We start from the raw sequence: 72089 nt of genomic DNA, 5'->3' as shown, positions 1-72089 counted from the left end.
CTTGTGAGATGACCTAGAGTCCAAATACTCCGATTAATTCTTATTTGGGATTTGTTACTTGTGACAACCAAATTTTTCCATCTAAGGATTCCTTGTTGGTGTAGAACTATACTTGCAACGAGAATTCATTCAATTGAGGAAACTCTATACCAACACGAGAATTAGCACGCATGACGGACGCTACGTGCAGAAAATTGCAGAAAACGTCCCCAGCGATTTCTGGACTCCTTTTCGGCCCAAATCCAAGCCCATAAAATACATATTAGACGTTATAAAGTGGGGGAATACATGCATTCATAGAGTGAACTGGGATATTCACATAATTTTAGGTTTTAGATGTAGTTTTCTAGAGGGGAGGCTCTCTCCTCTCTCTTAGGTTTTAGGATTAGGATTTCTCTTAGTTTTAGGATTGTTTCTTCATTCCAGATTCAATGTTCCTTTACTTTATGTTCTTTTCTACTTTTATTTATTCTAATGCTTTTACTTGTTAATTACTTATGTTGCCAAATTGTCTTATGAACTCTTCATGTTAGATTTGAATGTTCTATTTAATGCAATTTGAGGTATTTCAGATTTATGATTGTTTTATTCTATTTATGATATAAATAATTTGGAATTTTTGCCTCTTGGCTTCGGTTGAGTAATTGGTGACACTTGAGTTATCAAACTCCTTTGTGATTGATAATTTGAATTTGCTGATTGGTTTGGATCCCTCTAAAGCTAGTCTTTCCTTAGGAGTTGAGTAGGACTTGAGGAATCAAATTGATTAGTCCACTTGACTTTCCTTTATTTAGTAAGGGTTAACTAAGTGGGAGCAGTGAACAATTCTCATCACCAGTGATAAGGATAACTAGGACAGGATTTCCAGTTCTCAAAACCTGCCAAGAGCTTTATTAGTTATTATTTTAATTCCTTGTTATTTTACATTACTTGTTCCTTATTTCAAAAATCCCAAAAAAGATACAATTTCATAACCAATTCCAAGCACACCTCCCTTCAATTCCTTGAGAGACGACTCGAGGTTTCAATACTTCGGTGATAAATTTTATTGGGTTTTGTTACTTGTGACAACCAAAATTTTGTACGAAAGGATTCCTTGCTGGTTTAGAAACTATACTTACAACGTGACTATTTTTATGAAATTCTTTACTAGCAGAAGTCCGTTCGTCAAAAATGGCGCCGTTGCCGGGGAAATTGCAATTGTGTGCCTTATTATTGGTTATTGTAAATATTTTCTTTTGTTGTTTCTTTGTTTTTGTTTTTATTTTTGTTTTTAATTTTTATTAGCTACTATGAATTCTCGCCCCTCTGGCTTTAGGTTTGGTTCCAATGTTGTTGCAAGGAATTGAAGCTATAATAGGAACATGCATCAAGGTCGAAACAATCAAAGATGGAAGGAGCCACGAGGATCTGATAAACCATTTTGGCAACAACACTTTCCAAAGTATCATGGACAACGACCATTCTACGATGTATACCAAGACAATAGTTATGGTGGACCCCTTCGTGACAAACTACCTCCATCCAATTACTATAGTCAAGAGCCATTCCGAGGAGTGTACCAAGATGATAGATATGGTAGACCCCCTTGTAGTTACCAACAAGCCCCGCCATATGTTTATGAACCACCTCCCCAACATAACTCTGAACCACCATACTCACAAGCCAACTACAACCATTCACCTCCTTATGACCCTGACCCGTATCTGCCCCAATTCCAACCCAACTACTCCCAAGAACCACCACTTCCATATGCACCATGCCCATATCCAATGGGACACGAATCAAAGGATCGTCTTAAGGAAACAGTGAACCAATTTCATGCAACTCTTCACCAATTGGAGAAAGCAATAAATCGATTAGCCTCCCAACCTTCAGATGTTCAGGGAACCCCATGGCTTCATGTGAAGAATCTAATGAAGAACGTAGCATGGAGGAGACATTGGAAGCCCCGATAGATAGTAAAGAGCATGACTTTGTATTGGAACAAGTACAGGAAGCCGAATTTATCGAAGAAGAAGAATTGGTTGAAGACTTATGAGACGCTGAACCTCCATGGGAATCGAGAATTGTAGAGAATTCTGCCAAGAAAACTGCAACTGATGCCACAGAGGATGGTGCACAACCCCCAAGGCATGTATCTTATGAAGAATTGGACAAAACAGATCAAGAAGCTAATTCCCTTGGCAGGGATGATCATGAATCAAACTCTTCTAATGATGAACTTGCATCCACAATTGAACTCCTTGATCTTGAAGAATCTTTCCCAAGTGAATACAAAGACGATGTGGAGGTAGACTTTTCTCAACCTCCAACTTATGACTTGAGTGATGAGGAAGAAACTGAAGACTTTGATCAAGATGTGGTTACAGCTGAAGAGGTTTGTCAAGAAATGGAAGAATTCACAGAGGAGTACAAGGAAAAAGAGCCTGCAAAACCACTGGAAACACCTGTCCCAAGGCCATTACCACCCAATACAACCTTCAAGTGGGTAAAATCCTTAGCCTTTATCTTCACCTTTCCACTTGAATATGGTTTGCTTGAAACCGATGGCCACCTTAGAGCTCTTTGTGGCTTTAAGAGCAAAAGGAAAATGGTTAGTACTAGGAGTTGGTATGCAAGATTCGATATGGTTCCACGCTTCATATTGAGGTGCCAGGATTGGTATAAAGTTCGATTGAATAGGTCTCGGAAGATGTTTGGTCAACTTAGAGAGAATTCGAATTCCGTACTTCCAGGCTGGAAAGATATAAATCAAGGCAAAGACAGGTATAAAACCAAGGTTTAGGATCCTGAAATTTATTCTGATAACCAATACCCCTGGAGCCCGATCATCTGCTTTAACTTGCTCGAAGGCTTTACCTGCCTAGTTTGAGATCCCGGAGGATATTGGATTTCCAAACGTTGGTGGAGATTTCTAGATGTGTTCAAGCATAAGACACCATAACAAGGAGCTCATCGGATGTCCAACTTAAGGACTTTAATTAAAAGTGCTAGATAGGAGATAACCCACCATGGTATGATCATTCTTTTTCAATCTTAATTTTCTTTTGTTTTGTTTGTTTTTAGTTTAATTTTATTTCCCCTAGTACCAGTCATAGCGTCTGCATCAGCATCTTCATAATTGCATTATGCATATATATATATATATATATATATATAAACATACCACGCGTGCGCGTAGGCCACGCATGGGTGTCAATTCCAAATCGGCGTCTCCATCCAACGAAGAGAAAGTTGGGCTGGAATTGTGCGGCTGGGGAGCGATAAGCACAAATTAGGCCACGCGTACGCGTCCATGACGCGTCCGCGTTGCTTACATTTTGGCACGCGCGTCGCCTAAAAACTATTTGTTCCTTTAAATCAAACAGAGAGTTGCGCCAAAACGGTGCTAGAGTAGTGCGTTTTAGCACAATTTTGGTCGACGCAATCGCGTACTTTTCGCGGGTGCGTCATCTTCACCCATCCCTACCGACACTGTTGCGTCAATGATGCTTCCGCGTCGTTGCACTTTCGTCTCATCCACGCTCTCGCATAACCCACGCGTCCGCGTGGATTTAAATTCACTAACACCCCTAATGCGGAAACCCTAAACTTCGCGTGCTCACTTTTTCCCCCCTTCCCCAACGATCTCTCCACTTTCCTTCCCTCCATTTTCCCCATAACGACCGCAGCCCACCACCACCTCCCACCGGAGCAGCCACCGCCCGTTCCCCTCACCCTTCCTTCTTCTCCTCTTTTCCTTCTCCTTTTTCCCCAACCCCCTTCTTCTCACCCCTGCCCCCGTCGCCGACCCCAAACCTGCCGTCGTCGCACCCAGACCGCTGTGCTGCCACTGTCGATGACCCATGCTGCCACCACAGTGCCGTCATACCACCCCTCTCTCTCTTTGTTCCATTTCTTTCACTGCCCTAACAGGTTCCACTACACTCCGATTCCTTTCCCTTTCAAGTTAATTAGTTTGCATTTTTTTCAATTCTACTCAATCTAGATTAGTTAGATATACATGTTTCGTAGTGGATTTTAGGTGGTTAGGTAGCCAATATGTGGTTAGAGGATTCTAGGCCTAATAATTGCTCCGTACTTGCTGTTTGAATTTTCTGCTTTTTACTATTTGTTGGTTGTTGTTGTTGCTATTTCACTGTTTCATGGCTGCGATAATGTTCTGCCACATGCCATCATTTTTATATGTTGCATTTGTTACTGCTGCTTGCAATTGTTGCTCTGCATTATCTTGAAATCCATGTGCTGACCAAAATTGATATCCTTCTGCATAATTTATGTTCCTGCCTTTCTGAAATTTCCTATGATTAATTAGGTGCTCCATTTCAATTTCCGTTTCAATTCCGCACTTGTACCTTTAAGCTAAACTAGGCTTGATTGTTGATTGCCTTAATCTTATGCTACTGTTTTGGTCTACATTCTGCCTTGAACCTATATTGATTGAGATTTCTGCAAGATACCATTTTACTTGCTGGTTTGATATTACCTGTTTTGAGACCCTTATAAATTGCTAATTCTGTTTGACAATTGCTACTTGAATTATTATGCTATTTGATTTTCCGGGAACGTTACTTGTACTGCCGGAATGCTGTCCAATTTTCCTCAGAACCGGTTTTCCTTAACTTGCCATTCATGACTTGCCTTTGGTACTTTTTCGTTGTGCTTTAATTGGTTTAAACCAAAGTCACCTCATGACATGCTGGGCTAGCATTCACTATCTCTTTTGGTTCCCTTCCAACTTCAATTGCATTATTGATGATTATTAATCCTTTTCATGCTTCTTTTATTTTCATATTTACCATCAATAATCTGCATTCTCTGCTTGAATGCGAGTTACTTGTTCTTCAAGTTTGTTAACTTCTGTTAGCTAGGAACTACAGTACCATGCCACTAACTTTAACTTCCCTTTTTAACTTTTGACTTCATTACCTTTCTAACTTCTCTCTTTGTTTACACTAACCACTTTTAACCCCTTTCATGGCATGTTTATTGTTGTTTCCTGCAAAATAGGTATTGTGCATTTCAGTTAATAGTTTTTGGATTGTGATTTTTAATTGAATTCTTTGAATTTTATCTTGCCTTCAGTCCAACCTTCTATATCTTTCTGACTTACTTCATGCTTTGGCTTCTATCCCTATTTTGCCCATCTATGCTTATATTGCTTAAATCCTATTTCCTTCCTATTTTCCTACTTTAAGTTGATAAATTGTATCTTGAAACTTCTGTTTTTCAGGATGTCTGATCCAAAAGGGAAAGGCAAAGCTAAAGCAGGCACGGGTAAAAGAAAAAGAGGAGAATCATCTACCGCCCTGTTAGATATCCTGCATGATGACTCCTGGCTTGAGAAGAACTTCTTTTCGCTGGAAAAATCAGATCAACTAGTGCCTGCCACTGATCTGATCAAGTTCGCAAATCGTTACTGTGAACTAAAATATGATGTATTTAGGACAAAAAGGCACCTATACTTGGAAAAGACCCTCCGATTCCAGCTGAATTATAGCAGTATACTACAGAACAGATAAAACAGAGAGGCTGGTTCTTTTTCTGGAGAGGGACTTGATGGAAGTTAATACATCCTGGGTCCGGGAATTCTATTGTAACTATTACAAAATAACCCTGGATGAACTACATCTCAGAGGAAAACAGATTCTAGTCACAGAGGAGGCAATTGAAGATATCCTCCAGTTCCTGCCTAAATCTGATCAGCCAGATAGTTATCAGAAGGCTGAGGAAGATATGAGATTTATGTGATTTGATTGGAAAGCAGTGAAGTGAACCATATCCATTGACCCAACTATCCCATGGGTTATGGGTAAGTCAACAGTAAACCCAAAAGGCATAAAAATCATTTATCTGAATGATGAGGCTCTGCTATGGCAGCAAATTCTGAGCAACTATGTGATGCCAAGCACTCACGAGATGGAGATGCCAGCTGCCATGATTACTATCATCTGGTGTGTGATGGAAGGCAAGGGCCTGTACCTTCCTCGGTTTATCAGGCATCCCATGGATAAAGTCCATGTTAGAGTCACTCTGCCCTTCCCTTATCTGATTACCCAGTTGGGCCTCCGAGCTAAGGTATCCTAGGAGCCTGAGGACGAGAAGCCACCAGCCGCCGACTGCAAGAAGATCATCCCACACGGTAAGAAGTTTGAGGCTCTGGGCTACAGACCGCCCTTTATTATTGCCTCTGCTAATGCAGCCACATCTTCTGCTACCCCTTCAGCACCTGCTGCACCAACCACATCCACAGCACCCTCCCCTGCTTCCCAGCCCATCTACCACTTTGTGCACCACCTATTCGAGCACGTGGACCAGATAGAGCACCCAACCAGCAGTGATATGAGCGGTTTGAGCATCGCAACAAGCGACGCTATGAGCATTTGAAGTTGATGATTTGGTCAGGCCATACTGACATCCCCTCCGAGCCTGACAGACCATCAGAGCCATCTGAGGAGGAGGCGGATGACCAGGAGGTGGATGGACGAGCAAAGGCTGAGCAGGCAGGACTCGAGCAGGCAAAGCCCCAGCATGAGGAGCCTCAAAAGACACATCCAGTAGACCCACAAGCACCTATACAAGCAGAGCCTTGGACACTTTCACTGCCAGAGCCCATACAGACAACACCAACACACCCCTCCAGAGGTGACGACTCTTCACACCCAGCCTAATTGATCATCGGGGACAATGCTATTATTTAAATGTGGGGAGGTCACCATCTCTGACGAACTTTATTTTGGTGAACTACTTTCAGACTCTTTATCCTATTTTATTTCTTTTTCTGTATTTTATTTTATTTTATCTTGTTTGACTTTCAGTACTTGCACATTTTCTTTTGCTATATTTCTGATTACTTTATTACATCTTGCATTTTGGGCTGTATATATATCTTAGATATTTAGCTTAATTTGCACTCTTAGCTCATTAGTTGTGATGTAGAAAATATAGATTATTTAGTTTAGTTTACCCTTTTAGCATATGATAATTTGGTTTAATTGAAAATAAAGAGTAAACTAGAAATTTTAGTTTTTTAGAATCACAACAATCCACCCACCATATATATATATATATATATATATATATATATATATATAACAATAAATGTTGGTAAATTGACAACATTTTTCAAGAAAAATACTTATTTTTATAAGAGCCATTCAAAGATTCACATTGAGTTTTTGTGCCAAAGAACACACAACCCGTGAGTTTTTGAGCTTAATTGCATGGTTATATTATTTAACCATAGTTTTCATTCCTGTGTGTTTCCCCTTCTTCTCTATACTTGTAGACTTTACTTTACTCCATTCTATATGTCTAATATTCAATGTATTTACATGCTTGCATATGATTGAGGCCATTATTTGTTTTTGCTCACTTATTCGAAATAGCCTACCATTTTGAATCACTCTTGTTAGCCACTTTGAGCCTTTGTATCCCCATTTATTCTAAATTTTACCACATCACTAGCCTTAAGCAGAAAAATAAATTAAAAATCCCAAATTGAATCTTTGGTTAGCTTAAGATAGAAATTATGTATCAATTAAGTGTGGGAACCGTGGGAACTTGGGTTAATAGAAAGGTATTGAATTGATAAATTATTTGAAATTTGGGTGCATGCTCATGTAAGGCCAAAATAATTAAAAAAAACCATGTGCATTGATATGTTGTATTTATTATTAAAAAAATCCCTATGATTAATTAAATAAATAAAGAGACGAAATTACCCCAATATTAAATTTAGCGAAGGATCAATGCACATGTGGTAAAATTAAAAGAAGAGTTGATGCATGAGTATGTGATACAAAAGTGGGAAAATTGGGTAGCTAGGCATAATTTTAAAAATTGTATAGAATATGTATATGTTAGGTGAGATCTTAGACTAATCAAGGATTCAATTTATAGCTCACCTACCCTTATATATATATATATATATATATATATATATATATATATATATATATATATATATGCCCTCAGCCTTACCTTAGCCCCATTACAATCTTGAAAAGACCTCATGATATTTGCATGTATACATTAAATATTTGTTGATTGGTTAGATGAAGAACAAAGTTTTAGAAAGCATGACTAGAGAAGAGTAGAGTGATTAACCCCAAATACTGAGTGATTAGAGTGTAAACACAAATCCAGTGAGGGTTCAATAGCTCAATTCCATATATTCATGTTTAATCATTGCTTGTCTTGCAATTTTGTGAATTCTTTTGATTAGCTTAACTCAATTGTGAATATATTTTAATATGGTTCAACCTTTGTTGTGCATATATGATTCCTTGAAAAATTTGACTTAATTTGACCACATATAGGTTCTATAAGTATAGGTGGACAGTAATTAGAATTACATGATCCATTTAAGTAGCTTGCATTTAGATAGATTGCATTGGATAGATTCCACCATTCTACCTTCATCATTTTAGTTTCTCTTGAACTAAGCATGAGGACATGCTAATGTTTAAGTGTGGGGAGGTTCATAAACCACTATTTTTTTATATTTCTTGTACTCAATTGAGTGGTTTCTATCAAGTCTTTGCTCACTTATTCATATAAATTGCATGGTTTTACATTTCCTTCCTTATTCCTTAATATATGTGAAAATATGTTTCCTAGACCATAAAATTATTAATTTTAATTATCCTTTATTATTATTCGATGCCGTGATCTATGTGTAGAGTTATTTCAGGCTTTATAGGGCGGAATGGCTTAGAGAACATGAAGGAAATATGAAAAAGTGGAAGGAACGCGCGAAAATTAAATTTTGAAGGAAATGGCAGCAACGCACACGCATGGACAATGCGGATACGTCAGTCGCGCAGAACCTAATCGACGCGCACGCGTGGGCGACGCGAACGCATGCCTAGCGCAAAGCACGAGCGACGCGTACGCGTGACAAGAAAAACTTCCAAATGAATTTAGAGCATTTTGATAACCTTTTGTCACATTTAGCCAATGAATTAGCACAGTTTTGTGATCTCTCCCGTATTTGTGCTTGAATGTAAAAACATGCTTTTTAAGCCTTTAATTTGGTAATTTTAATTCATCCTTGATTCCATAAGATGCCTTGATGTGTTTGCTAGTAATCTCATGTTAAAATAGTCTAGGCATGGATGAAAGGAACAAGGAAGGAAGCATGCAAGTGGAGAGAAGCATAAAAAGCCAAAGAAGTAATCTCGGCTAAGGACGCGCACGTGCACAAGGCGCTCGCGCGCACATTGAAAAATTGACCAGGGACGCGTACGCATACCGTGCGCGTTTGTGATGAGCGGATATTTTATATGCTTTTTGGGGGTAATTTCATGTAGATTTTAGCATGTTTTAGTTAGTTTTTAGTAGAATAATATTAGTTTTTAGTAAAAAATCATATTTCTGGACTCTACTATGAGCTTGTGTGTTTTTCTGTGATTTCAGGTATTTTCTGGCTGAAATTGAGGGAGCTGAGCAAAAATCTGAGTTAGGCTGAAAAAGGACTACTGATGCTGTTGGATCCTGACCTTTCTGCACTTGAAATGGATTTTCTGGAGCTACAGGAGTCCAATTGGCGCGCTCTCAACGGCGTTGGAAAGTAGACATCCAGGGCTTTCCAGCAATATATAATAGTCTATACTTTTCGCGAAGATAAATGACGTAACTTGGCGTTGAACGCCAAGTACATGCTGCTGTCTGGAGTTAAACGCCAGAAACACGTCATGATCCGGAGTTGAACGCCCAAAACACGTCATAACTTGGAGTTTAACTCCAAGTTAGGCCTCTACTCGTGGATAGCTTTAGTCTCAGCCCTAGCACACACTAAGTGGGCCCCAGAAGTGGATTTCTGCACCAATTATCTTAGTTTACTCATATTCTGTAAACCTAGGTTACTAGTTTACTATTTAAACAACTTTTAGAGACTTATCTTGTACCTCATGACATTTTCAGATCTGAATTACATACTTTTTGACGGCATGAGTCTCTAAACTCCATTGTTGGGGGTGAGGAGCTCTGCAGCGTCTCGATGATTTAATACAATTCCTTTGTTTTCCATTCAAACACGCTTGTTCTTATCTAAGATGTTCATTCGCGCTTAATTATGAAGAAGGTGATGATTCGTGACACTCATCACCTTCCTCAATCCATGAACGTGTGCCTGACAACCACCTCTGTTCTACATCAGATTGAATGAGTATCTCTTAGATTCCCTAATCAGAATCTTCGTGGTATAAGCCGGATTGATGGCGGCATTCATGAGAATCCGGAAAGTCTAAACCTTGTCTGTGGTATTCCGAGTAGGATTCTGGGATTGAATGGCTGTGACGAGCTTCAAACTCCTGAAGGCTGGGCATTAGTGACAGACGCAAAAGAATCAATGGATTCTATTCCAACCTGATTGAGAACCGACAGATGATTAGCCGTGCTGTGACAGAGCATAGGAACGTTTTCACTGAGAGGATGGGAAGTAGCCATTGACAACGGTGACACCCTACATAGAGCTTGCCATGGAAGGAACCTTGCGTGTGGGAAAGGATTTCAAGGAAGAGTTAAAGTTCAGAGGACAAAGCATCTCCAAAACTCCAACATATTTCTCATTACTGCACAACAAGTAACGCTTTTATTCTCCATTATTAAAGTAATAATCATTTATTTTATGCCCTTTTCTTCATTAAAATACGAGGCTAAAGAATCCTATTGATATCCTGACTAAGACAAATAAAATAAACATAGATTGCTTCAAACCAATAATCTCCGTGGGATCGACCCTTACTCACGTAAGGTATTACTTGGACGACCCAGTACACTTGCTGGTTAGTTGTGCGAATCACAAATTCGTGCACCAAGTTTTTGGCGCCGTTGCCGGGGATTGTTGAGTTTGAACAATTGAAGGCTTATTTTATTTCTTAGATTAGGAATAAATTATTTTTGTTGTTATAGAGTCATCAAATTTTGATAGGATAGTTTCTTTTCAAAAATTTCTTTTCAAAAATATTATTTTTCTTAATTAATTATTTTTCATGAGTTTAGTGTCTTATTCTAAGTTTGGTGTTAATTGCATATTTTATATTTTCTCTAAAAATCTCGTGTTAGTGTTCTTGGTTCTTCCTTGATCTTCAAGTTGTTCTTGATAATTGGTTATCCCCTTTGGAACCTTTTTCAAAAATAATTTTTCTTGGATTTAATCTTGTGCCAAACTTTAAGTTTGGTGTTTTATTGTTAATCTTTTTATAATTTTCGAAAATTTTATTAAAGTTTTCTAAAAATTTTAAGTTTGGTGTTCTTTCTTTTGTTCTTGGTGTTCTTGTGAATCTTCAAGGTGTTCTTGAGTTTTTCTTGTGTCTTGATATTAAAATTTTTAAGTTTGGTGTTCCTTGGTGTTTTCCCTCCAAAAAATTTTCGAAAATAAGGAGCATTAGATCTAAAAATTTTAAGTCTTGTGCCTTTTGTGTGTTTTTCTCTTTCATCATAAAATTCAAAATTTTAAAAAAAAATTTATATTTTCTAACTAATTTTGAACTACTTTTTCGAATTTTTTATATATATATATATATTCCATTTTTATTTATTCCACTATTATAAAATAAATAATATCAACATACATATCATCTCTTTTATTCCATCATGGAATTAATTGGGAATGAACAGTCCAGGAGGACTCTGGGGTCATATGCTAACCCCACTACTGCTTCATATGGGAGTAGTATCTGTATACCCTCCATTGGAGTTAGTAGCTTTGAGTTGAATCCTCAGCTCATTATCATGGTGCAGCAAAACTGCCAGTATTCTGGTCTTCCACATGAAGAACCTACAGAGTTTCTGGCACAATTTTTGTAAATTGCTGACACAGTACATGATAAAGAAGTAGATCAGGATCTCTATAGATTATTACTGTTTCCATTTGCTGTAAAAGATCAAGCTAAGAGGTGGTTAAATAACCAGCCTAAGAACAGCATAAAAACATGGAAACAGCTGTCAGAAAAATTCCTGAATCACTATTTCCCTTCAAAACGGATGACACAGCTAAGGCTAAGCATCCAAGGCTTCAAACAAGGAGATAATGAATCCCTTTATGATGCCTGGGAGAGATACAGAGAGATGCTAAGAAAATGCCCCTCTGAAATGTTTTCAGAATGGGTGCAATTAGACATCTTTTACTATGGGCTTACAGAAAAAGCTCAGATTTCTCTAGACCACTCAGCTGGTGGATCTATACATATGAGAAAAACAATTGAAGAAGCTCAAGAGCTTATTGATACAGTTGCCAGAAATCAGCATCTGTACCTAAGCAGTGAATCTTCCATGAAAAAAGAAGCCAAAACAGTAACTGCTGAACTCAGTCCTGTAGATCAGGCTAATGAATTCAATCAGCAATTAGACTTTCTAACTCAGCAGCTAGCCGAATTCAAGGAAATATTACAGGAAACAAGAATGGCCAACAGAAATATGGAAGTGCAATTAAAGCAAACAGAAAAGCAACTGTCAAAACAAATAGCAGAAGAATGCCAAGCAGTTCAATTAAGAAGTGGGAAAACATTAAATACCTCACTTCAAAGCAGCAGGAAGCCAAGAAATGAACAGATGTTTACTCAAAATCCCTCTGACGACAATCAGAGCCCAGAGAGGAATGATGCTGGCGCTGAACGTCCAGACCATGCTCATTCCTGGCGTTCAACGCCAGAAACAAGCATGAATCTGGCATTGAACACCCAAAGGGAACATGGTTCTGGCGTTCAAACGCCAGTAACAAATAAGGAAGTGGCGTCTAACGCCACTCCAGCTTCCACCCCTGGCATTCAAATGCCAGTGGGTGATCAGTCACATACAAGTGCTGATAACAACCCTTCTAAAAAGGCTTCCCAACCCACTTCTGTAGGTAATAAACCTGCAGCAACTAAGGTTGAGGAATACAAAGCCAAAATGCCTTATCCTCAAAAACTCCGCCAAGCGGAACAGGATAAGCAATTTGCCCGCTTTGCAGACTATCTCAGGACTCTTGAAATAAAGATTCCGTTTGCAGAAGCACTTGAGCAAATACCCTCTTATGCTAAGTTCATGAAAGAGATCTTAAGTCATAAGAAGGATTGGAGGGAAACTGAAAAAGTTTACCTCACTGAAGAATGCAGTGCAGTCATTCTGAAAAGCTTACCTGAGAAGCTTAAAGATCCTGGGAGCTTTATGATACCATGCACATTAGAGGGTACTTGTGCCAAGCAAGCTTTATGTGATCTTGGGGCAAGTATCAACCTAATACCTGCATCCACTATCAGAAAGCTTGGTTTAGCTGAAGAAATCAAACCAACCAGGATGTGTCTTCAACTTGCTGATGGCTCCATTAAATACCCATCAGGAGTGATTGAAGACATGATTGTCAAGGTTGGGCCATTCGCCTTTCCTACTGACTTTGTGGTGCTGGAAATGGAGGAGCACAAGAGTGCAACTCTCATTCTAGGAAGACCTTTCCTAGCAACTGGCCGAACCCTCATTGATGTCCAAAAAGGGGAAGTAACCTTGAGAGTCAATGAGGAGGAGTTTAAGTTGAATGTTGTCAAAGCCATGCAGCATCCAGACACCCCAAATGACTGCATGAGTGTTGATATTATTGACTCTCTGGTAAGAGAGGTCAATATGGCTGAGAGTCTCGAATCAGAGCTAGAGGACATCTTTAAAGATGTTCAGCCTGATTTGGAGGAATCAGAGAAGATAATAGAACCTCTGAAAATCCCTCAAGAAGAGGAGAAACCTCCAAAACCCGAACTCAAACCATTACCACCATCCCTGAAATATGCATTTCTGGGAGAAGGTGATACCTTTCCTGTAATTATAAGCTCTACCTTAGAGCCACAGGAAGAGGAAGCACTAATTCAAGTGCTAAGGACACACAAGATAGCTCTTGAGTGGTCCATCAGTGATCTTAAGGGCATTAGCCCAGCCAGATGCATGCACAAGATCTTACTGGAGGATGACGCCAAGCCAGTGGTTTAACCACAAAGGCGGCTGAATCCAGCTATGAAAGAAGTGGTGCAGAAAGAGGTCACTAAATTACTAGAGGCTGGGATTATTTATCCTATTTCTGACAGCCCCTGGGTGAGCCCTGTCCAAGTTGTCCCTAAGAAAGGTGGCATGACAGTGATTCATAATGAAAAAAATGAACTGGTTCCTATAAGAACAGTTACAGGGTGGCGTATGTGCATTGATTATAGAAGGCTCAATACAGCCACCAGAAAGGATCATTTTCCTTTACCATTCATAGACCAGATGCTAGAAAGACTAGCAGGTCATGAATACTACTGCTTCCTGGATGGATATTCAGGTTATAATCAAATTGCAGTAGATCCCCAGGATCAGGAGAAAACGGCATTTACATGCCCATCCGGAGTATTTGCATACAGAAGGATGCCATTTGGCCTGTGCAATGCACCTACAACCTTTCAGAGGTGCATGCTCTCAATTTTCTCTGATATGGTGGAAAAATTCCTGGAAGTCTTCATGGATGACTTTTCAGTATTTGGAGACTCATTCAGCTCCTGCCTTAACCATTTAGCACTTGTTCTGAAAAGATGCCAAGAGACTAACCTAGTTTTAAACTGGGAAAAATGTCATTTTATGGTAACTGAAGGAATTGTCCTTGGGCACAAAATCTCGAACAAGGGAATAGAGGTGGATCAAGCTAAAGTAGAGGTAATTGAAAAATTACCACCACCTGCCAATGTTAAGGCAATCAGAAGCTTTTTGGGGCATGCAGGATTCTATAGGAGGTTTATAAAGGATTTTTCAAAAATCGCCAAACCTCTGAGCAACCTGCTAGCTGCTGACACGCCATTTATCTTTGATAAAGAGTGTCTGCAGGCATTTGAGACTCTGAAAGCTAAATTGGTTACAGCACCAATCATCTCTGCACCAGACTGGACATTACCATTTGAATTGATGTGTGATGCCAGTGACCATGCCATTGGTGCAGTTTTGGGACAAAGGCATGACAAGCTTCTGCACGTCATTTACTATGCCAGCCGTGTTCTAAATGATGCACAGAAGAATTACACAACCACAGAAAAAGAGCTACTTGCAGTGGTTTACGCCATTGACAAATTCAAATCCTATTTAGTAGGATCAAAAGTGATTGTGTACACTGATCATGCTGCTCTTAAATATCTACTCACAAAGCAGGATTCAAAACCCAGACTCATCAGATGGGTGTTGCTTCTGCAAGAGTTTGATATAGAAATAAGAGACAGAAAAGGGACAGAGAATCAAGTAGCAGATCACCTGTCCTGAATAGAACCAGTAGAAGGGGCGTCCCTCCCTCTCACTGAGATCTCTGAAACTTTTCCGGATGAGCAACTCTTTGCCATCCAGGAAGTGCCCTGGTTTGCAGACATTGCAAACTACAAGGCAGTGAGATTCATACCCAAAGAGTACAGTAGGGTGCAATCAAAGAAATTGATCACAGATGCAAAGTACTATCTTTGGGATGAACCATATCTCTTCAAGAGATGTGCAGACGGAGTAATCCGTAGATGTGTGCCTAAGGAAGAAGCGCAAAAGATTTTATGGCACTGCCATGGATCACAGTATGGAGGACACTTTGGAAGTGAGCGAACAGCCACAAGAGTCCTCCAAAGTGGCTTCTACTGGCCTACTCTCTATAAAGATTCCCGAGCGTTTGTGCTTAATTGTGACAGTTGCCAAAGATCTGGCAATCTGCCTCACAGTTATGCCATGCCTCAACAAGGGATCTTGGAGATTGAGTTGTTTGATGTATGGGGCATTGACTTCATGGGACCTTTCCCACCATCATACTCAAACACTTATATTCTGGTGGCAGTGGATTATGTATCCAAATGGGTGGAGGCTATTGCAACACCCACTAATGACACTAAAACAGTGTTAAAATTCCTCCAAAAACACATCTTCAGCAGATTTGGTACCCCTAGAGTATTAATCAGTGATGGGGGCACTCATTTCTGCAATAAACAGCTGTACTCTGCTCTGGTACGTTATGGAGTTAGCCACAGGGTAGCTACTCCATATCACCCACAAACTAATGGGCAAGCTGAAGTCTCAAATAGAGAACTCAAAAGAATCCTGGAACGGACTGTAATTAACCGTAGAAGGGATTGGGCAAGGAGCTTGGATGATGCTCTGTGGGCATACAGAACAGCATTCAAGACCCCTATAGGGACCTCTCCATACCAGCTTGTGTATGGAAAGGCATGTCACTTGCCAGTGGAACTGGAACACAAGGCCTACTAGGCAACCAGATTCCTAAACCTTGATGCCAAGTTAGCTGGAGAAAAACGATTGCTCCAGTTAAATGAGCTAGAGGAATTTAGACTCAATGCTTTCGAGAATGCAAAAATATACAAAGAGAAAGCGAAAAGATGGCATGATAAGAAATTGTCATCCAGAGTCTTTGAGCCGGGGCAGAAAGTTCTGCTATTTAATTCTAGGCTCAAATTATTCCCTGGGAAACTAAAATCCCGGTGGAGAGGTCCATATGTAATTACAAGTGTATCACCATATGGATACGTAGAGCTTCAGGATAATGACTCTAACAAAGAGTTCATTGTTAATGGACAGAGAATTAAACATTATCTTGAAAGTAACTTTGAGCAAGAATGCTCAAAACTGAGACTTGATTAGAGCTCAGTGGTAGTCCAGCTAAAGACAATAAAGAAGCGCTTGCTGGGAGGCAACCCAGCCATTTACAAAGTTTATTTACTAATTAAATAAATTTCCTTTTTTTTATAGGTATGAGTCCAAGTATCTTCAAAGGGTAAAAATAGCAATTGATTGAATTCACAGAGTTACAGGGAAATTTGGAAGCTCACTGGCGTGAAAAAAAGCCAGTAAGAAACATTTTGGGCGTTGAATGCCCAAAAGAAGCACCCACTCGGTGTTCAACGCCAGTAAGGGTAGCCATCTGGGCGTTAAACGCCAGAAAGGAGCATCTTCTGGGCGTTGAACGCCAGAAAGAAGCACCTTCTGGGCGTTTAATGCCAGATTGACAGCGTCTTGGGCATTCAGAAAAACGCCCAGTGACAAAGGACTTCTTGGCGTTCAACGCCAGAAAGAAGCATCAGCTAGGCATTGAACACCCAGGAGAAGCAACAATTGGGTGTTAAACGCCCAAAACATGCACCAGTTGGGCGTTTAACGCCAGAATGGTGGGGAGGAGCCTCTCCTTCTATTCCTCTCCTTTCCTTTCTTTTGCTTGAGGACAAGCAAACCTCTAAATTTGGTGTGATTTGCCATGATCACTGAGCTAAAACTCATTAAGATCATGGCACCTAAGGGAACAGGAAGAGCAAGGATGTGAACTTAAGGGAGCTGAAGCGTCAGAAATTAATTCTTGAAGGCACCCCACAGACTAGAGGAACATCCACTTCCCAAAACACAAGTCGTTGAGTTCTAATATTTGCCTTAACTCTGTGATAACTGTTCTTATTAGAAATTTACCTTAGAAGTTATATATTAGTAGTAGTAATTAGTATCTCTACTTTGATTTTAATTCCAATTAAGTTATAATTTATTTTTCTCATCATCATTAAACATGAATAAAATAGTAGATTTTTAGAATAAAGAGGCAATATTTTTTTCGAGTTCTTAATAAGAAAAATTCTAATTAATTATATGTGGTGGCAATACTTTTTGTCTTCTGAATGAATGCTTGAACAGTGCATATTTTTGATATTGAATTTTATGAATGTTAAAATTGTTGGCTCCTGAAAGAATGATGAACAAGAGAAATATTATTGATGATCTGAAAAATCATGAAAGTGATTCTTGAAGCAAGAAAAAGCAGTGAAAAAGCAAAAGCTTGTGCGAAAAAAAAAAGGAATAAAATAGAAAGAAAAAGAAAAAGCAAGCAGAAAAAGCCAATAGCCCTTAAAACCAAAAGGCAGGGGTAAAAAGGATCCAAGGCTTTGAGCATCAATGGATAGGAGGGCCCAAGGAAATAAATCCAGGCCTAAGCGGCTAAATCAAGTTGTCCCTAACCATGTGCTTGTGGCATGCAGGTCCAAGTGAAAAGCTTGAGACTGAGTGGTTAAAGTCGTGATCCAAAGCAAAAAGAGTGTGCTTAAGAACTCTGGACACCTCTAATTGGGGACTTTAGCAAAGCTGAGTCACAATCTGAAAAGGTTCACCCAGTTATGTGTCTGTGGCATTTATGTATCCGGTGGTAATACTGGAAAACAAAATGCTTAGGGCCACGGCCAAGACTCAATAAGTAGCTATGTTCAAGAATCAACATACTAAACTAGGAGAGTCAATAACACTATCTGAATTCTGAGTTCCTATGGATGCCAACCATTCTGAATTTCAAAGGATAAAGTGAGATGCCAAAACTGTTCAGAAGCAAAAAGCTACAAGCCCCGCTCATCTAATAAGAATCTGAGCTTCACTTAAAACTCTGAGATATTATTGCTTCTTAATTTCTTTTCATCCTATTTTATTTATCTAGTTGCTTGAGGACAAGCAACAGTTTAAGTTTGGTGTTGTGATGAGCGGATATTTTATACGCTTTTTGGGGGTAATTTCATGTAGATTTTAGCATGTTTTAGTTAGTTTTTAGTAGAATAATATTAGTTTTTAGTCAAAAATCATATTTCTAGACTCTACTATGAGCTTGTGTGTTTTTCTGTAATTTCAGGTATTTTCTGGCTGAAATTGAGGGAGCTGAGCAAAAATCTGAGTTAGGCTGAAAAAGGACTGCTGATGCTGTTGGATCCTGACCTCCCTGCACTCGAAATGGATTTTCTGGAGCTACAGGAGTCCAATTGGCGCGCTCTCAACGGCGTTGGAAAGTAGACATCCAGGGCTTTCCAGCAATATATAATAGTCCATACTTTGCGCGAAGATAGACGACGTAACCTGGCGTTGAACGCCAAGTACATGCTGCTGTCTGGAGTTAAACGCCAGAAACACGTCATGATCCGGAGTTGAACGCCCAAAACACGTCATAACTTGGAGTTTAACTCCAAGTTAGGCCTCTACTAGTGGATAGCTTTAGTCTCAGCCCCAGCACACACTAAGTGGGCCCCAGAAGTGGATTTCTGCACCAATTATCTTAGTTTACTCATATTCTGTAAACCTAGGTTACTAGTTTACTATTTAAACAACTTTTAGAGACTTATCTTGTACCTCATGACATTTTCAAATCTGAATTACATACTTTTTGACGGCATGAGTCTCTAAACTCCATTGTTGGGGGTGAGGAGCTCTGCAGCGTCTCGATGATTTAATACAATTCCTTTGTTTTCCATTCAAACACGCTTGTTCTTATCTAAGATGTTCATTCGCGCTTAATTATGAAGAAGGTGATGATCCGTGACACTCATCACCTTCCTCAATCCATGAACGTGTGCCTGACAACCACCTCCGTTCTACATCAGATTGAATGAGTATCTCTTAGATTCCCTAATCAGAATCTTCGTGGTATAAGCCGGATTGATGGTGGCATTCATGAGAATCCGAAAAGTCTAAACCTTGTCTGTGGTATTCCGAGTAGGATTCTGGGATTGAATGGCTGTGACGAGCTTCAAACTCCTGAAGGCTGGGCGTTAGTGACAGACGCAAAAGAATCAATGGATTCTATTCCAACCTGATTGAGAACCGACAGATGATTAGCCGTGCTGTGACAGAGCATAGGAACGTTTTCACTGAGAGGATGAGAAGTAGCCATTGACAACGGTGACACCCTACATAGAGCTTGCCATGGAAGGAACCTTGCGTGTGGGAAAGGATTTCAAGGAAGAGTTGAAGTTCAGAGGACAAAGCATCTCCAAAACTCCAACATATTTCTCATTACTGCACAACCAGTAACGCTTTTATTCTCCATTATTAAAGTAATAATCATTTATTTTATGCCCTTTTCTTCATTAAAATACGAGGCTAAAGAATCCTATTGATATCCTGACTAAGACAAATAAAATAAACATAGATTGCTTCAAACCAATAATCTCCGTGGGATCGACCCTTACTCACGTAAGGTATTACTTGGACGACCCAGTACACTTGCTGGTTAGTTGTGCGAATCACAAATTCGTGCACCAGTTTGCGCCGAAGGCCGCACATGATTTTTAAACAAAAAATGTGCCCAGTGATTTCTGGAAGCTGTGGGGCCCAGTTACAACCAATTTTGGCGCCAAAGTACTTTAAACGACCAAGGATTGAAGGGGAGGCATTATCATTCTATGACATTCCATCACTTTTGCATTCTAGCTTAGTTTTAGTTCATAGACACACATTAGGATTAGTTTAGAGGTAGTTTCTAGAGAGAGAAGCTCTCACTTCTCTCTAGAATTAGGATTAGGATTAGGTTAATCTCTCTTCTTAAATCTAGGTTTAATTCATGCTTTGGTTCATTATTCCTTTATCAATTCTTACTCCTCTATTCTTCCTCTCTCTAGTTTTGTATTTTAATTCTTGTAATTCTTCACTTTGTTGTGGATGTATTGTTGTTCTTTTGTTTTCTTTCAATAATGCAATCTGAGGTAATTCATGAGAATTGTGATTTCCTTTATTGTTGTTGTTAATTCTTTTTGTTCAATTGTTGTTAGAATTATTTCTTGTTGTGATTTACTATACTTTTCTTTTGCACCTTCCAAGTGTTTGATGAAATGCTTTGGAGGATGTTAGAATAGAATTTTATGTTCTTGGCTTGGGAAGATAACTTAGGAACTGTTGAGTTACTAATATCCAAGTGATTGATAGTTGATAGCCATTGACTCTAGCCTTCATTAATTCAATTAGTGGAAACTAGGATTTATGGAGGATTAGGATTAATGCAACTCACTTGACTTTCTTTTGCTATTAGTTAGAGGATGACTTAGTGAGATTGATCCTTGCAACTATCATAATTGTGGTTAGTGATAATGATATAGGTTTTTGACCATCTAACCTTGCCAAGACCGTTATGTTAATAAAATTTCATTACCATTTACCATTCATGTTTCTCGTCTAAAACCCTAAAATAAACAAGTCCATGACCAATAACAAGAACACTATCCTGCAGATCCTTTGAGAGACGACCCGAGATTTAAATACTTCGGTTTATAGATTTTAGGGGTTTGTACTTGTGACAACCAAATGTTTGTATGAAAGGATTATTGTTGGTTTAGAGACTATACTTTACAATGAGATTTCATTAGTGAATTCTAAACCGTCAAAAATCTAATCATCAAAATGGCGCCGTTGCCGGGGATACGCAATGGTGTTATGTTATTGGTTATTGTACATATGTGAATATTGTAAAGAGGTTGCTTTTGTTTGATTACTAGCTTAGTTAGTTTTACTTTGTTTTCCATAATGAATTCTCACTTTGGCTATGATTTTGGCTCTAATTTTGTTGTAGGAAATGTGAACTTCAATGGTGACATGTACCAAGGATGGAACACTCCAAGATGGGAGGAGCCTCAAGGAATTGATCACTCCTATTGGCAACAACCTCCGAACAACACTTATAGGTACAATTCCCATCCTAATACATGCCAATTCAATGGCTATAGTGACTCCTTTTGTGATAATCAACCATATGCCTATGAATCTTTTCCTCAACATGATGCTCAATGATGAGCGGATAATTTATATGCTTTTTGGCATTATTTTTAGGAAGTTTTTAGTATGATCTAGTTACTTTAGGGATGTTTTCATTAGTTTTTATGCTAAATTCATATTTCTGGACTTTACTATGAGTTTGTGTATTTTTCTGTGATTTTAGGTATTTTCTGGCTGAAATTGAGGGAGCTGAGCAAAACTCTGATAGGAGGCTGACAAAGGATGGCTGATGCTATTGGAATCTGACCTCCCTGCACTCAAAATAGATTTTATAGAGCTACAGAACTCCGAATGGCACGCTCTCAACGGCGTTGGAAAGTAGACATCCAGAGCTTTCCAGCAATATATAATAGTCTATACTTTATTTGTAATTAGACGACGTAAACTGGCGCTCAACGCCAGTTCCATGCTGCATTATGGACCAAGAGAAGCCTCAGCTCGTGGATAGATCAAGCTCAGCCCAAACACACACCAAGTGGGCCCCGGAAGTGGATTTATGCATCAATTACTTACTTCTGTAAACCCAAGTATCTAGTTTATTATAAATAGAACATTTTACTATTTTATTTTCATCCTGGATCCTGGATTATATTTTTGATCCTGTGATCACGTTTTGGGGGCTGGCCATTCGACCATGCCTGGACCTTCATCACTTATGTATTTTCAATGGTGGAGTTTCTACACACCATAGATTAAGGGTGTGGAGCTCTGCTGTACCTCGAGTTTCAATGCAATTACTACTATTTTCTATTCAATTCGACTTATTCTTGTTCTAAGATATTCGTTGCACTTCAACTTGATGAATGTGATGATCCATGACACTCATCATCATTCTCACCTATGAATACGTGACTGACAACCACTTCCGTTCTACCTTAGACCGGGTGCATATCTCTTGGATTCCTTAATCCGAATCTTCGTGGGATAAGCTAGAATTGATGGTGGCATTCATGGGAATCCGGAAAGTCTAACCTTGTCTGTGGTATTCCGAGTAGGATTCCGGGATTGAATGACTGTGACGAGCTTCAAACTCGCGATTGCTGGGCATGATGACAAACGCAAAAGAATCAAGGGATTCTATTCTAACATGATCGAGAACCGACAGATAATTAGCCGTGCTGTGACAGAGCATTTGGACCATTTTCACTGAGAGGATGGGATGTAGCCATTGACAACGGTGATGCCCTACATACAGCTTGCCATAGAAAGGAGTGATTAAAATTGGATAAAAGCAGTAGGAAAGCGGAGATTCAGAAGGCACAAGCATCTCCATGCACCTATCTGAAATCCCCATTATTGAATTATATGAGTAACTATTTACTATTTTATTCCTTCGCATATACTATAATTTCTTAATACAGTTGAATCCGCCTGACTGGGATTTACAAGATGACCATAGCTTTCTTCATACCAACAATCTCTGTGGGATCGACCCTTACTCACGTAAGGTATTACTTGGACGACCCAGTACACTTGCTGGTTAGTTGTGCGGAGTTGTGACAAAGTGTGATTCATGTTTAAGAGCACCAAGTCTTTGGAGCCATTGTTGATGATCACAATTTCGTCCACCAAGTTTTTGGCGCCGTTGCTGGGGATTGTTCGAGTATGGACAACTAACGGTTCATCTTGTTGCTCAGATTAGGTAATTTTCTTTTCAAAAAAGTTTTCAAAAATTTTTCAAATTTTTTCTTTGTTTTCGTTTTTCCCAAAAATTATTTTCGGAAAAAATAATAAAAATACAAAAAAATTCATAAAATCATAAAAATCAAAATATTTTGTGTTTTTTGTTTGAATTTTGAGTCAATTTTTAAGTTTGGTGTCAATTGCATGCTTTAAAAATCTCTTGCATTTTTTTGAAAATTCATGCATTCATAGTGTTCTTCATGATCTTCAAGTTGTTCTTGGTAAGTCTTCTTGTTTGATCTTGATGTTTTCTTGTTTTGTATCTTTGGTTGTTTTTCATATGCATTTTTTGTTTGTTAGAGTCCAAGCATAAAGAATTCTAAGTTTGGTGTCCTACATGTTTTCTGTGCATAAAAATTTTTCAAAAATATGTTCTTGATGTTCATCATGATCTTCAAAGTGTTTTTGGTGTTCATCCTGACATTCATAGTGTTCTTGCATGCATTCCTTGTTTTGATCCAAAAAGAAAAGAGAAAAACACAATTATGACGTTTTAATTTTAATTTTTTTCTCTCTCATCATTAAAAATTCAAAAATAAAAAAAATATATTTTCCTTATTTCTCTCCTAATTTTCGAAAATTTGAGTTGACTTGATCAAAAATTTTTAAAATTAGTTGTTTCTCATAAGTCAAGTCAAATTTTCAATTTTAAAAATCCTATCTTTTCAAAAAAAAATTTTTCAAATATCTTATTAATTTTGAAAATTTTAAAATTATTTTCAAAATCTTTTTCTTAATTTTATTTCAAATTTTCGAAATTACACTAACAATTAATGTGATTGATTCAAAAATTTGAAGTTTGTTACTTTCTTGTTAAGAAAGGTTCAATCTTTAAATTCTAAAATCATATCTTTTATTTTCTTGTTAGTCAAGTAATTAATTTTAATTTTAAAAATTTAATCTTTTTCAAAATATATTTTTCTTAAAAATCATATCTTTTTTTTATATCTTTTTATCATATCTTTTATATCATATCTTTTTCAAAATTTTATCTTTTTCAAAAATTTGATTTTAAAATATCTTATCTAACCTCTTATCTTCTTATCTTCTCAAATTTGATTTTAATATCTTTTTCAACTAACTAACTAACTTTTTGTTTGTTTCTTATCTTTTTCAAAACCACCTAACTACTTCTCCCTCTCTAATTTTCGAAAATATCTCATCCCTTTCTCAAAATTCTTTTTAAATTAATTGATTGTTTTAAATTTTAATTTTAATTCTATCTCATCTTTAATTTTCAAAAATCACTAACTCCTTTTCAAAATTAATTTTTGAATTCTCTCTCATCTTCTTCTATTTATTTATTTATTTACTAACACTTTTCTTGACCTCTCTTAATCTCCAATCACTTCCTCTATCCTTACCCTTGTGTTTGGATTATTCCTTCTTCTTAATCCTTATCACCTTTCTTCTTCTACTAATAATAAGGATCCTTTTTACTGTGACATAGAGGATTCCTCTTCCTTTTCTTTTTCTCTTCTCTTTCATATGAGCAGGAACAAGGAAAAAGACACTCTTGTTGAAGCTGATCCTGAACCTAAAAGGACTCTGAAGAGGAAACTAAGAGAAGCTAAATTACAACAATCCAGAGGCAACCTTTCTGAAATTTTCGAACAAGAGAAGGAGATGGCAGCCGAACCCAACAACAATAATGCAAGGAGGATGCTTGGTGATTTTACTAAACCCACGTCCAAGTTTGATGGAAGAAGCATCTCAATTCCTGCCATTAGAGCAAACAATTTTGAGCTGAAACCTCAATTAGTTGCTCTAATGCAACAGAACTGCAAGTTTCATGGACTTCCATCTGAAGATCCTTACTAGTTTTTAACTGAGTTCTTGCAGATTTGTGAGACAGTTAGACGAATGGAGTAGATCCTGAAGTCTACAGGCTCATGCTTTTCCCTTTTGCTGTAAGAGACAGAGCTATAGCATGGTTGGACTCTCAACCTAAAGATAGCCTGGACTCCTGGGATAAGCTAGTCACGGCCTTCTTGGCTAAGTTCTTTCCTCCTCAAAAGTTGAGCAAGCTTAGAGTGGATGTTCAGACCTTCAAGCAAAAAGATGGTGAATCCCTCTATGAAGCTTGGGAAAGATACAAGCAGATGACCAAAAGATGTCCTTCTGACATGTTTTCAGAATGGACCATGATAGATATATTCTATTATGGTCTATATAAGTTCTCTAAGATGTCATTGGACCATTCTGCAGGTGGATCTATTCACCTAAAGAAAACGCCTGCAGAAGCTCAAGAACTTATTGACATGGTTGCAAATAACCAGTTTATGTACACTTTTGAGAGGAATTCCATGAATAATGGGATGCCTCAGAGGAAGGGAATTCTTGAGATTGATGCTCTGAATGCCATATTGGCTCAGAACAAAATGTTGACTCAGCAAGTCAACATGATTTCCCAAAGTCTGAATGGATGGCAAAATGCATCCAACAGTACTAAAGAGGCATCTTATGAAGAAGAATCTTATGATCCTGAAAATCCTGCAATGGCAGAGGTAAATTACATGGCTGAACCTTATGGAAACACCTATAATTCATCATGGAGAAATCATCTGAATTTCTTATGGAAGGATCAACAAAAGCCTCAACAAGGCTTTAATAATGGTGGAAGAAATAGGCTCAGCAATATTAAGCCTTATTCATTATCTTCTCAACAACAGACAGAGAATTATGAACAGAATACCTCTAACTTAGCAAACTTAGTCTCTGTTCTATCTAAGGCCACTTTAAGTTTCATGAATGAAACAAGGTCCTCCATCAAAAATCTGGAGGCACAAGTGGGCCAGCTGAGTAAGAAAATCATTGAAACCCCTCCTAGTACTCTCCCAAGCAATACTGAAGAAAATCCAAAAAGAAAGTGTAAGGCCATTGATATAATCAATATAGCCGAATGCAAGGAGGAGGGAGAGGACGCAAATCCCAATGAAGAAGATCTCATGGGACGTCTCTCAAGCAGGAAGGAGTTCCCTATTGAGGATCCAAAGGAATCTAAGGCTCATATAGAGACCATTGAGATTCCATTAAATCTCCTTCTGCCATTCATGATCTCTGAAGATTATTCTTCCTCTGAAGAGGATGAAGATGTAACTGGAGAGCAAGTTGCTCAATATCTAGGAGCCATCATGAAGCTGAATGCCAAGTTATTTGGTAATGAGACTTGGGAAGGTGAACCTCCCTTGCTCATTAGTGAACTTGATACATGGGTTCAGCAAACTTTACCTCAAAAGAAACAAGATCCTGGGAAATTCTTAATACCCTGTACCATAGGCACCATGACCTTTGAAAAAGCTCTGTGTGACCTAGGGTCAGGCATAAATCTTATGCCACTCTCTGTAATAGAGAAGCTGGGGATCATTGAGGTACAGCCTGCCTTATTCTCATTACAATTGGTAGAAAAGTCAATAAGACAAGCTTATGGATTAGTAGAGGACGTGTTGGTAAAGGTTAAAGACCTTTACATTCCTGCTGATTTCATAATCTTAGACACTAGGAAGGAGGAGGATGAATGCATCATCCTTGGAAGACCTTTCCTAGCCACAGCAGAAGTTGTGATAGATGTTAACAGAGAAGAATTAGTCCTTCAATTGAATGGGGATTACCTTGTGTTTAAGGCACACGGCTATCCTTCTGTAACAAGGGAGAGTAAGCATGCAGAGCTTCTCTCAGTACAGAGTCAAACAGAGCCCCCACAGTCAAACTCTAAGTTTGGTGTTGGGAGGCCACAACCAAACTCTAAGTTTGGTGTTGATTCCCCACAACCAAACTCTAAGTTTGGTGTTAGGAGTATACAACATTGACCTGATCACCTGTGTGGCTCCATGAGAGCCCACTGTCAAGCTATTGACGTTAAAAAAACGCTTATTGGGAGGCAACCCAATTTTTATTTATCCAATTTTATTTTATTTTTCATTGTTGTTTTATGTTTTATTAGGTTCATGATCATGTAGAGTCACGAAAAAAATATTAAAATTAAAAACAGAATCAAAAATAGCAGAAGAAAAATCACACCCTGGAGGAAAGACTTACTGGCATTTAAACGCCAGTAAAGAGCATCTGGATGGTGTTCAACACCAGAACAGAGCATGAATCTGGCATTGAACGCCAAAAACAAGCAACATCCTGGCGTTCAAACGCCAGGAATGCACCCTGAGGAGAGCTGGAACTGAACGCCAGAAACAAGCATGGAACTGGCGTTCAACGCCAGAAACATGCTGCATAGGGGCGTTGAACGCCCAGAACATGCATCACCTCGGCGTTTAAACGCCAAAATTGCATGCAAAGGCATTGTTCATGCCTAATTGGTGCAGGGATGTAAATCCTTAACACCTCAGGATCTGTAGACCCCACAGGATCATCTCAGGATCTGTGGACCCCACAGGATCCCCACCTACCTCAACTCAACTTCTCTCTTCTCCACCAATCACCTCAATCTCTCTTCCCCATTACCTCTTCACCACTCACATCCATCATCTCTTTCCCATCCAAACCCACCCTACACAGCCGAATACACACCTCTCCTCCTCTCCTCTATATCTTCTTCTATTCTTTCTTCTTTTGCTCGAGGGCGAGCAACATTCTAAGTTTGGTGTGGTAAAAGCATAGCTTTTTGCTTTTTCATAACCATTGATGGCACCTAAGGCCAGAAAAACCTCAAAAAAAAAGACGAAGAAAAAGGGAAAACAAAAGCTTCCACCTCTGAATCATGGAAGATGGAGAGATTCATCTTAAGGGTCCATAGCTCAGTAGTAGAGCATTTGATTGCAAATCAAGAGATCCCTGAGATGCCTCAAGGGATGCACTTTCCTCCCAACAACTATTGGGAACAACTCAACACTTCTCTAGAAGACTTGAGTTACAATATGGATCAATTAAGGGTGGAACATCAAGAGCACTCCATCATTCTCCATGAAATTAGAGAAGATCAAAGAGCAATGAGGGAGGAGCAACAAAGACAAGAAAGAGACATAGAAGAGCTCAAGGACATCATTGGTTCTTCAAGAAGGCGCCACCCTTACCAAGGTGGACTCATTCCTTGTTCTTGTTTTCTCTGCTTTTCGGTTTTTATGTTATATGTTTATCTATGTTTTGTGTCTCTACTTCATGATCATTAGTAGTTAGTAACTATGTCTTAAGGCTATAAATAATTCCATGAATAAATACATGAATTTCGAAATTATCCTTCAATTTAATTTAATTATATTGATGTGGTGACAATACTTTTTGTTCTCTGAATGAATGCTTGAATAGTGCATATTTTTTATCTTGTTGTTTATGAATGTTAAAGTTGTTGGCTCTTGAAAGAATGATGAACAAAGAGAAATGTTATTGATGATCTGAAAAATCATGAAATTGATTCTTGAAGCAAGAAAAAGCAGTGAAAAACAAAAGCTTGCAAAAAAAAATATTGGTGAAAAAAAAAGAAAGAAAAAGAAAAAGCAAGTAGAAAAAGCCGATAGCCCTTAAAACCAAAAGGCAAGGGTAAAAACGATCCAAGGCTTTGAGCATCAATGGATAGGAGGGCCCAAGGAAATAAAATCCAGGCCTAAGCGGCTAAATCAAGCTGTCCCTAACCATGTGCTTGTGGCATGCAGGTCCAAGTGAAAAGCTTGAGACTGAGTGGTTAAAGTCGTGATCCAAAGCAAAAAGAGTGTGCTTAAGAGCTCTGGACACCTCTAACTTGGGACTCTAGCAAAGCTGAGTCACAATCTGAAAAGGTTCACCCATTCATGTGTCTGTGGCATTTATGTATCCGGTGGTAATTCTAGAAAACAAAGTGCTTAGGGCCACGGCCAAGACTCATAAAAGTAGATGTGTTCAAGAATCAACATACTTAACTAGGAAAATCAATAACACTATCCGAAATTCTAAGTTCCTAGAGAAGCCAATCATTCTGAACTTCAAAGGAAAAAGTGAGATGCCAAAACTGTTCAGAAGCAAAAAGCTACAAGTCCCGCTCATCTAATTAGAATTAATATTCATTGATATTTTGAGATTTATAGTATATTCTCTTCTTTTTATCCTAATTGATTTTCAGTTGCTTGGGGACAAGCAACAATTTAAGTTTGGTGTTGTGATGAGCGGATAATTTATACACTTTTTGGAATTGTTTTTAGGAAGTTTTTAGTATAATCTAGTTACTTTTAGGGATGTTTTCATTAGTTTTTATGATAAATTCACATTCTGGACTTTACTATGAGTTTTTGTGTTTTTCTATGATTTCAGGTATTTTCTGGCTGAAATTGAGGGACCCGAGCAAAACTCTGATAGGAGGCTGACAAAGGACTGCTGATGCTGTTGGAATCTGACCTCCCTGCACCCAAAATGGATTTTCTAGAGCTTTAGAACTCTAAATGGCGCGCTCTTAACGGCGTTGGAAAGTAGACATCCAGAGCTTTCCAGCAATATATAATTGTCCATACTTTATTCGTAATTAGATGACGTAAAATGGTGCTCAACGCCAATTCCATGCTGCATTCTGGAGTCAAACGCCAGAAACACGTCACGAACCAGAGTTGAACGCCCAAAACACGTTACAACTTGGCGTTCAACTCCAAGAGAAGCCTCAGCTCGTGGATAGATCAAACTCAGCCCAAGCACACACTAAGTAGGCCCCGGAAGTGGATTTATGCATCAATTACTTACTTTTGTAAACCCAAGTAGCTAGTTTATTATAAATAGAACATTTTACTATTGTATTTTCATCCTGGATCCTGGATTGTATTTTTGATCATGTGATCACGTTTTGGGGCTGGCCATTCGGCCATGCCTGGACCTTCATCACTTATGTATTTTCAATGGTGGGGTTTCTACACACCATAGATTAAGGGTGTGGGGCTCTGCTGTACCTCAAGTTTCAATGCAATTACTACTATTTTCTATTCAATTTGACTTATTGATGTCCATTCTTGTTTGATACATTAGAGTAGTTAGTTGATTTGGTCTCCCTTGACTCTATGTGACCCCTAGTGTTGACATAAGACTTAGGGATTAAAATTAACTATGCCTATTTGACTTATCTTCGATGTAAAGTTGACTAAGTAGGATTAACTCTTCATAATCATCATGTGTTTGTGTTCAATGCCTAGGATAGGTAATCTTAGCTCTCAATTACTTGCCAAGAGGTTTCTTGCATTTTAATTTTCCTTGCTTTGACTTTTATTGCTTTGACTTTTAGTTTCTTACATGTTTAGTTTTCACACTCTTGGTTAAGAAATTGGGTGTTTGGGTGAAATTGAGTTGTGGATGTCCATTCCGTATTGTGTGGGAATGGCTAATTGGTTTGGTTTTCATTGACGCTAGTCTTTCACTAAGTAATTAGTGAGTTGACTAGGACTTATGGATTAAGATCAATTATGCCCTTTTGACTAATTCTCAAAGAGGATTGACTAATTTAGATTGATTCCACAATTGCCATGTTTGTGGTCCATAACTAGGATAGGAATCCTAAATTCTCCAATTCTTGTCAAGAGTTGTCATTTACATTCCTTGCATATTTATTTGCTCTCTTGCTATTTACATTTGTTGCTTGCTTGCATTCCCAATTCCCCATACTCTCTCTCATAGCCAATAATTATACATTTCATTGCAACTCCAAGGGAAGACGACCCGGGAGCTAAATACTCTCGGTTATTTTGTATTGTGACATTAGTATTTGATTGATGATCAATGGTTGGGTTTGGTGTGAAAATCCTATTTTTAGTGTGAAAATCCAAACCTATGCTTTTGGTCACTTATCAATCTTCAATCCTCATAAGTTACATCATTCAACACCAATATCAATACTCAACATCATTCATTAACAATAACATCATCAATCATTAACACATCAACAATTACCCATTATCAACATCATAATTCATCCAATCATCACAATCATCATAATCATCAAAATTCATACTCCACCATATACAACTCCTTAAACCTTCATCAAAATCATCATCAACCATAACTACATGCAATTAATCATACAACCACATCATTCGATCCTATCTTAAAAGCCACTAGTCTAAGTGTCACGAAACAATACATATTACAAAAAGAAAACCGAAACCATACCTTGGCCGATTCTCAATATTCACAAAGTCACCAAATTGAGTCCTCAAACAAGCTCAACAATGCCTAGCCACCAAAGATCAACTCCAAGTGCACCAATTCCTCAATGCAACTCCAACCAACAAGAATTCCAAGCTAAACCATATAAATTACCACAATCGAAACTTAGGGTTCGCAAATGTGATAAATCACAAGAGTATAGAGTTTTTTTACCTTACCCATTGTGAATTAGGACAAAACTCAACAATAACCCGCTACTAGATCACACCTAAACAACCAAAATTACAAAATTTTTCCAAAATCAAAACCCAAAATCACAGAATTACATAGGGCAGAAAAATGGAGCATGAGCTTTGAGTTCTTACCAACTTTGTTTGGCTAGAAATGAAGAGCTCGATGAGATTTTCGCGTGGCCGCAAATGACTCGTCAATCAGAACTCCTGATCAAAAGTTATGGAGCTTTAAAAGAGGAGATGAATAGTGATAATGGCTTCCTTCTCCTCACTTCTCATCTCAGTGCCTCTTTCTTCATTTTGGTGTAAAATGAGCTGAAAATGACTCATTAAAGGGTTTATGTACGTTGGATTTGGGCCCAACTTGGGCCTGGTTCAACCTGTTAGAATTTTTGGTCCGTTTGGCCTAACTTTGGATCAAACTTTTAGAATTAGTGCCCAGTTTTCAACTTTAAATATTTTCCTAAGTTTTTCTACTATTTTATTTTCTATCATGCAGTACAGGGCAGACTTAAGTAGGTTCTGTCGGCTAAATTACCGGTACGCGTCTTTACGCCTTTTTCAACAGAAAAATATTTTTTCTTGCTCGTAAAAATTCATTGAATCTGAATCTCACCTTTATATTTTCTAATTAATCTTTCTAATTTTTCGAACTTATTCCGGACAATTAAATTATTAATTAAAACTCAGTTCTTACAGAGGAGGCTACGTTGGGGAGGGGGAGTGCGTTGGGAAGGGAGAGGAGAGAGTGCAAAGAGAGTTTTGCCAGTAGGAGTGGCAAAATGGGTCAAGCCAGTCGGGTCGATCTGTTAAAGCCGCTAAAAAAGGCGGGTCGGGCTATGATTTGGAGCCCGCCAAATTTTCAAAACCCGCCAAACCCACACTGCCAAATTGGCGGGTTTTGGCGGGGCGGGGCGGGCTGGCCCGCTGGGTCAAAGATTTTATTTTATTTTTTTAATAAATAAAAGAGTAATTACTATTATAAAATTAATAATTATAGAATTTTTAAACATTTTTTTCATTTTTTGTTTTCATTCTTCTTTTAGTTATTAACTTTATTTATTTTATTTTACAATTTTGTATATATGTTCAAATTATGTGACTTATTTTTTTAAAATAAAGAAGATTTTATTGACAAATATTATTTTGAACAATTTTATTGATGTTAAAAATAAAAAAAATAAAAAAATTATATTATAATTTGATTATTTTTTATTTGTATTTGATTTTTTAATCATTATTTTTTGGTTAATTTTAATGAATTTTATTTTTCAAAAAAAAAAGAGTCAAGCGGACTAACCCGCCAATCTGCCAATCCACCATAAAGTGGAGCGGACTAGCATTTTGAACCCATTTTAGTTGGCGGGGCGGGCCGATCCGTCCCATTTATGAGGCGGGCCTGGGCAGGGCGGGGCGGGTTGGGGCAGGTCTGCCTGCTTTGCCACCCTTATTTGTCAGGTCACCAAAATATGGTGGCCACGTCAGCATCGTATTCGCTCAAAAGCATGTTTGTCAAATTCTAAAATTTTTTATAAATTATTTTGTCAATAACAAAAATTAAATACTATTTTATCTACACTAAAATTTTTTAAATATCAATTTAATATTTATCTTTTAAAAAAATAAAATTTATTTTATAAATATTATTGTGTTGGTTAATGAAACTCCCACACAAAGACGGAGTAACGAATCCTTGACCCAAAAAATATTCCTTCCAAGAAATCAAAAACTCGAACGAACGACGGGTCATTAAATTTTTGCTTACCCGTGCCGTTCCGTGTCTCTGTTTTTCAAAAATTTCGAGGGTTTTCCTTCGCTCAGCTCAGTGATTCAGCAATTCGTTATCGATCGTCAGCTCGATGTTCAGATTCTGGTAATTCAATTTATTTTTTCTTTATTTCTTTCCCCTTCGATTTTCCAAACTTCCTTGGAATAACTCGCTATGGCATCTTTTGTATCACTCGTTTTCAATTCGACAAAAACTAAAATCCCAAGTAGAATTCTTCATATACCTAGCTTAGATTCAACGGTTATCGAATTCCAATGTGTGTGAACGAAAGCCGTAAATCAAATTTGGATTGATTTTTTTTTTTGTTTTTTGTGGTTAGGGGATCACAAGAGCAACAACCTCAGCACGATGGTTCTTCATCGCAGTCGTGGTATCCTCCATCGGTGATGAGCACGCCGAGCTCATCGAGGCCTGCCACACCCTCCGCCGCTTCCTCCACTGGCTACGCTTCTCCGAGGATACACCCTTCGTCGCATGTTCCGCCTGCCGAAGCTGCCGGCGTCATTGCCGCCTTGAAAGACAAGAGGTAAGACCTCTCTCTTGCTCCATTTTGTTTCTTGGGATTTTAATTTGCATCTGAATATGGTGTTCTTAATGGTGTTGTTCTTTGTGAATTTATCAGTATCGACGAGTTGAGGAAGATGTTGTCCGACAAGGATACTTATCAACAGTTCCTAAATTCGCTTGATATGGTCAAGACTCAAAATAATGTGAGTTGAATACACGATTTCTCTCTAATGTATGGTAACTTGATGCCTCTTAATTTTGTCGCTGCCTTGATTGCTTTTTATGTTAGCAGGTTTTATGGAAGTGGCTTAGTGCTGCTTCTACATTCTGCTGAGATAGTTTTTTGTAAGTTGATATGAAAATATTTATTTCAATGTATTTGTAAGGGCTATGAAGAGCTACTTTGTTCCCCTGGCAGTTTAGATAACTGTCTTTTCTGACTGGCAATTTCTTCGGGTACCTTCCAAAGAAGTATATTACCCTCTATGGCATATAACACATCAAATTATCACTTCTAATCAATTGAACATGTAGTTAAAGTTTGGTTAAAATAAGTTTTGGAGTATACATTAAATATACTCTAGAACTATGCAAGTATTTATCAAGCTCTTACTTCTATAAGAGTAGAAATAATGCGATAAGTTAATTGTTTAGAATTCAATTCAAATATAATACTTCGTATTCGAATAAGATTGCAAAGAGATTTATTGGATGCGTTAAATGAGTGTTAAATAGATTTATCATAGACTAATACATGACAGAATCACAGAAGGTAACGTACCTCTAATTTTCGGAGGGAACCAAAGCATCTCCCTGATTGATTTTTCATTCACTTCAGAGTCTCTTTGCGACTATATATCATGCTGAGCCAGTGTTTGGTTTTTTGTCTTAGTATACCTTGATCTTTCTGGTTTTGGAGCGTATAAGCATGAAAAGAGGTGATATGCATTAACGTAAATTTTGAGAAATTCTACCGGCATGCTGTTATTGGGCCATTCTGCATTTGGGATGAATTGTAAACTGATATTACAAGCTTTAGAAGGTTCTTACCATATATACCATTTGCCTCTAGGGTTCATAGATAAAAGCATCACCCTATGCTGTGTTGAGGAGTATTGCATGTTTGGTGTGCCAAACCCTATATCTAATGCTAGTTGTCTATGACTTACAGTCTTATACCATTTCAAAATGTGATTTTGATCCAAAGATGTATTTTAACTTCTTTGTTTCTTCCTTCAGAGTTACCCTTAATATATATACAGTTAGAAGGACATGGATATATTAGGAACATTCTTAGGATTATTGAGATTAGTGCCTCCACCATGTGCTAGCTATAATGGGGGATTGGCACTAAATCCGGTGAGTACATATGTTTGTGCAGTCTGCAGCTACTAGTACTGAGAATTTGAAATTCATTGGTGCCATACTGGAAGGGTCGCAATATATACTGATTATTACAGAACAATGGTCAAACAGTTGCCTTTATCATACTAATCTAGAAAACGTCGCACAATTGCACAAGTGGTTCCGTCCAAAATGTATTGGATAAGGTTTAGCTGATTTCTATTGATCTATTGTTCTATAATCTATACAAATCTTTTCCTCAAGCAGTTTTCCTTCTGATGCTTGTTTAGTTGTTTTTATATATGCTTATGTGTTAACTTTTTATTCCATATTTATTTGATCAGCTGAAAGATGAACTTTGCAAAGAGAATTTGCAGCTAGCGGGTGAGTTATATTATTATTTATTATTATGATGTGCTGCCATTTGATGGTTGTGCTGCAACTAAGTATTGCAGAGCATCACAAATGTTCTGTTTAATGCAGAGGAAAATCTAAAAAGGGAACCTCGGATAATGGAACTCAGGAATCAAGTAAGATTGAAATCCTATACTATGGTTATTTTTGGGAAATTTTATGGTAATATAAAATTTCCCACATAAAATTTCCCTCCTTACTCCTTTATAACAGAGTAGCATTATTCGGACAACTGAGTTAGCTGCTGCTAAAGAGAAACTAAGCGAGCTTGAGAAACAGAAAGAAGAAATGCTGAAGATGAATTCCCCAGCATCCCTTATCCACAGGATTCAAGGTATGATTTCAATTGATAATTCGACGCAATAGATCACAAACTTATTACTATTGAGACGGCTTCTGGTGTTTCATGAATTTGACGAAATTAAATAATTACTTTGCAGAGTCTATGAATAAGACAGATGAGGAATCTGAAAATCTACACCAGAAAATACTTGACAGAGAGATTGACCTTGCAGCATTTTTGCAGCATTACAAGAAGCTACGTATCGCTTACCACCGTAAAAGTCTCATACATCTTGCTGCCAAGACATCAAATATATGAGCACAAACATATGGAATATGAAAATTAACTCTTGTCAAAATTGTATTCTACTTTGTTTTCATTCTTGTCAATATATCTGGCAATTGATCAATGCTGTTTGGCACCAATTATATTAAATTTATAGTCGTTTGGATAGTGCCATCCGTTACAGATGGGGAACATTATAACAGCTCGCCCTTTTTTTTCTGTTTTTTTTATTCTTTTGGACGATGAAACGTTATATAGCTTGAAATTACTAAATTTTCGTTATATTAATTTCTTTTTTATTTTTTTTTTCTTGACACACTCTAAACACTTTCTTGCAAGAGTTTATAAATGGGAAAGGGGAAAATAACAGATAACGAAGGGAAAGAAATGGTGAACAAAGAAAGTACATTGCCATTTATTTGTAGTGGCCTCGTTGTCCTTGTGCATCTTTGTATTCAGAATCAGAGTTATCGGTGTCCGGCTTATCACACATAGGAGTCGTATAATACAAAGGTTTGAGCAAGTGTTTGATCAAACCACGATACACGGATGTTGGGCGGCTGAGCTTGATGCCGGAGTTTCCACCACCAAATTCAGTAAGGATATTGCAAACATCGTCTGGGGATGACACCAACCTAACTGTACACCCCTTCGTATACAGTTCCTTGCCGTTGAAATACTTGTTCACGGTTATTTCGTATTGCCCCAACTCATCTGTAGCGTCACTTGTATAATACACAACCCTGCTTCTCTTGTCCATGCAGGTTAGAGACACCTTGACTCCTAATAGTGCAAAGACAAGAATTAGTATAATAATGAGAACGGTAAAAACAATATTTTTTTTCTCGAAGATAATAATTTTATTGCAATATACAAAATTGTCAAATATGGGGGTCTCCCAAAATTATAACAAATAGCTATTAATAAATATTCAGACAGAAAGGGGAAAGTGGTCTTCATCTTCTTCCTTCTTCTTCACTTCGGCGACTGTAAGCCCCATGTATTCCAAAATCTTCAGCCATCTTCATAGTTTCGGATAGAATTTCCCCAAGTTCTTGCTTTCTATTTTCAAAAATAAGGTGTTCTTTTATTTATTTAGTTTTTTTTTATACTTTATTCTTTCATAAAATATAGCAGGAAATATTGAAAATTAAAATAGAAAACATTTGACAGACCAAATAGGTCTTGGTACCGTTTTTAGAACCAATAAAGTTGACAGTATAATATCCAAAATCCAATATTCTGAGAACTAGAACAAATTGGCTAGTTCAGGTCGATTAATTGAAAACTCGTTACTTAGCTGGTCTAGTTCGGGTTTAAAAACCTATTGTAAAAAATTGGTTCAACAATCTAGTTATTTAAAAACATATTTTAAAAGTATATTTATATAAAAATAAACTATTTTATTATATAGTCATACTACATGTACTAACGTTTTTGTAATTAAATCTAAGTTGCCACAAGTCTAGGGAAAAAAAAGGCGCATGCATATGTCATCGCTTTCTCCTTTTCTGCACTTTTTCAATACAAAAATTTTTGTTACAGAATACAAAAGCTTATTCATATAGCACATAAATTTTTATACAAAGCATAAAAATTTTTATACATAGTATAAATTTATATAGTATCAAAATTTTTGCACATAGTACAAAAATATTTGTTTATAGAACAAAATTTTTTTCACATAGTACATAATTGCTGCCAATGTATTTTGTTGGTTCGATGAGTCAATATTAAAATAATCCAATTTTCCGTAGAGCAATATTTCGAGCATTATGCAACTGGAATTTACGAAAATCAAGAATCACGGTTCACTTCGTATTAACGAGGCGAATTCAAATAAACTATATATAAAAAAAAATTTCACCAATAAAATATTATTTTTCATATAAAAAAAATAATACTCTTTAATGGTGACTTTTAATTACTAGGTCCAAATTTATTCGATAAAAATTTTTAATTAGTATTTTTTTATCAGTTTAACTTCACCAGAATATTTTAAAGATATTTTAGAATTGAGATAATTTATGATACCAATATTTCTCATATTGACATAATTATTCATTATATTTAATACAATAAAAATAAATAATCAAATAATTACCACTTTTAATAATTATTTTGCAAGAATTCCAAGCCACAAGATTACATTAATTCCCCTTTCATAAACCATTGTCCACCGTATACTCATTCACTATGTGGTAAATTAATTTAAGACGAACATCATTATGTCACCAATATTTCATCATGTGAACTAATTATCTATCAGTTATCTCTTCTCCAAAAATCAGTTCTCTCTCTCACTCTCTAATATATCACATGATCAAATCTTATGTCTTAGGAACCAAGGAAGAAAAGAGAGATAAGAGAATGTGGTAACTTAACATAAGATAAGCTTGATTATGTCACAAGGATTTTATCACACGAGATAATTTTTCACTCTTCTCTTTTCTCCAACTTTGCCTTAGCTTAGTATAGTTTTTACTTTTTGAGTAACTTATGAAAACTAACTTTTAAAAACTAATTTTTTAAAAGTTATAGTATATATATTTGGTAAAAAAAATTAAAAATGACTTTTAATAAGTATAAATAAACAAATGTATTTAGTAAAATAATTTTTAAAATTTAAAAATACTATAATAGATATTAGATGTTTTTAAATTTAAAATTTAAAAATATTATAATAATTTTTAAAATTTAAATATTAATTAATGTATAAGATTATATTAAACGTTTTAATTTTAATAAGTATAAGTCAATTTTAAAAAGTTTTTTTAGGTACTTTTAAAGATACCTCTAACTTTTAAAAACTATAAAAATAAACACATAAACCTTTTGATTTACCAAATATAAAATGAGGTGATTGTGTTTTTAAAAAGTACAAAAATTTCTTCAAAAAAATTTATCAAAAACTAAGCTTTCCACTCTCTCTTACCCTTCCTAATGCCTCATGCTAAAATTTATTATGTCATAATTAGTAAGAAAGAAGAGTGAGATAAGATTAAAAAAAAAAGGAAATTAAATGAATCATGTGGTAAATACCTAAGGATAAGAATGATTATGTCATCTAAACTACATCACTAACTTCTCACTCTCCTTCTAACCTTCCGCCATCTCATCATCATCTCATTTCATCACATGCTTAATTTCTGTCCAAGTTATTAAGAAAGAAAAATGAGATAAGATTGAAGAAAGAAAAAGGAAAGAGAAAACTAAAACTCCACCCTTATCTCTCCTTGTTCCCAACGTTGCCAATCCTTTTTCCTTTCACCAAATATTCTAACCTTTCACCACTTATTCTCTAAGTTATCTAGTAAGAAGAAAAGAAAACAAAGAGAACGAAAAAAAAAAGAGAGAGAATGACCGAAATTGAGAGGAAGAAAAAGAGAGCATGAACACTCAAACCTTCATTCAAATTCTTCTTCCATTTTCAAGAACATAACCTCTCTTCTTAAGAATCCATGTTAGCCCAATATTCTCATTATCTTCTTTGTTTTCCATCTCAAGATCATCAAGGTATGTAAGGAGAATTTTTCCTTTTTCTTTCTCCTTATGTTCGACAACTTTGTGGTTCCAAGAAGGAATAATGATTTTATTTTTCTTGCTTAGACAATTAAGCCTAGGAGTCTCTAAAGATCAAGGATACATCACTTCTAATAGTGAGAACAAATCTTCCTCCTCTTCTCTTCTTGTAAATTCCCCCATGGTCCTTCTATGATCCAAAAAGTTGTTTTGATGGTATCTTGTTCATAAACCATGTTCTAGTATTCTTAAGAAGTTCATACATCAAGGATCCAAATTCATAAGGGAGGTTGTTGTGATCATAAGGATTAAAGGAGTAAACTTAGAAGCACTAACAAGGAAGGTAAGGGTTAGGATAGTTAGAAAGCTTTTTCTTTGGATAAAATGCTTCTATTGATGTTTTAATGATGTTTTGGTGATGGTTAATGATCATTTTGAGTGTGCTTGATGATGCTTGTATGGTGAATGAAACATTAAAGTATGTTGATGATGTTTTATATGAATTTTTTATGGATATATTTGATGATGTATGATGGCCGAATTATGTATGCAATCTTGGGCTAAAAAATATGATTTTGTAAAAGATGAAAATCAAGAGAAGAAATCATAAAATTAAAGGATGCTCATAATATTAAAGAAAGTAAAAGAATGAAAGATTAAAAGAAAGGGTCTTAAAGACTTGAAAATGTTATAGAAGCATATATGATGAATATGGAATATGTTACACCTCTATATTTTTGTGGTTAAGTCATACTTTTACATAGGTTGAAAATGAAGATAAGAACTCATAAAGTGGTTAATAAAATTAATTAAGTAAAAGATTGAAAGATTAGAAGAAAAGTAGTTAAAAGAGTCTAGGAGAATCACAAAAACAAAGTTGATGTCCATGTAAAATATATGATGCACCACACTTGGTTAAAATGTAACTTAGAATAAAAAGTGGGCTAAAAGTATAAATAACACACTTGGTTAAAATGCAACTTAGAATAAAAAGTGGGCTAAAAGTATAAATAACAAAAGACAATGTTTAAAAATATGACCATAGGAATCCTAGAAATAAAAATATAATTATAAAAAAATTTTTAGTAGAGTTTAGAAATAAAAGTGTAAATATAACAAGATAAAAGATAAGGGTCAAAGATTAGGGATAAAATAGTAATTTAGGTTAAAAAGGATAAAAGAGTCTTTAGAAAAAAAATTTTAGATAAAATAGTAAGTTGGGAGTCATAAGGGACAAATTTGTTATTTTTGATAAAAAAAAATAAAGTTAGGATAAATGAATATGGAACATAAGGGTATAATGTTCATTTAGATAAAGATTAAAAATAAACTAGTAAAATAAGGGATAAAAAGGTCATTGGATAAAAAGTTAAAGTTAGACTAGATAATTATGAAATATAAAGGAAAAATAATCATTTTGAATAAAAGAGAATATTAAAATAGATAATTGTATAACATAAAGATAAAATAGTCATGCTGATAAAATAGGAGGATAAAATATTCAAAGTGAGAAGTTAGGTGCAAAATCATCATTTAAGAAAAAGTATAATGCTTAAATGGTAAAATTGAAGAGGAAAGGGTAAAACAATCATATTATAAAATGTTAAGGATAACATGGTAATTTAGAGAAAAAGAAATATAAAATATTTTAAGGATAAAATTAAAGGATAAAATAGTAATTACAAATAAAGATGAAGGATACAAAAATAACTACAAAAGAAAAAGGATGTAAAAGGATATATCATAAAAGATTAATGATAAAGATGTACAAATTTGGAAGTAAGGATATAAAAGTAATTAAAAGAGTAAAGTACTATTTTTGTCCCTAACGTTTGGGGTAAGTTTTAAAGTTGTCTCTAACGTTTGAATCATCCTATTTAAGTTTCTAACGTTTTAAAATTGACTCAATGTTATCCTGCCGTTAGGAATCTGTTAATGGAATTGACGGTGGGACAAAATTGAGACGATACATAGAAATAAATTTTAATTTTATCCTTCATTAATATCAATTTTTACGGTACATAGTTATTAAATTATTTTTAATCACATTTAAGTAAATTACACTTAATCACATTACTTTGATTCTAGATATATTTATTTTTTTATAATTTAACTCTTAAAGATTTTTACTCATCATGACATCATGAAATGTTTGTAAAATGACTAGAATCACATTACTTTATTGTATATGTATCATATTTTTCTCACAAATTTATGTATTAGTCATTCTACAAACATTTTATGATGAGTAAAAATTTTTAAGAGTTAAATTATAAAAAAATAAATTTATTTAGAATAAAAAATTAATGTGATTAAGTGTAATTTACTTAAATGTGATTAAAAAATAATTGAATAACTATGTACCGTAAAAAATTAATATTATTAAAAAATAAAAATAAAATTTATTTTTATATATCGTTTTTGTCCCTAACGTGTTCGTCCTATTTAAGTCTCTAATGTTTCAAAATTGTCTCAATTTTATCTTGCCATCAATTCCGTTAACAGAATCCTAACGGCAGGACAACATTGAATCAACTTTGAAACGTTAGGGATTTAAATAGGATGATTTAAACGTTAGGGACAACTTTGAGACTTACCCTAAACGTTGGGGATAAAAACGATGTAGGGACGCCCATCTTATGATATGTGTTCAAGAGGACATTTTTGGCATTTTAAAACTAAGGGTAGAATGGTAATCTTGTCTTGTTAAAGGATCTGAATATTAAAAGAATTATATTATACCGGTCTTAGACAACAAAGAGACCAAGAGTTTGTCTCAAAATAGTGGTGTTGGACATCAAAGAGACTAAGAAAGCTCTTCAAATTCATTGGGGGGTCACAAATTTAGCATTAATTTTTGAAGTTATGTAGTCCATATTTTAGTTTGATTTGTTGTTAAGATTTGTCAAAAAACTTTATTTGGTCTAGTAAAAAAAATCTTTATCCGTATTTTATGTTTTCGCTGTGTCTTTTCTTATTGCTTTTAATTTTGTCTGTATTTTCATAACATTTGGTATCAGTTATATGTTGTAGAAAAATTCTTATTTATCTAGACATGCTAGTGTTCTTGTTTAATATCTTTATTTTATCTTCTATTTTTGCAAATTTACTTTAGAGTTACATTACAAAAAAAAATTAAGAAATTCAAAAAAAAAACGAACAAAAAAAAAACGATAGTGTTCTTGAAGTGTAAACAAAAAAGAATTAAAAAAAAAAGCGAAAAAGGTGGTGTTCTTGAAGTGCAAGAAAAAACGATGAGGAGAAGGTCATACAATATAATTAACAAGGTTGTTGATTTAAATTTTTAAGTATTCAAAATTTTAGATTTGTTTCAAATTACTTTGGGATATTAGTTGGGATAAAAAATTATTCTAGTGTCTTTAAAACTCTAAAAAGTGTCCATCCTAGTTTTGTGTTCTTTGTCATATAGTATGATGTTTTTTTTTTTCAAATTGAAAGTTTCTATCATTAAGTTTATCTTAGTTTGGCCTCTTTGTTTCTTAATTTATGAAATGCAACTTATTAAATTTATTAAAGCAATCTAAGAGTGGAAAAATGTAAGAATAGTGAGCACAAAAGAGGGGAAAAAGTCATAAATTGAGTGTAAACGCAAGCGTCCTAATCCGAGTGATACATATGAGGAGAGTATTTGATGCTTGGGCATCTTTAGTAATTTTTACATCACTTTTTAATAATTTTCTTATGTTTAAATTAAATTTTTATGTTTTAATTAAAGTTTTCAAGTTAATCTATATATTTGGAGTTGTTTTAGAATTATTGTATATTTAGGAGTATTCTTTAAAGAAATCCGGTGAAAAGAAGCAAACAAAAAAGGTTTTAAGGAGGAAACAGGTGTAGGAGTTCAAACTCCACAATATTGTGCCCAACTTCAATAATTTTGCAACATAACCTTAGAGCTTGGCGGGTTAAGAAGTCAAGCGCCAAACCTTGGCGCTCAATGCGTTCGAAGAAAGATAGGACTAGCTTCCGATATCCAGGCCCAAAATACATTGGCGCCCAACGCCAGAGGATGGCACTAGATGCCCAAAAGAGCCAGAGGAGTGGGAGCCCAGTGCCAACTGTCCAAGCCCGGCACCAGAACTCCAAGTCCAGTGCCCAGAAATCTCTTTTAGGATACTTTGATTCGGCCCAGACTCTCCAAAGATTTAAGATTTGAATGATTTGTTATTGTTATCTTCTTATAAAAAGATAAGAGTTGGTTTTAATTTAAATTTGAATTATTGTTTTAGTCATCTTATTCTTTAAAAGATAAGATTAGATTTAGTTTAAATTTGAATTTTAGGTTAGGATTTAGAATATAAATAAGCGAGCAATGGTTCATTGAGGATCATCTGGAATCCAGCATCTCATATTCATTAGTTTTAGTTTATCTTTCTATTTATCATGAGTCACTAATTCTCTTTTGTTACAGTTAGGAGTTCTGCTTGATTTTTATGGAATTGTAAATCGATTATTTCTTTTATTTTGATTAATGCATTGATACTTTTTTAAAATTGAATTTCGTTCTTCATCTTAATGATTAGAAATATTGGAAAATATTCTAACTCTTTCTTGGATTCCTTTATTATCTTGGGAATTTTAATATCGGGATTAGTTTGAAACTCTTTTTCATAATTTTTCAAATTGACTAGGAATAGCTTTTGAATGGTTGTGCGACTTTAAATCGGAATTGTGTTTAACCTCTTTTTGTTAATTAATTGACCAAGAAATTGACAATTAAATAAGATAAAGAAAAATTGAATTGCCAAGGAATTTGAGTTTTAATTTGTTGTGAAAGTATCTTGCCTGAGTCAAAATGAAAAAAACATGAACATTTTCTATTCGGAAAATTAAACACCTTCAAAATCTTAACATCTCCATTCATTATTTATTTCTCTAATCATTCATAAGCATTCATTCACATACTTTACTATTATTATTTCAAGATCTCATCCTTCCTTCACAAAGGTTCATTGATCTAATTACAGATTCGATTAGAAGTTGTTTGCTCAATCCTTTAATCCTCGTAGGAATGATATCCACTCACCGTGGTATTACTTAAAGTGACTTGGTGCTCTTACCAATATTAGTCCATCATGTTTTTGGTACTATTGCCGTCGATTAACTGAGATTGACCACATACATTTGGTTGAATCACAAAATTAGATCTTTGTTTTTAAATTTTTATTATTCTTTTTTTCTTCCTCTTTATTAAACACGGTGCATTTTATTTCTATTTTGTTTGTGTATGCAATGGAGAGAAGATTGGACACTTTTTGATCCCGAAATACAAAGAATGCTTGCACAACTAAGGAAGAAATCAAAATCTAAGAAAGAAGAGGAAGAGAAAATGGTAGAGGAGAACAACAATGTTAGCAAGACCCTCGATGATTATACCACACTATACCACATCTTCCAAAAATCAAACATCTCCAAGGCCTTCAACATCCTCATCCATTGATTTTCTTCCAACTTCATAAAGCGTTCTCTTATTATTTTCTTCATTATTCTTTCTTTTCTTCAAGATCCATATTTTACAATCTAAGGTTTGATTGATCTAATTAGAGATTCAATTAGACCTTGCTTGCCTCAATCAATTAATCCTCACGGGAACAATGTCCACTCACTAGGAGTATTCAAAACCGATTCAATCCGAACAAAACCGATAAACCAAACCAAAAAAACCGAAAACCAAAAAAACCAAAAAAATGATTTTTTTGCAATTTTTCTGCGATTCGGTTTGGTTTTCGGTTCTGATAGAAAAAATCAAACCGAACCGAACCGAACCGGTGTTATTAAAAACTCTACTATAAAAGTAGCCTCCCTCCCCAATTTCGTCTAAACCAGCCGCCCATAGCAGAAACCATAACTCCCTCGAGCACTCTCTCAGTCTCTCCAGCGCAGATCTCAGCGAAAACTCATCCTTCTTTTTCTCAGCCATCGACGCTGCCGGACAGCACCATCGCGGCGGTGCGGCCCTTCTCTCTTCCTCTCTCTCCCTCATAGGCTCGTAGCGCTTCTCTTTCTCCTTCAGCCTCGACGGCTCCACACACCACCTCTCCATTAGCTGTCTCCTCCACGAACCAACAGCCGCTGTCGTCTTCAACGAACCGAAGCAACACACACTAAATGCAGTTGAAGCCGCTGCCACTCGTCGTCTGTCTCTCGTTTGTCATCCATCTCTCGTTCGCCATTGATCTGTCCAGTCTCTCTGGTCATTGGTTTGTCGCTGCCATCGTCTCACCATCCTGCACCACCGTCGTCCTCTGCAATGGAGCCTAAGTCTTTTGTTGTTTTTTTTGTTCTGATTCTATTTTTATTAATTCTGGTTTAGTCTTATTGATTTTAATTTGTAATGAACACTTGGTTAGCTTGTTCTTGATTCTATGGTTGAGTTGTTGATTCTGATTTAGTTTTTTAATTTTAAAATTTTTGTTCTGTTTTGATTTAAGGAAATTTTGGTTTAGGGTTGATTCTGAACTTTTTAGTTTAGGGGAAGACTTTGGAAGAGCTAAGGTGTATAGCCAATGTGGGAAACATGAATTAGTTCAGCAGGCGATCGACAGTTGGTATGTCTATGAACATCACTCTAATAGACTATATTTATCGATCATTTCTAATATTATTGTGCTTTCTTGACTTTGCCTTGAACATTATTACTTCTACTGATAGTGAATGTAATAGACTATATTTATCGACCAATTTTGGAATTGCATTCGTCAATTGTTTATGGTGTTATGATAATCCATTTCATATGTGTATTTCATTTTTTTAACATAAAAAATAATCAAATTTGGATCGGATGTGTTGATGATGTGATGACGGTTTCTGTTTTGTTGTGTTCAGATTAGTTAAAAATGGGGCTGACTTTCACGAAGCTGTTCACCATTATATGATTGATGAGAAGCTCCTGAAATTGAACAAGGATGGCCTTAGATTGATGAGAAGGGGTAAAAGATTCACCATTATATGATTCTGACCATTTATTTTATACTTTTTCATAACCTCTGTTGCATATAATCTGTTTGAAACCATTTTATGTAATTCTTGGGTTTACTTGTGCTGCAGGCGGATATGTACATCTTAGGTGAAAGAGGAAGAATTTGTGGAATTGGTGCACTACATGAACATTTTTGGAATTAGTTTGGTTGTATTTTTTATTTAGTTTGGTTCTATTTCTTGATTCAGTTTGGAATTGGTGCACCATATTTGCAAAATTTTTGGAATTAATTTGGATGTATTTCTTGATTTTCTTGATTCAATTCAGGTTGATTATTGTTCTATCTGTTTCTGCTATTTTTGTAACAAAATTGTTAATGATTTTAATTTCTTGTGCTTCTGCTAATTTGTTAGTGATTTATAAGTTGATCATTGTTCCATCTGCATCTACTGATTTTGTGAAATTGTTAATTATTTTAGTACCCTAGATATGATTTGATGATTATAACAGGAAAGGTTTTTGAAAAAATTTAAAAACTGAACAAACCGAACCGAACCAAACCAAATTTAATTGGTTTGGTTTGGTTCGGATGGGCTTAATAAAAAAATCAAACCAAACCGAACGATACTATTAATATAACATTGGATCGGATGAATTTTCATTAAAAAACCAAACCAAACTGAACTGCAAACACCTCTACCACTCACCGTGGTATTACTTGAACGATATGGTATACTTGTCAGTATTTGAGCACATCATGTTTTCACTCATCACATATACTAACAAACACTAGAGTATAGTTAATGAGAGTCTAACTATAAAAACCAAGTTCAAAATAGCCATTGAACCTATGGTTAACATGGAAAAACTTACGACGATCTTTTACACTATAGTTGTGCCCTAGGTACGATATACGATTCATCCCCTTTGTTAGATTAGTACCTTATTGGGAAACGTAGGTTCTCACCCCCTTTTCCTTCCTTTTTTCCACAGATGGATCCTACAGTGATGATCACTAGCACAAGAGTTATGTTCATTGAGATGCCGACTGTATTTACTTACGGGGACCTTATGCTAGAGAGCGCCATCAGTTGGGGAGAGCCAAGTACTCAGATGTATACATTCCGTGATCGTTCTTTTGCTTTTTCACTGTATGTTTCGGACTTCAACCTATTCCAACCCTACGACTTTTCACTTTTTGCCTTACATTTAGGAGGTACTCATCTTGCCTTCCCTTCACACTACTATTAGGAAGAGTTCCATCTTGAGGGACTTCATGTTGATCCATAGCCCAACACACCATCAAAGCCTCCGTCGGATCCCTTTCCAGTTGATTAGTTGGTTGCACAGTTAGATCCCCTAAGAGAGGCACTCACTCTAGTTAGGGGTGACAGACCTATGATGTAATCACCTAAGGAGGATGATCCTGAGGAAGATCCAGTAGAGGACGCTTCTGATCCTTCCTCGGGTGGTGGAGCTATAGGAGATAGGTCGGAAGCTCCGTGCGATGATTCTAAGACGATAATAGTAGACTGGGTTTTCGATTTTGAAGGCAGTTGTAGGATAGGTCATCTTCAGTACTAGATTTTGTCCACTTCTCCTTTGTAGTATTTTCTGAGGGGTAAGAATTTACTTTCTTTTATGTTAGCTTGGGTACCAGACTAGAGGCTCATGTGTAGGCTAGGTTCCGGAATGTCATATGTATTGTATGTATATATCTGTATTTGGAAAAATAACCATTTTTACCTATAAATGTTCAAAACACTGATAAAATTATACATAAAATAATAAAATTAATGTTGTACCCATCAAAGATGCATTATATTTGACAAAAATATTCAAACGTTAAATTTTTATTTACTTTATTAAAATTTTTCACAAAATTCCCAAATTATCCTTATTTCTCTATAATCTTCAACATCTGAACCATCATCAATTTTTTTCAAATCCTAAAACTCCATAACCTCCACCTTACCAATATTTATTCATAACAACAACTACACTAGCACTAGCAACACTACCACTACCAACACTACCTCTTCCTCTTAGCACCCTCTCTTTCTCTTTCTATTCCAGCATCTTCATAAACTTGTCAAGCCACTCTTCTTGCTCCTGCACAAACTTCCTCATTTGCAAGTTAATAAAGTCTTTTATCTTCACCACTTCCAACTCTTGTTTCATCCTCTCTTTCTTCTCATTTTCATGGACTCACCGTTGTGTGGTTCTTCCCACTTTTTGAAGGTTCTGAGGGCCTCTATTTCCAATTCGAACATTGCCACAATGGTATTCCTCTCGGTAGCAAGTTCATCAGAGAATGCTGCATCCTAGTGGAAATCTCATCCGTGACGGTGGCAAAGTTGACGTGGCGGGCTTTGTTAGCTACTAGGTTTAGTTTGGCAAAGGAAAACCTAACGAGGTCTTTAATTTTTCATATCAATTTATAGGGATTGGGTATAAGTATGAACCACTACAAATTTTGGATGGCAAAATTTCTGGTTACCCTATGTTAGATCCACAAGATTTTAATCCCAAGCACTCGTTGGTCTAGTATCATCCAGATTAATTATCCTCTCAATTATTGATAATCATATTGGTAATATTGGTAGTGTTGTTGGTGGTGTTAGTGTGGTTGTTATGAGTTAAAGGTGATTAAAGTAGAGGTTATGAAGGGTTTTAGGGTTTGAAAAAATAAAAGTAGTGATTGTTTAGATGTTGAAAATGATAGACATAAGGATAATTTGAGAATTTTGTTTAAATTTTTACAAGAGTTAATAAAATTTTAATGTTTGGGTATTTTTGTCAAGCATAACACATCTTTGGTGAGTACAACATTAGTTTTGTTCTTTATAGATAGTTTTATCATTCTTTTAAATATTTGTGGATAAAAATGGTTATTTTTTCTACGTATTTATAAGTTTACTATGTACTAACTTCTGAATTATAAGTATTACTGGTTGGGTATCTGTGATGACTTTCTATGTTAATTGGAAGATCTATGAATAGAGCCTTAAGGCATTATATGATAACTGCTTTATTTTTTTTATTTTGTTACGTGATTGTATGGTTTCACTTAGATTTGTCTTTAATTCAAGCGCAAATTCATAAAACTTGGCTAAGTTATGTGAATTTGATAGCGTAACAAACTCATATCTATATAAGTAATACAGAGTTTAGGGTCCCATAGGTAAACTAAGTGGTAACCTCTGCAATTGGGAATTGTTCGAACATGTCAAAAGTTAGATCGTTACAAATATTCTGGGCATGTAGTCTTTCAAAGATTTCTGTGGTGTGCATTGAAATTTTTGGGCCGTGTGTATTTTGTTAGTTAGATGTCGACATTTTGGAAATGTGGTCCTTCAAAAATTTATGCATTGTGCACAAAAATTTTGTGATGTGTATCAAAATTTTTGTACTATGCACCAAAATTTCTATGTTGTGCATATTTTGTGGGGTGTCAATGTTTTAGGTATGTGATCCTTGATAACTTTTTATGCTATGTACTAAAATTTCTATATTGTGTATCAAAATTTCTGTGCTAAATAATTTTACTAAACATGTATAAGAAGAATAAAAATAGAAAACAATGAAAAGTGCTTATTGGAACTTGCACTACAAGAAAAAAGGCATATGACCATGCTTTTTTCTTACCATGCTTTAAAAGCATGGCCAAAAGTGGTCAATGGCCACGCTTTTAACTAGAGATTTGGTCACATTTTTTCTTGCTACGCTTTTATAAGGGTGGCAATTGATTCGAGATTTGGCCATGCTTTTTTTCACGCTTAAAAAGCGTAGCCATAGAGAAAAACAGGCACGCTTTTAAAGCATGGTGACAGGGTTTTGTTATAGCGACATTTTAAAAGTGTGGCCGTTTCCTACAACTCTTTTGGCACGCTTCAAAAGCGTGGCCAAATGGTTGCAAAAAAAATCGTTTTGAAAAGGATATAATTAGTTAATTAAATTGCACACCCTCTACGAAAACTCTATCTTTCTCCTTTGGATCCTAAACTCTTCGAAACCTTTGTATTCACCCTAAAAGAAAGGCGCTTCGAAAGAACCCTAAACTCTTCGAAAGAACCACAGCACTACGCGACCCCAGTAATCTGAAGAACATCGTCCCTGTTCTGACACTCCCACCATCGCTATTCATACCCTAAACCCTAACCCTCCTTCGGCGGTGACTCTCTCTGGTGGTAACTCCCTCAACGCTCAACTGTCCAACCCAAACCCTCCGTTGATGCTCACTCCGCCATTGCTTTCTTTTGTCGCTACGAACCCCTAACCCCCACTCCTTTTCGTAGGAGCATTGGAGAAGGTTTGTTGCTCAGGGCCGCTCCCTTCCATCATCAAGCTCGAGGTGGTTGCTATCACAACCGGCAAAGAAGATGAAGATGCCATCCTTGATCTGTAATCTTTAACTCATACTTTTTCAGTAAATCTTCAATCACCATTTAATAATTTATTTTGAATATTACAATAATTCTGTGCCTTTAATTGTTAGTATTCTTTTCCAATTGATTTTAGGATATTGAAGTTTTACCGATTCGACAAGGAAGGGAACCGGTGGAAGGAGAGAACCGCAGGTACCGTCAAATTCCCAAAGAACAAGGTTACTAGCAAGGTTTGACTTCTCATTTCAACAAAATTCATTTGTGCTTCTTTGTTTATGTTGTTTATTCACTGATTCATTTGTGCTTTCCTAGTTCTCTAATTCTTTAGTTTGTAAGTAGTTAGAGAAGTTTAAATGATAATTGTTTAAGCCTCATATAATAATGTCGAACATGGTTCTTTTGCTTTCATTATAGTAGTTAAATCTAAGGTCAATTGGTTCATTTGTTAAACTAAGTTTTGTTCTTTTTTTATGTGTTTATGCATAACAAAATCATTGTTGAGTGTAGTTCTTTAGCTGTAAGCACTCCGAATCATTGAAAAAGGTAATTCATAGATTCCATATTTTTTTTCATTTGAAAATCATACTAGATTAATATAATCTAATATATGAAGCTGTTAATGCTCTAGCTTGTTTTATATTTATAAGAAATTATGAACTGATTGGTTGAATAGCTTATCTTGGGATCCCAAAAACTTTTGTCTCCAATGTTTCAAAGTGACCATATATAAATATTGACGAGCTCAACATATTACTATTCGCTGTCGCTGCTACCTCTTATTCTACTTCTACTTTGCTACTGCTACCTATCTCTGTGTTCCAATCTCAGTCTCAGATGCCTTCTTCCCGTATTTGCAGAACTTCTCTCACGAGCTTCAAGAACTTGAGGATTATTGCATGAACTAAAAATCCATTGATTCAATGGTATGTATATAGATAACTCTCTTATTAATGCTTTTACTTTGTTTAATTTTCTTCAGCACCGCTTAGTTCATTTGCATTTGACCTAATGATCTCTTTTACTTGTATGAACTAATTGAAATCTCAAAATTGAGTTGCTTGATTCATAGTACTAAGTTTGATGAGTAGAAAATTGAGCTCTTATATGTTTATTGAAAAGGAAAGATTTTATTTTGCTAGTTCTAATGGTATAATAATAAGTAGATTGTGATTTAAGAATAAATTTTGACACTGAATATAGATGTTATTCATTTCTCTTATGCATTATCTTGTTATCTCCTCCTTTTATAAACTCAGTATAATAGTTTCTAATTATAGAAGGGTTATGAATGTATATGCTGCGAATATGCTTTTTTGTGCTTATTTTTCCGAAGTCTACTAATAATTTGTAGTAACTGGCATATTTGAGCAAGGATTCACAATTGAACTTGAAAAAATTGTGTAATACTTGTCAAATTTAGTAAGTTAATTGAAGTATTAGATAGCATTGTATTTTGGAAATGCAATATTTGTAGAGTTGTTTCACTATTTTTGAAGTACAACACATTTTTTCTGGGATGGGAGAATTACATTTAAAAATTAATGAGAAATATATGCATGATTTCTTTAGTGATTTATTTATGAGTTGTTCCTTTGTAGTTCAATATTTCTCAACTTTTTTTCGTGATTGCAATTTTGATATTTCTGAATTATTTGCATTTTCTTTGCTACAGCTATTGCCACATTGGTAACTGTTGTTGAAATATTGAAAAATAATGGGCTTGCTGCTGAAAGGAGTAAGATATCTTATGCTTGCTGATTTTAGATTATGTTTGTTGTCTTAATCCATTTGATTTCTGACTGCTACATGTGATATATGGTGTTTTAGATTGAAATATTACTTGGGATTTGGAAAGACAACAAACTTTGATGAGCTGATGGCTGCTGCGGCTATCGAAGTTGGCAAAAATTGAGACGTTGAAGAAAACAATGCATGAGGGTTATGGAAATTACTCGTGAATTGGGTGACAACATTTTGTACTATTGAAAAAATTTCATTTTTTTTTGTTAGTTGGTAGAGGACAAACATAGAATTCATTATATATAATGTGACTTGAAATTTAAACTCCTAAATTCCTTCCGTTCTTTTATCCATATAAAAAGAGTGCCCTAGTGTTTTCTTTCTCAGTAGGACTAATATATGGAGATGATGCATTGGCCATTTGATTATTTCTATGCTTTTATGCTCAGGTTGAGAAGCTTGTTGAGAGATCAGAGTTTAAACTCGAGATTTATTATGTATTTGTGTATTAATGTATAAAACAATTATTGCAAAAATTATATATGTCACTAATTACTGTTTGATTTGTCTTGTAATAAAAATTGCATACTATCTTTATAGGTTTGGTAATAAAAAAGGACTGAAAATTTATATTGTGCAGTGATGAAGGTAAAGTCAGAAAAATGAGTTTGTTTTTAATTTGATAAGACTATCGCCACGCTTTAAAAACGTGGCCGTATCTCTTGCTATTGTCACCCTTTGAAAGCGTGGCAATATCTCGCTATCGGCACGCTTTAAAAGCGTGGCTGTATCTCTCGCTAAAGTGTGGCCGTATCTCTTGTTATCGCCACACTTTTAAAAGCGTAGTAGTATCTCTCGCTATTTCAATGCTTTAAAAGTGTGGTCGTATCTCTTGCTATTGCCACACTTTAAAAGCGTGGCTATATCTCTCACATACAGCCACGTTTATTGCAAAAGCGTGGCAAAAAATAAAGCATGGTGATAGGTCACCAAAAGCATGGCGATAGAGTAACCGCTACGCTAGCAGATGTGACCCTTTCAAAAGCGTACTGGCAGCTTTAAAAGCGTGGCAATAGAGCTGTTTTCTTGTAGTGTTGGTTCAAAAAAGATTTAGCTATCTAACTTTATATACCGTTCAAGTCTGACTGAATTTCTAAATCTTCAAATTTCTCTAATTCTCTGAACAGTCCGATTTTTAATAATCTTGATCGTAAAGTGTGTGTCTGGATTATAGTTTGCAAATGGGAGTTTGCATAAAATTTATTTTGCAAACTTGATTTTGATAAAAAGTAAGTTTGTATTGAAGTGATTTTTGTTTGGCCATCTTTATATCAAAATGGATTATAGTAAAATAAATATTGTTTGGATTACATTACTCAAAATTACTTTTAGATGAAAAATTACTAAAATAGACATCAATTTAAATAATTTTTTTATATTATTCTATCATTTTAATTTAGATATTTGAATAATCTTATTAATTAATTTTATAATAAAATTAATATTTATTTATTAAAAGAAAAATAACATATAAAAATTAGCAAAATATATTTTATATTAAAAATAAGAAATATAAATTATATATATAAGAGTATTTAACCATATATGTTACATTTTTCTTATATTTTAAATATTAACGTGAAAATGCTAATTTAGTACTTTTTTTACATCGTATTTTTGTTCTAATACTCACAATAATCTTATTCTTAATATTTTTTTGGAATCCAACGTTTATGATTTTATTAATACCTATGATTAATTTTTTATTTAATTTATCTTTTTTTATGGGATCATAATCTATAATATAAAAAAATTACAATAAAAAAATTGTTTATACCAGAATTATAATTATAAAAAAAGAATGCTAAAAATAATAAAATTAAATATTTATCTTGGTAGTGATGGAAACAAATCTAAGAGTTCTTGATGATGTATTTTATATTGTATATTTTTAGTTCTCTTAGTACTCTTTTTTAGAACCCTATAATTTATTATTATTATTATTATTATTATTATTATTATTATTATTATTATTATTATTATTATTATTATTATTTATGGTTAATTTTTTGTTTAATTTACTTTTCCTAATGGGATTAATAAATTTTATTATAAAAAGACAATAATAAATATAATATACAAAAATCACAATTATAAGAGTGTATAATGTCAAATAAAAATTTAACAAAAAAATAAAAATAATAAATAATAGAAAAAGAGAGCTCATATTAAGAAAAATAATAAAAATTTCATAAATAATACAACAACATCTCTAAATGATAAAATTGGTAAAAGAAAAATAGATGTTTAGTGTAAATGGTTAAAAACCCGTTAGTGAAACGCAAAAACTAAAAATTATTGCTTATTGTAAACATGGTTTTGAATAAAAAATCAATCAAACAAAAAATTGAAGCTTTCAAAAAATTAGTTTAAACGTGATTTTACTTTTCAGACGGTTTGCCAAAAACACCCTAAGTCTACTCTTCTTGTAGCAAGTGAATAAATAAAATTCATCTCAGCTATGTTTGTGTTTATATATTGTTTCGAAACACGTATAATTGCGAACAGAAAGCAAGTTTTGTGTCCAAGAGACAGAAACATCACATAGGAATAACATTATACCTTTGATCGGGTTGCCACCACTAATCCATTCGTTCCAACCCTGGGTACAATCCTGGCACAGCACTTTTCCAGCCACGTGAATGATGTGGGGTTCATCCCAAGCCAACACTGCCATGTTATTGGTGCAACCCGCTATCACCGAGGCTGCAATGATCATCACCACCACTACTGCGAATCCCATATTTCACCTTTAACAGGTTCTTCCTCTCCGAATACGCAGAGAAAGATGGATATGGCTCTACTGCCTTGAAATTAAAGGAACTAACAATTATGTTACGTATATATATATACACACAATAATAGGCGTCCTTTTGTGTTGTGTGTATTTGAATTCGGAACAATCATCGTGGCACACCACTACTATATATCAAGTTCATGACGTGCAGTCCATTATTATTCAATTCTCTATATACTTTAATTAATAAATAAGTAATATTAGCCATTGATTAGCTTAATATATAGGAAGAATCTCTAATTACCTTGCTGATGATCACCACGTTAAAAATTCGTTGATATTTTGACTTAAAAATTTGCAAACATAAAAAACATTATAGAACTCATCATGCATCTTATATATATGCCGGAAAAAATATAAAAATACGATTGTAACTCCAACCAGTAAGTACATATTGAGTATCTAACTAATAACTAATCTGTAAGATTTGGATTTTTGAAAATTAAATAATAGATTATTTATAATTTATTATATTTATTTTAAATTTTATATTTGAAAAATTACTTTTTTTTTACTAAAAGTAATTAAATCAAAGTTATAAAGTTTTGAATTTAAAAATATGAGAATTTGTTAATTTAATTTGAATATTAGAAATTTGAATTTAATTTCATAAATAAACGAAAATTAAACTATATTATCTTTAATTTTAAATTGGAGCACTTATTTAAAAAATTAATGAATAAGTTGATAAATAAATAATATACTTGAAATAATTTTATTGGATCAAATTTGATTTTTAATTTACTATTCTACCCTTCAATTTTATTAAAAAAATTATCAAACCACTCGTACCCCTCTTTTCCTACACTAAACCCTAATTTTACCCTAACGCACGCACCCACACCCCCAACCGCCACCCACGCACACGAAGAAGGGAAGAAAAGAGAAATAGGGTGACAGAGATCAGAGAGGGAGTACGGGAGAAGAAGAGAAGAGAGGAGGGGATGACGCCGACTGGGACCTTGCCGCCGTTGCCGTCGTCGTCGAGCGAGCCAGAGAAGGCGAGAATTAGAGAAGTGAGAGACAGAGAGATGCGACGAGGAAGAGAGCGACGAGCTATTGTCGCCGAGACCGCCATTGTGCTTCGTTGTCGCCGCTGCCGAGTTCTCCATCGGTGCTACTGCATGCGAGTAAAAGGGGCTGGTACACTGTCACTAAACTGCTGCATAGCCGCTTGAGCTCTCTGCCGCCGTTTTGCTTGCTGGATGCCATTGCTGGAGATGTGGCTTGTGGACCGGTGGGGGAAGCTTGCTAGTTCTGCCACTTCTATTTCTGGTTTCCACGACTTTTACCAAAGCTCTGTCGCAGTTCTGCGGTTCTGTCGTTGTTACTAGGATAGATCACCGGAGTTGCTGCTGCTCCCTTCCTTTATTCCTCTTGTTCCAAAAATTTTGCTATTGTTTTGTTATAAATCATTGAGGATTTTGTGACGTTAATATCTTAGGGTTGAGTTACCGTAGTTGCATGCTGCGTTTGTAGCTGTCGCAGGGAGTCCCAGAACTGCTAGAATTGCAACTGTAAGTTGTGTTCGATGATGTTGTTGCCACAGGAATGGTTGGAATTGCTGCCGCTGCTATGAAATAAGAATAAAAGGGAGTTTGTTGCGTAGCTGAGTCACGATTGAGGTATGGACTTTTTCTTAAAGCCAATTTTTTAAAGAAATTGTTATAAATCGATATCGATGTAAAAAATATATTTTTGTGATTATGTGAGTTTTATGGACTAAATTAAACTGTTTTGGATAAATGAAACTGGTAAGTGATTTCGGATTTTTAAGTAATTAAATTAAATGTGAAGTTGGATTATTTGTGGTTATGAACTGTGATTGGATTCCTGATTGTTGGAAAATGATTAGTTACTGGAATTCTCTGTTATATTTAATTGGTTAATGTTGAGAAACTATTTGATTTAGATGGATTCTTGAAGTGGAAAAGTTTGAGTTTTAGGGGAGGTTCTGCCAAAATTTTTGTTGGAGTTTGAATGAAATTGCATAATAAGAATGGTAGAAACTGATCCTATTTTCATAAAAACTAGAGACTTTGTTTTGAAGTTTTAATTAGTTAATTTCCATTAAAGAATTATGTTTTGAGAAGTTTTAGAGAATTTAAAGTATTTAAATTTGATTGGTGAATGGAATTATTTTTTAGCCTTTTTTGGGAAAGTCTTAAACTCAAAAATGAAGTTGAGATTTGTTTTGGAAACTTGTTTTGAGATATAAACGTTATAGGGATGGTGGTTCGTTCTGCCCACGGTGAGGACGGTGGTTTTATCCCAATCACTGCTCGAGGATAAAGTCGAGGATAATTATTCTTGTGATACATATGATTATTGTAAGACCCAGAACTTTTGAAGAATCTTATTATGAGCTGATTTTAAATTTATTTATTATTACAGATTTTACTTTTAGAAATTATTTCATTGAGAATAATTAAATCAAGTTTTGATAATTAAAATGAAGATTTTACTTAATTTCATAATTATTGAGTTATTTTCTATATTTAAATTATAACGTTAGTAGTTATGAAATAATAAGAATTTTATATGATTTAGACTAAATAATTAGTATTTTAAAATATTAATACTGCTATTTTGAAAAATAAAAAAATTAATTATATTATCTCTAATTATTGGATTTGAACATTTTATTGAAAATAATTTGTAAAATTGATGGACAAATAGTTTTTTTATACATTATTATTGTTGGATTAAAATTTATTTCTAATTACTAGATTATCCCTATTTTTATTTGAAATTACAAAACTACCCTTAAACCTAATTTTACCTAAACCCTAATTTCCAAATTGGGAAAACCCTAACCCAGTTACCCTTTTTCCCAAAACCCAACAGCAACACACACATATAGTTTCCCTTCACCATGAAAGAAAGAAAAAGAAGCAGAAAGGGAGAGAGAGGCAAAGAGCTGTAGCAGGGAGAAGAAGAGAAGAGGGAGGGACGCTGGCACCGGTGGGCCTCGCCACCGCCATCGCTGCCAAACCGATCGCAAGAGAGAGAGTGAGAGAGTTTGCGTCGGAGAGAGAGGGAGCTCGTGCCTCAGCGCTAGCTGTCACCTATGGAGCCATGAGCTGCGCCCAGTCGCCGTTAGTCTTACCGTCACCGAGCCTCCTCGCCGTCGCCACTGAAGCCGCCCTCACCGATCTGTCTGCTGCCGTTGGAGGCACGAGCAAGGGATGCGTCTGAGGGAGAGAGAGATTGACGGAGGGTGCTGTCTGGTTCAACTCACCCCGCCTTAGCATCACCGTCATCATGCGCCATTCGTCGCTGGTCGCGCCGTTGACGAAGCTCACTTCACTGACGTCAATACTGTTGTGATTAGATGAGAAGATGGAGACCAACGAAGAGGAGCCTGACGTGCGTGACGAAGAAGGAGAGAGGTCTGAGACTGAGATGGTTCCCGACACCGTCGTCTGCCTCTGTCACTGCCGAATTGCTGCTCCACGGTGCTAAGCTGGAGCTTCTGTTACTATTGCCAGAGGTCTGTGGTTGCTGGAAAATACCGCTGTTGTTGCTGCCGAAGGAGAAAGAAGTCTCGCCGCTGTTCGGGCCGCCAGGAGCAGTTCTGTAGCCACCGGAACCACCGCTGGGGATGCCACTACTTGGCTCAGTCATTTCTTCTTAGTTGCGGTAAGTGTCTTTGTTTCGTAAAGCCTGTAGTCACTGCTATGTTATCGTACTGAAGTTTTGCGACATTAATTACTATAAGATTGAGTCTCGGTTATTCTATGTTGGGATTAGAGTTGCTTTGGTTGCTGTGGAAGTGGGTTGGAGTTGAGGTTGCGGCTGCCGAGGTTATAGGCCGAGAAGAAGGGGTTTTAACGCATTGTGTAGCTTTTGGGTTTTGATTATTCGAGGAAGGGGCCTTTTTTAGAAAACTAAACTTATTCATATGGAATTGTTATAAATGGATACTGATGTGAGAAATGTACCTTTGGTGATTGTATAAGTCTTGTGTATTGTTTGATTGTCCTGGATGGATGTGAATACTTGTTTGACTGGGTTATTGTTGGGTTTTGTGAAATGGACTGTTTTGCAGTGTTTCTTTAAAGTATAGGAATCGAGTTTAATCCGTTGGAAATTGATTTGAGTTTAAATTGGTCTTTTAGAAATATGAAAATGGTACGCACTTTTGGATCCAGCTTGATTTTGATCTGATTTTGAGTTTTGGACCGTTGTAAAGGATTGTGGAATGGTTTGGTTGGGACCCGAAAAGGGTGGCAGGGTCCATGTTTTAGGGAAGGTGCTGCCCAAATTTCTATAAAAATCTTAGACTTTGTTTGAAAAGTTACTTAGAAAGGCTTGGATTGAGAAATTGTATAATTTGATTTATTAAGAAAATAGTTATGTTTTCGAGTTTAATTTATTTAAGAAAACTATATGTCTTGAGTTCGATTTATTTAGAAAGGAATTACTTTACCATTTTGAATCACTAAAGAATAGTACTATGTTCTAATATTGATTTTAAATATAAAAAGGGCTTATGCTTTTAGTTAGAGTTAAGGATTTCATTCAGAGGAGCTTTTAGTGATGTTAAAGGAAATTGGACTTTTGATTGAACAATTGCGTTTGTGACATTTTGGAAGAAATCAGAGAATTGGTTTTAAGAAGGAACCTGAAAGTGGTGTTGATTTAAATGGATTGGCTCCCTTTCAAGTGAATTGGTTTTGGATTAGGTTTAGACTTGTGACTTTATATGATTCGATTTTATAATAAATTCTGTTTCTATTTACCTAAACCAAGAATCTATAATTTTAAGAGTTTCAATAAATTTTTAAGAAATTGAGATAGGTTGTCCTTCCCTAAAGTCTTGAGACTTTGCTGAGAAATTTCTATTACCAAATTCAATTTTATAATAACTGATTTTTGCATCTTTCCAAAGAGATTTTTGATTTGGCTTAGTTGTTGAATTGTCTGGAAGTTTTAGAAGGATGTTGTGGAAATATGGCTTGTTTGAAAGAGGAAATTTCTTTTGAGAAAGATGTCTTATAAGCTAGAAGTGATTTAAGAAAAGTGATTTATGGATTGAATGATGATTTTATGAGTTTTATGATGTTGGATGGTGGAAGTGCTATTATGTTATGAGCCGGAATGGCTGTATATGATAATGAATTATTGTTGATTGTGGAATATGTTATGAGCCAGAATGGCTGTATATGATAATAAATTATGGCTGATTGTGGAATATGTTATGAGCCAGATGGCTGAGTATGAATATGGATGATTATTGAGTTGATAAAGTGATTGTTGCACTTCCAATTATTTGAGATACGGGTTTTTCTGGGTAAAAGCAGTGGCTAGGCACCACGTGCTCCAGGTTGAGATTCGATACTCTGCTGACCCTATGTCGTAAGTGTTGCCGGACACTGTGAAAGTTCCGGATGAGCTCGCCTCCGTGGATAAACACCAGTGTGGGTGTTGTATGATTATGATTATGATTGTGAATAACTCGAGTTGGGGATGCACGACAGAGGAACAGTCCAATGGTTAGCTACCAGGACTTGTCGGGTTGGCTTTATAACCGATAGATGAGACTCATCAGCCGTTAGGACAGGCATTCATCATATGCACCTATGTGACATTGTTTGGGTGTGCATATTGTCCTTGGTTTGCCTATGTGATTATTTGTGTTTAACTGTTAATTGTTCTACTTGATGTAATTTCTTGTTTGTGCTTGAGCTTTCCTACTTGTGTTTCCGACTGAAACTCTGTTGGATTGTGGTGGATTGGCTGCTGTTTGGATAGTCTGGGCCTAGGGACGAGGTTGATTATGAGATGGGCCTAAGGTTGTGGTTCATTTTGTGTTTTTGGTTTAGAAAAGTATGAAAAGCTAAATTGGTTCAGCATAGACTTAATGAACCTATGCTTGGAACAGCTTGGTCATTCATACTGTGTAAGAAAAATTTTCAAAAAGGCTTTTGGTTTATTTTATTGAGGAATTAACAGATTTTTCTTTCAGAGAGGATTTTAGATTTTGATATTAAACCTTTGGTTTTGGAAAGATGCACAAGATGTCTATTAATCACTGTAACGGTCTTACCTTCACGTATCCTATTATAGTAATTCTCAAAAACCCTCGCCGTTAGTTTTACCGTCGCCGAGCCTCCTCGCCGTCGCCACTGAAGCCGTCCTCGCCAATCTGTCTACTACCGTTGGAGGCGCGAGCAAGGGATGCATCTGAGGGAGAGAGAGATTGACGGAGGGTGCTGTCTGGTTCAACTCACCCCGCCTTAGCATCACCGTCAACGTACGCCATTCGTCGCTGGTCGCGCCGCCGACGAAGCTCACTTCACTGACGTCAATACCGTTGTGATTAGATGAGAAGATGGAGACCAACAAAGAGGAGCCTGACGTGCATGACAAAGAAGGGGAGAGGTCTGAGACTGAGATGGTTCCCGACACCGTCGTCTGCCTCCGTCACTGCCGAATTGCTGCTCCACGGTGCTTAGCTGGAGCTTCTGTTTCTATTGCCGGAGGTCTGTGGTTGTTGAAAAACACCGCTGTTGTTGCTGCCGAAGGAGAAAGAAGCCTCGCCACTATTCGGGCCGCCAGGAGCAGTTCTGTGGCCACCGGAACCACCGTTGGGGATGCCACTACTTGGCTCAGTCATTTCCTCTTAGTTGCGGTAAGTGTCTTTGTTTCAAAATGCCTGTAGTTACTGCTATGTTATCGTACTAAAGTTTTGCGACATTAATTATTATAAGATTGAGTCTCGGTTATTCTATGTTGTGATTAGAGTTGCTTTGGTTGCTGTGGAAGTGGGTTGGAGTTGAGGTTGCGGCTGCCGAGGTTATAGGTCGAGAAGAAGGGGTTTTCATGCGTTGTGTAGCTTTCGGGTTTCGATTATTCGAGGTAGGGGCCTTTTTTAGAAAACTAAACTTATTCATATGGAATTGTTATAAATGGATACTGATGTAAGAAATGTACCTTTGGTGATTGTATAAGTCTTGTGTATTGTTTGATTGTCCTGGATGGATGTGAATGCTTGTTTGACTAGGTTATTATTGGGTTTTGTGAAATGGACTATTTTGCAGTGTTTCTTTAAACTTTAGGAATCGAATTTAATCCGTTGAAAATTGATTTGAGTTTGAATTGGTTTTCTAGAAATATGAAAATGGTACGCACTTTTGGATCCAGCTTGATTTTGATCTGATTTTGGGTTTTGGACCGTTGTAAAGGATTGTGGAATGGTTTGGTTGGGACCCGAAAAGGGTGGCAGGGTCCAAGTTTTAGGGAAGGTGCTGCCCAAATTTCTATAAAAATCTTAGACTTTGTTTGAAAAGTTACTTAGAAAGGCTTGGATTGAGAAATTGTATAATTTGATTTATTAAGAAAATAGTTATGTTTTCGAGTTTAATTTATTTAAGAAAACTATATGTCTTGAGTTCGATTTATTTAGAAAGGAATTACTTTACCATTTTGAATCACTAAAGAATAGTACTATGTTCTAATATTGATTTTAAATATAAAAAGGGCTTATGCTTTTAGTTAGAGTTAAGGATTTCATTCAGAGGAGCTTTTAGTGATGTTAAAGGAAATTGGACTTTTGATTGAACAATTGCGTTTGTGACATTTTGGAAGAAATCAGAGAATTGGTTTTAAGAAGGAACCTGAAAGTGGTGTTGATTTAAATGGATTGGCTCCTTTTCAAGTGAATTGGTTTTGGATTAGGTTTAGACTTGTGACTTTATATGATTCGATTTTATAATAAATTCTGTTTCTATTTACCTAAACCAAGAATCTATAATTTTATGAGTTTTAATAAATTGAGATAGGTTGTCCTTCCCTAAAGTCTTGAGACTTTGCTGAGAAATTTCAATTACCAAGTTCAATTTTATAATAACTGATTTTTGGATCTTTCCAAAGAGATTTTTGATTTGGCTTAGTTACTGAATCGTTTGGAAGTTTTAGAAGGATGTTGTGGAAATATGGCTTGTTTTGAAAGAGAAAATTTCTTTTGAGAAAGATGGCTTATAAGCTAGAAGTGATTTGAGAAAAGTGATTTATGGCTTGAATGATGATTTTATGAGTTTTATGATGTTGGATGGTGGAAGTGCTATTATGTTATGAGCCGGAATGGCTGTATATGATAATGAATTATTATTGATTGTGGAATATGTTATGAGCCAGAATGGCTGTATATGATAATAAATTATGGCTGATTGTGGAATATGTTATGAGCCAGATGGCTGAGTATGAATATGGATAATTATTGAGTTGATAAAGTGATTGTTGCACTTCCAATTATCTGAGATACGGGTTTTCCTGGGTAAAAGCAGTGGCTAGGCACCACGTGCTCCAGGTTGAGACTCGATACTCTGCTGACTTTATGTCGTAAGTGTTGCCGGACACTGTGAAAGTTTCGGATGAGCTCGTCTCTGTGGATAAACACTAGTGCGGGTGTTGTATGATTATGATTATGATTATGATTGTGAATAACTCGAGTTGGGGATGCACGACAGAGGAACAGTCCAATGGTTAGCTACCAGGACTTGTCGGGTTGGCTTTATAACCGATAGATGATACTCATCAGCCATTAGGACAGGCATTCATCATATGCACCTATGTGACATTGTTTGGGTGTGCATATTGTCCTTGGTTTGCCTATGTAATTTTTTGTGTTTAACTGTTAATTGTTCTACTTGATGTAACTTCTTATTTGTGCTTGAGCTTTCCTACTTGTGTTTCCGATTGAAACTCTATTTGATTATGGTGGATTGGCTGCTGTTTGGATAGTTTGGGCCTAGGGACAAGGTTGATTATGGGATGGGCCTAAGGTTGTGGTTTGTTTTGTGTTTTTGGTTTAGAAAAGTATGAAAAGCTAAATTGGTTCAGCATAGACTTAATGAACCTATTCTTGGAACAACTTGGTCATTTATACTATGTAACGAAAATTTTCAAAAAGGCTTTTGGTTTATTTTATTGAGGAATTAACAGCTTTTTCTTTCAGAGAAGATTTTAGATTTTGATATTAAACCTTTGGTTTTGGAAAGATGCACAAGACGGCTATTAATCACTGTAACGGTCTTACCTTCACGTATCCTATTATAGTAATTCTCAAAAACCCTCTACTGAGAACCCTTTCGAGGATGATGTTTTCACCCCCTTACAAATTTTTCTTTTCAGGATATGGATGTAGAAGTCACGAAGAGTTTACCTAGTTATTGTTGTCGTGATGTTTTGTATTGCTTTAGTTATTATTTATTGTTCCCTCGCCTTTATCTTTATTCATTATGTAAGAGGAATAGTAATTGTATTAGTTAATGCTAGTAAATTATTAATATATATATATATATATATATATATATATATATACATATATGTATTATTTGTGAGTTTTGTAAGTTTGATTGTATGTATGGATGTATATTACCTATCAAAAAGCATTTTTGGAGCGGTTATACGGTTTAAAGTTTTAAATAGGCTCATATTTTAGTATTAAGTACTTTGAGAGTGGTCGTAACACCAGAGCTATCAGAGTAGCGCAGCTGGAAGCATAAGCTTTGATAATTACGGTGTTACAATTATACATAATTATGGTTTTGATTCTAATCTTGGTTATGTTTGATTATTGATGACACATTATCTTAAGCAATTTTTAAGGTCTTTTCTTATTCATTTTCTTAGATTTTAATCAAATTTCTTATGTTTTCTAATAGAGTATCATAATAATCAAACATTTGGACTTTGGATAGTGTTTCTATATTTTCAAGAGTTTATGCCTCTTAAACAACCAAGAATCAAAGCTATTTCACATAAAAAACACAAGTACAAACAAAAGCGTAGCCTAAGGAACAAAACCATGCCCTAAGAAAGAGGAGAAATGGAGCCGAGGCACGCATCAGGGATGCCTGACAGCCACGTTCATAGGCCTGGCGTCCCCTCCTCCATAGCATGCATGCCGGGTGGCTGTGCATACACGCCCGACGGCCTTCCCCCTTGCCTCAAACATGCCCAGCGGTCTTGATCCACCGAGCATCCCTCATGCTCCCAAGCCACATGCCCAGCATGTGAACACCCATGGGAGGTGCATTTTGGGCTTACGCCTAAATTCCTCTATGCAAGCCCAGCATAAAGAAAATTCCAACTCCTATAATGCAATAATTAAGGCCCAACCTCAATTATACACATTATTAGAAGCCTTAATCACATCTACAACATTCAAGGCTCCCGAAGATTAGTTATTAATTCTTTCTGGAAACATAAAAGATTTAGTTATTAGGATTTAATTTGAATTATTGTTTCGATTAGAATTTGAAGTCAATAATTAGTTATCTTATCTTTTTCTCCGTAAGATGAGATTAGGATAGTTTGAATTTGAATTCTAGAATTAGGATATAAATAAGTAAACTCTGTTCATAGAGAGGGGATTCGGTTCCTCAGCTAGTTTTCTTCTTATTTTCTTTCATGGGTAACTAATCCTCTGTCAAAGGGTTAAGAGCTCTGTGTATATTTTGTGATGGTTATTAATGCGTGTGTATCTTTAGTGTTTTTCTCTTAGAATTCCAATCAATAAACTAAAAGTTACTACAAGATATGCAGTGATTTCATGATTAATTGAGCAATACTTTGAGTTAGTGTTCATTCATTGATTACAAGAGAATTTAGAAGAGAATTGGTGAATATTGAAGAAAAGAAGGCAAGGAATCACTTTGATCAAGAAGAGCGAGAATAGAAGAGCAAATAGAAAGCTCTATGGATACAAACAAAAAGCCCCCTGAATTGAACAGAGAGCTTCACATACGTGACGCTGCTCACGTTCCACGCCAACCAAAGATGCACTCCCAGGGAACTAGGTGCTTCAATGTGCAATGTGAGAGCATTGGCGTGCAATGCCAAAATAGAAGCTGTGCGTGTGCATGACCTATGCGTACGTACAAGTGGTGAAAAATGCTCAATTATACGTATGCATGACCCATGCATGCGCATGACATCCCATTTAATTGTGGTATATAGCAAGACTAGATGTGGGACGTGAAGGCTTTCACGTATGATACGGCTATCATGCCTACGCATGACCCATGCATACGCACAACAAGAAGATTTTGGGCCATCATGTGTACGCATGAGGCATGCGTATGCACGAGTTCACTTTCACGTTGGACGTGAGCTTTTTGACGTACAATGCCAGGGGCAAAACAGAGGTGAAAATTGAAGGATTTCAAGACCACGTACAACGTGGAATTGTTCACGTACAACATGGGCAATCCAGGGAGTAATTTGAATCAAGATTTGTCTTCATGTTGCACGTTGTAAGAACAAAAATAATTAATCGATTAATTAGATTAAAATAATAATAAATTAATTTCCCAAAATAGATTCAAAATTTAGAAGTTTTAATTTGTAAATTTGGAAGTGAGATTTGAATTCAGTAGAATTTTTCAAGTTGAAAAATATAATTTTCTATAAAAAACTGCGTAAAAACGCGTACTGATAAATTAGCCAGCAGTACCAGCTTAAATCTGTCCGATACTACGTAAGAGTAATAAACCTATTAATGCATCAAATCAGCTTGTTTCACCAAGAAAGAAAGGAAGGCACGCTGGTTTGACAAGCTATTTGCACCGACGCAAAGCTCTTATCAAACTCTTCATTTCTATCCAAACAAAGTTGGTAAGAACTCAAAACTCATGCCCAAGTTCTCAACCCTGTATAATTTCTTGTTTTAGGTTTGGGTTTTGAGTGAATTTTCATGATTTGGTTATTTAGGTGTCAACCAATAGTGATAAATTGTTGGGTTTCATACCTATTTTCTATGAGTAAGGTAAGGAACTCATTTCCCTTATGGATTTGTGATTATTGATGAACCTTAGGATTTATTTTGGGTGTATTACTTGTGTATAGCTTGAAATTGAGATTGTTGGTGTTGATTCAGAGCATTGGTCTTGCATTTGGTGAATTATTGGTGATTTGAGGCTTGTTGCAATCAATTTGATGTTTTGTGCCTATTGGGAATCAATCAAGGTATAATTTCGATTTTCTTTATGTAATATGTAATGTTTCGTGAACCTTAGGCTAGTGATCCTTAGGATAGGTGATGAATCCATATTTGATGATTAATTTTGGATTGATTTGAGTGGATTTCATCATATAAACCCACATTTATTCACCTATATAGCATACTTTTGTGTTTGATCCTTAAATTGAACCTAAATGTGAAAGCATGCGTTTTTATGCTTAAATTGAGCAATTTAATTCCATTTTTATTTAATTTGATGCAATGACATATTTGTTGAGTGATTTCAGATCAAAGAGGCAAGAATGGATATGCAAAAGTGGAAGAAAGCATGTACAAAGGGAGAAAATATGAAGAAAACAAAGTAGAAGCACACAGCCATGTGTGCGTGAGCACACCCCTATGTGTGTATGCACAAGAAGGAAATCAGCATGCCTGCATGTGCACAACCCTCTGTGTATACGCCCAGGTAACAGCACGTGCCTCCATTAAAAAGTCACGTGGACTCGCGTTTTGGGACTCTTTTGGCCCATTTTTGAAGGCTTGGTTGTTGAAATCAAAGGCTATATGAAGGGAGCAACATCTCATATGAAGGCATTAGGTTTTTATGAATTTTTTAGTAGGGAGATTAGATAGAAAACACATAGTAGGAGTAGGAGTAGTGTAGCATACAAAGTTTCCTTAGGGTTAATTAGGGTTTGTAGCATTTTATACTTCAAGATTTCTCTTTTATTGTAGCTTTTCTCATATTTTCATTTCTCTTGCCAATTTATATAGTTTTGCAATTTTGGATTTCTAGTTGTTGAATTTGATGTTTGATGCTTATTTTATGTTTGTTTGAGTTGCCTTTATTGATTTTGATCATTTACGGTTCATAGCTTTCATCAGTTTCCTAATTTTGCCATGTTTTGTGAATATGCCTATTAGGTGTTTGATGAAATGCAAATCTTAGTTATGGGATAATTTCCACCCATTGACTTGGGCAAAATGAGTATATGGATTAATGATGAAGGGAAATTGATGTCGGTAAAGAGTTTCACTAATGAAATCTCGTTGTAAGCATAGTTCAAAACCAACAAACAACCTTCCTTCAATAAAAAATTTGTTGTCACAAGTACAAACACCAATAAAAATAACCAAAGTATTCAAATCTCGGGTCGTTCTCCCTAGGAATTGCAATAAAGTGTTCTTGTTATTGGCTATGAAATTTTTTTTGGGGTTTTTGTAGTAAGAGACAAGAAATGTAAATAGCAAATTGAAACGAACTAACAATTAAGAAAGCTCTTGGCAAGGTATGAGAACTAGAAGTCCTATCATAGTTATCCTTATCAATTGTGATGAGAATTGTCCATGGCTCCACTTAGTTAACCTCTAACTATAAAGGAAAGATCCTTATCAATTGTGATGAGAAATGTCCATGGCTCCACTTAGTTAACCTCTAATTATAAAGGAAAGTCAAGTGGATACCAATTTGAGTTCACAAGTCCTAGTCAACTCCTAAGGAAAGACTAGCTTTAGAGGGATTCAAATCAACTAGCAACTTTCAATTATCAATCAACAAAAGAATTAGATAACTCAAGAGTCACTAATTTCTCTATCTAGGCCAAGAGGAACAAAATCTAACTCATAACTAATAGAAGCATTTCATCAAACACATAAAAGGCAATAAAGGTAAACAACATGAATTGCAAGAATTAAAGAGAGATCTAACTATAATGGCAAGAGAATAATAGAAAACCAAATCAAACATGAAAAGACATGGAACTCATAAATTGCATTGAAAGGTAAATAGAAATCTACATAAGAATTCTTAAAGCAAAAAGAAAATTGAAGCAAGAGAAGAAGTAGATCTAGATCTAAAAAATTCTACCTAGATAAAACTAAATACATGATCTAATGGTGACTAAATAAAACTAAAACTAAAACTAAATAAATTCTCTCTAGAATTCTACCTCTAACTAAAATACATAAGTGATGAAGGTTTAGGCATGGCCGAATGGCCAGGCCCCAAACATGATCAAAAGATCAAAAAATACAATCAAGGATGTAACGTGGTCAAAAGACACCGAATACAATAGTAAAAAGTCTTATTTATACTAGACTAGCTACTAGGGTTTACAGAAGTAAGTAATTGATGCATAAATCTATTTTCGGGGCCCACTTGGTGTATGTTTGGGTTGAGCTTGATCTTTAAACGAGCTGAGGCTTATCTTGGAGTTGAACGCCAAGTTGTAACGTATTTTTGGCATTCAACTCTGGTTCATGACGTGTTTCTGGCATTTGACTCCAGAATGCAGCATAGAGCCGGCATTGAGCGCCAGTTTACGTCGTCAAATATCGAATAAAGTATAGACTATTATATATTGTTGGAAAGCTCTGGATATCTACTTTCCAACGCCGTTACGAGCGCGCCATTTGGAGTTCTGTAACTCCAGAAAATTCACTTCGAGTGCAGGGAGGTCAGAATCCAACAGCATCAGCAGTCCTTTGTCAGCCTTTTATCAGAATTTTTCTTAGGTCCCTCAATTTCAGACAGAAATTACCTGAAATCACAGAAAAACACACAAACTCATAGTAAAATCTAGAAATGTGAATTTAGCATAAAAACTAATGAAAACATCCCTAAAAGTAGCTAGATTATACTAAAAACTACCTAAAAACAATGTCAAAAAGCGTATAAATTATCCGCTCATCAGTATGCACAAGAGGCTGTGCGCACGCACACTAGGCGATACTAGGCAGGACACGCGATGCACTCAAACTGATCCACACGCTCTGCTTGGGCTCCTGTACGGGCGCACAGAAGGCTGTGCGCACGCACACGTCTCTGAACTCTTCTCTTTTGATTCTTTATACTTCCTCCATTTTGCAAGCTCTTCTTCCATTTTCTCCAACCTATTCTTACCTTATAAACCTGAATTCACTCACAAACAACATCAAGGCATTGAATGGAAGGCAAATGGAATAAAAATAGATCAAATTAAGCATAAAAGAGCATGTTTTTAATATCAAGTACAATTTGGGAGGAAAGTTCAAAAGCATGCTATTCAAGGGAATAAGTGCAAGTTTATGTGATGAAATCCATTCAATTCTAACCAAGAAATCATCATCAAATATGGATTCATCATCTACTTGAACTTCAATTTTGATATTTAAATTGGTGGGATTCATGAATCATCATACTACTTAGCCCTACATGTTTATATACGTTCTTGGAGGATTGATTTACTTTTAACCAAGTAGGTAGAGTCATTTTGCAATTAGTTGCATTCATATAGATAGGTTTATATAGTTTTTTTTGCATTGAATAATTGTCCATACACCTTTTCTTGTCTTTCTTGGTTTAGCATGAGGACATGCTTAGTTTAAGTGTGGGTAGGTTTGACAAACACCAATTTTGTGGTTTATCTTGTGCTAAATTTGGGGGATTTTATCATCTTTTCTCACATTTATTCAACAAAATAGCATGGTTTTGTGAATTGCTCCTAATTTGTACTTAAGAGTTAAAACATGCTTTTTAGGCCCTAAAATTTCTAATTTTAATTCACTTTAATTCCATTCGATGCCTTGATATGTTTATTAAGTGATTTCAGGATTAGAAGGCAAAGATTGAGTTGAAGGAATGAAGAAAAAGCATGCAAAAATGGAAAATTCATGAAGAAATATGGACTTGCTGAACTGAAGGCCACGCCTACGCATCACCCCACGCGTATGCGTGACCAGGAATTTGACAGCGACGCGTACGCGTGACAAGCAGCACGTGACCTCACTAAAGGCAAAACACTGGGGGCAATTTTTGAGCTTAAGGAGGCCCAAATCCAACTCATTTATGATGCTTTTGAACCCAAGGATGGCAAGGGATTGAGGGGGGGGGGGAGAAGTCATAGTGTAGTGTTCATTATGTTGTAGGTTAGAATTCTAGAGAGAGAAGCTCTCCCTTCTCTCTAGAATTTAGGGTAGTTTAGGTCAAATTTCCTTAGATCCAACTTTCATTTCTTGTTTTTATTCTAATTTCTCTTTATATTTTGTTGTTCTATTGTCTTAATCTTCTTAGATTTCCCTGTTAATTTCCTTATTTTCCCATTTTTATGTTCATGCACTCTTATTGATTCCAATTTTCTTTCAATGAAATTTCATGTTTCCATGTTCTTTTATGTTTATCTTCATTGTTATTGTTGATTTCTTGCTTATGTTAGTTATGGGTGTCTTTAATTCTTGTATTTGGTGATGTTTACTTTCTTGTACTCTAGGTGTTTGATAAAATGTTTACACTAGTTTTTGAGTAGTTTCTTTACTCTTGGCTTAGGCTAAGGGAATTGAGTGACCTTGAGTCATTGGGTCTCAATAAATTGGTGATTTGAGAACCCTTAGTGGTCAATTTGATAAACATTGACACTAACCTACAACAGATAGAGAATTCTTGCATGGTTTGGAATCAATCAAAACAAACATCAATTCATTGGTAGCATAGTCCAAACCAACAATGAATTATCAAGCCCGGGTCGTCTTCTCTAGGAGTTGCAATGAAATGT

General features: G+C 35.7%; 2 protein-coding genes and 1 non-coding gene across 3 annotated transcripts; 1 reads left to right on the top strand and 2 right to left on the bottom strand.

Moving 5' to 3' along the window:
* Positions 1–25247: 25247 nt before the first annotated feature.
* On the bottom strand, positions 25248–25351 carry LOC112700354 (small nucleolar RNA R71). The gene has a single exon (XR_003153262.1). It is a non-coding gene; the product is annotated as a small nucleolar RNA R71 (small nucleolar RNA).
* Positions 25352–33155: 7804 nt separating this feature from the next.
* Positions 33156–36424, top strand: LOC112696601 (vacuolar protein-sorting-associated protein 37 homolog 1). The gene is made up of 7 exons (XM_025749431.3): positions 33156–33393; positions 33629–33835; positions 33932–34019; positions 35505–35544; positions 35644–35690; positions 35788–35908; positions 36015–36424. The coding sequence occupies exons 1-7, from the start codon at positions 33380–33382 to the stop codon at positions 36173–36175; spliced, it is 678 nt and encodes a 225-aa protein (XP_025605216.1). The 5' UTR covers positions 33156–33379; the 3' UTR covers positions 36176–36424.
* On the bottom strand, positions 36416–55585 carry LOC112696602 (major pollen allergen Pla l 1). The gene is made up of 2 exons (XM_029287525.2): positions 55355–55585; positions 36416–36925 (listed from the first exon to the last, which is right to left on the bottom strand). Exons 1-2 carry the CDS (start codon positions 55533–55535, stop codon positions 36558–36560), a joined length of 549 nt encoding a protein of 182 aa, XP_029143358.2. The 5' UTR covers positions 55536–55585; the 3' UTR covers positions 36416–36557.
* Between the last annotated feature and the right edge of the window lie 16504 nt (positions 55586–72089).

Source organism: Arachis hypogaea, chromosome 6 (genome assembly GCF_003086295.3).
Source record: "Arachis hypogaea cultivar Tifrunner chromosome 6, arahy.Tifrunner.gnm2.J5K5, whole genome shotgun sequence".
Taxonomy (NCBI): Eukaryota; Viridiplantae; Streptophyta; class Magnoliopsida; order Fabales; family Fabaceae; genus Arachis; species Arachis hypogaea.
The sequence above is the reverse complement of the archived record's forward strand: the minus strand, read 5'-3'. Positions and strand labels throughout refer to the sequence as shown.

Coding starts and splice junctions, on each gene's coding strand:
- LOC112696601 (XM_025749431.3), top strand. Junction 33,836..33,931: donor GCCGCCTTGAAAGACAAGAG/GTAAGACCTCTC, acceptor TGAATTTATCAG/TATCGACGAGTTGAGGAAGA. Junction 34,020..35,504: donor TGGTCAAGACTCAAAATAAT/GTGAGTTGAATA, acceptor TTATTTGATCAG/CTGAAAGATGAACTTTGCAA.
- LOC112696602 (XM_029287525.2), bottom strand. CDS start 55,535: ATGGGATTCGCAGTAGTGGTGGTGATGATCATTGCAGCCTCGGTGATA. Junction 36,926..55,354: donor TGGTGGCAACCCGATCAAAG/GTATAATGTTAT, acceptor TTGCACTATTAG/GAGTCAAGGTGTCTCTAACC.